Source organism: Centruroides vittatus, unplaced genomic scaffold, assembly GCF_030686945.1.
Source record: "Centruroides vittatus isolate TY-2023 unplaced genomic scaffold, ASM3068694v2 contig_990, whole genome shotgun sequence".
Lineage (NCBI taxonomy): Eukaryota > Metazoa > Arthropoda > Arachnida > Scorpiones > Buthidae > Centruroides > Centruroides vittatus.
In genome coordinates this window covers 34,918-95,865 of record NW_027122659.1, presented here as the reverse complement: position 1 = coordinate 95,865, position 60,948 = coordinate 34,918, and the positions used below count along the sequence as shown (strand labels likewise).

Here is a 60,948-nt window from a genome sequence, read left to right as displayed (position 1 = left end):
AGGACGGTAGAAGACTTAAGGGGGAAGCTGGAAGAGCTAGTAGGGGTGTTGGAAGACAAAGGGGACAAAATTTCATTTCATACAAACAAAACAAATATAAGAAATATATACACTAAAAAGGGAAAAGTTTGGAAAACATACTAGTGTTTTTGGTTTTTTATACAACTGCATTTCGCAGTTGTATAAAAACATAAGGGAGGATGTTCGAAGAAATTCAGGAGCACTTGATAAACCGTCCATCAAAGGAACTCACTTTTGACCAAAAAAAAAAAAAAAAAAATTCATAAATATAGAACTGACAACATAAATCATTTCTTTGTGCTTTGTCTCTTATCTGTTATGACAGGTTTACATTTCCTACTCTCAAGTATTAAATTCGGTGTATAGTAGAGTGGCGTTTAAGAGAGTTGCACTTTGGTAGGTTCTATAGGTACTTTGCTACTGACAAATTAGTGAAGCGGAAAGCAATCGGAAACTTGTAACAGTTTCGGTGGCAGAAGAAGATCGGGTTACTGTCGAAATTCAATTAAAGAAAGCGGTTCCTGTGATATGGTGAACGAAAACAAGTCGACTGTTGTCGACGGTAGTTCAACGCTTTCATTAATCATCGAATAATTAGGCGAAAACGTTTTAACTAGAGAGTAATTAAAGACAATTTAATTGATTCGGTTAAACATTTTTATTAGAATAAAACAATTTTACAACATTTAACTTAAACAACATACAGCTATAAATGAAAAAATCGGCTTAACACATATACACAAAAGCATCCTCGTGTTATGTATATTCTCCTATTACGTAATCTTGAGCAAAAAAACAATATACTTAATTACTTCAATAAGACTATAAATTATCTTTATTTTCACAATACAGAATCATTATTTACAAACATATGGCGTCGGGGTCGGGCCGAGAGTTTTTTGGCATCCTAGGAAGATTTTTGGTGCCACACCAGCATCAGTTTAACTGATGATGATGTGGCGCCCCTAAATTTTCGCCTCCCCTAGTGTGCCTGTAGCTCGTGCCGGCCCTGTGTGGCGTTACAATGTCGAATATTCATTCTAATATTAAACAACTTACGTCATAATTTCTTTTACATATTTTCTGTGCGTTTACAGCGTGACTTTATTTCTCGTAATAACAATTTACTATATTTAACTCGATTAAAATAAATAAATATACATATATATGTATATATAAGACTGCTACTATCGGAGGATATTTTGGGACTCTTCGTTAACTAGAGGCTATTCTGTATTTAATTTCAGCAAAAAAATGAATATTCTTTTAGTTCTTTATCCAAAAATATTCTTTCAAAATTCTAATTTCTGTAAGCTAAATTTTTATAAAATTATTTATGATTTTTGCTCTTTTGTGTATTACAATCATTTATTATTTAAAATATTTGATTATCATTTTTTTTAAATCTCTGTAAGCATAATTGTCCTCTTTAAAAGATATGTTTTTAATTTATATTTTATATAATTTTAATTATTTTTCGTACAAACTTTTAATTTAATAAATGCTTACATTTTATATAGGCACGTTTATGTTTGGACTTGCAGAATTTACATAGGAACACAAACATTTTCGAGTTTCCCGTGACTGGAAACTTACCCAAACTAAATTAGACCTTATATTTATATAACGGAAGTTATAAATATTAGCAATTAGGCCTTAAATTGTATTATTGCCTACAAAATTGTGGACATTATTTATTTTTTAATTAATAAATATGGAATGATAGCCGAAAGTAGATAGAACGAGTCAAACATCCGATTTTCCGGGCCAATTTCCGGGAGCTTCGATTTGGTTTACGGGATTACCATTAATAGGCGACGATCTATGGTTATTATTATTCCATTGGCTACCATTATCAACGTAACATAATCCGCAGCATTTAACATGGAGGTAAGTAACCAAGATCCTACGGAATGCATCGCGAAATTCTGTATTAAATATACTATAGATAATTGGATTCAGAGCCGAATTGAAATATCCGAGCCAAGTAAGCCCTTTAAACGTCCATTCGGACACACAGTCGTTACAGGTGGCGTGTACAATATTAACACAGAAGAACGGTACCCAACACACTAGAAACACACCCATAATGATGCCTAGTGTAATGGCTGCTTTGTGGTCCATACTGTGATAAGAGGTATGACTGAACGGCCTTGCTAATTTTGCAGGTTTGGCTGCCGGATTAGCGGGTGGCGTGAAACCGGGTTTTGTAACCGCTCTGATATTTCGTACGTGTTTTCTGGCGTAGAGATAAAGTCGAGTATAAAGAGCCACCATGACGACACAGGGAACGTAAAAGCTGATAGTAGAAGATACAACTGCGTAAGTAGTGGTTAATTCCAGAGCACACACGGGTTGTCCGTCAATAACGGGTGGAGGTTGAATTTTATTAGGTTTATGCCAACCCAAACTTATTGGCAGAAAGGAGACGAGCGCTGATAATATCCATATGCCACCGATAGCAGATAAAACTATTTTCTTGGTCATCCAGCGCCCGTATCTCAAGGGATCTTTAATGTGAATAAACCTATCTAAACTTATGGCACAGAGATTGAGGATCGATGCAGTCGAACACATGACGTCGAAAGCAGTCCAAGTATCGCAGAACTGAGATCCAAACATCCAATAACCCATTAAATCGTTGGCTACTGCAAACGTCATTACTAAAGATGCCACAAATAAATCGGCTAAAGCTAAAGACACTAAAAAGAGATTCCCGAGTTTTCTTAGTCTTCGATCGGTGTAGATCGCTATACAAACAAGAATATTCCCGGATATGGACAGGAATATAATAAGTACGAGTAGTATTCCAACAAGGCATTTTGTCGTTAGATTCCAAAAATTTTGATTTTCAGTTTCGGGTGTCGTGGATGATGAGTTGTTATCAGGAAAAATGGACACCATGTTTGATACTTGGTCTCTCCATTCGGGGTTCGCCACTTGTTTCTACATAAAATATAATAAAAAAAAAATATATATATATATATTAAAACTTATAACTTATTTAAAAAATGTAAAATCAAAACCTTTAAATATCGAGAAATACAAAAGAAGTTGGGGTTTTATTTCTATATGTATGTGTGTGTGGAGGGGCACGAATTCCTTCACCCTCTTTGAAGCTTAATAGCTCCTGTGCCTTTTGTCAAAAATTTCTCAAAATTTGCAACGAGGTTTGTGTGTTAGGAGATCGACGATATTAAATTACGGTTGTTAAAGGGTCCAGGGGTTGGGAAGATAGAAGGGGTCGTGTTTCGTATCTCGAGCGGGGTTGAACTTAACGAAGAGTTTACTTATTATTAACATTTACAATTTTTTAAACTATAAAACTCGTCCCTATCCTGAAAATTAAGCTTTTTGTCATTGTATAACAATTAATAATAAAGTTTTAAAATAAAATCTCATAACAGATGGCGCCATACACAATTTTAACTATTTTTGCCGGGAAAGTATGCCAACTCGCTGCTGAATTTTTATCTTCATTTCACAGAAATATTTATATATATTTAAATGCACCCGAACGTATTTATATTTCTATTTTTATCTTTATTTCGCAGAAATAAAATTTTTTCTTAATGTTAAAAACATATCATTTTACTGTAAAACTACACTTCAGAGATGATTTTATGTTATTAAAAATATATTAATAATAAATTATAAAAAAAAATCTTTTATTAATATAATTAGAAGCAATCATTAGATAAAAATTTAATTAAGGTACTCATTATAAAATATATTAATATTATTTTTAGATATATATATTTTTTTATTGTTTGTCAATTGTTCTGAAGGTGAATTCTTAAACACGGTGCTATTTTTGTAACGACTCGAGTTATTGTTTTACATATTAATGAAGGTTACATTTTAGAATTTCGTTCGATGATGTCAACACGGAGCTCAGTTCATAAATAATTAGTAAAAAATTAATTACAATTAAATATTATGTATATTGTATTTTTTCGGTTTTAAATTATAGTTTTTTTTATGAAAAAAAAAACATTTTTCTAACGAAGTGAACTGATTTGAAAGGACGTCATCCTCAATTTCTCCAATATAATCACCTCGAGGACACGTCTTAATCTTATATCAAAAATCTGAAGGATTTATTAGGAATTGAAGTGGAATACCAGCCAAGAAATCGAATTAATTTCCTACAAGGATATATTCCTACCTGAATTACACAACCAGTAAAAAATTTTTTACTTCGAAAAACTAAATTTATATTTATTTCGATGGTAGATATTAATTAAAAATAATTATTTTTAGTTATTATTTATTCGATGTTATACAGTAAAATAATAAAAATTAAATTAAATTAATAAAGTAGTTCTCTGTTGAAGGAAGAGCTACGTTAAATTCAAGTTTACATTAAATTCACATTATATTAATTACTCCTGTTTTTTAAAATATAAACTTTACAAGAAAAATTACTTATAAGTCAATAATTTTTTATGATATTTTCTATATTTAAGGTAGGGGAATTCATTAAATCCAATCAAGTTTGGACTATGGTCAACGAGTCCAAACTTAGTTGGTCATAATGGCTCCACATATATTTATTAATAACATAAAATGATGATAAGAGTTAAGGTATTTAAGTCCGTTGCATGATTATTAATAAAATTTTATTAAATTCAAGATTTCTCGAGTACTTTCGAGCGTGAATCAACGAGATAATCACTTATATGTTTTGTGATAATTCGATCAGAGATGTGAAATTAGTCGTGCTGCCAAATAATTATTAATCTTAATAATTTCAAATTCTTGCCCCTTATAAAGTCAACTGAAAAATTTCTAAAAATAATTTCTACTTTTCTTTCATTATTGTTTTTTTTTTACATGAAATACCATTTGTTTATTTGCTTAACGAATCAAAGCAAAGCGCTAAAAATAGGCGCTACATTTGCTTAAATAATTGTTAAAAAATTAACTAAAATAAAAATTTATTTTATTTTAATTAATTTAATTATAAATTTTGTTTATTTTCTTAAGTAAAGGAGATTCTATCCATTCCAAAATAGTAGAATTATCGCATTGACTGACGTGTGTAGTAATATAACTGTAGGACATTGTCAGCTTCATTTATAATTCACAGCAGATGTGTTTCATACTTTAACCGATTTATATAGAGAAATAGTAAGATTTATTGATGTTTTTGTGTAATTTAATAGTTTAACAGACGTAGGAGAGGAATTAAAGAATAAAAGTAATTAATTTGAACTGCAAACGTTCGTTTCCTATCTTTAAAAGTAGAAGATAAACCTTTGCTATCGCCGCTTATTTAGTAACTTCTCGATAAGATTTATTAAAGTGAGGATTATAGAAAGGTTTAGAAGATTTGTAGCTCGGTAGATTAATCGTCTTTCTTTAGATTAAAGCGAAGTAAATACTTAGTGCATGTCAAATTAACAAGTGCTTCGATAAGAGCAGATCGATTAAAGTTACAGCCAAAAGTATGGGATACGAAAAGATTAAAAACAATCGATTTACTAAATTTAGAAATTATATGAATGAGGAAGAAAAATGACAGAATTCTTGTTTAACTAAATGATTTTTTAAGGGTTTTTTAATGTAAATTTAATTCAATTTTCAAATTGAAGATCTACAGATTCTCACTGTCGATCGTCTTTCCGTCTGTCTGTTCGTTCTTCTTTAATACCGAGAATGGAGTTAGATGAAAATCGAGACCAGATATGGAAAGCTCTTAGTGTTCGGAGAACCCTAATCTTTCCATATCTGGTCTCGATTTTTCATTACATTTATACGAAATTCCGTCCGGGACCAGAATTCGCGTGTTCTTTTTAAAATTAAAATACGATTAAATATTGCATCCTGGCATTGTGACGATGTCAAAATAAGTAATTGCTGGTCGATAATTTAGTTTCTACGAAGAAGGGAAGTAGCCTATCGATTAAGGATAATAAAATTATTTAAATATCTTTAATAATATTTTAAATTATTTACAAAACTAAAAAACAATTTAAATATATATACATATATACATATTTATCTTTCAGGAAGCATTAAAACAGAATTTATGTGTAATTTATGAGGAAAAGAGAGAAATTTTATTACCTGTTCACTATTAAGATTTAGAATAAATTCTTCAACTTGCATTTATCAATAACGTATAAACTGTATAAACTTATATTTTATTTCCCAGTTTTGATGATAAATTATTTAGAAAAGATAAGAGACAGCTGTTAACCGGCGAAGAAATTCACTAGAGAATTTAACTCGAATTTCATTTGAATTATTTCTTTTAAAACTTTCTTCGATTTAAAAAAAAATAAAAATAGAAAAAAACCATTTAATTAGAAGAGAAAGCACTAGAATATACAGAAAAAATAAGCGAAAAGTTTACTTTTATTGTGAAATCTTATGAAAATTGTAAATTCAGCATTCTGTTGGAAAGAACATGGAAAGATAAAATTGGATATCTGATTATAGAAAGCCTTAGCTTTGCTAAAATGAAGTCTGCCGAAAAGACGAACAGAGATTTTATTTAATCCCCTCTCAGTGTTTATATTTTAAAGGATTTTCTTACTTAAATTATTATTCAAGTTTAAGGATGTTGTAACTTATCAATTTGCTATGCACGGACGAATTATACCATCGGTTATGGAATTTATATCGAATGTGACGTCATTTAGAGATTTGTGAAGTAAATTGACAAATGTGGAAGCGCAAATAGGGAACGATACACGTAGAAATTTACGAATAATAAAGAAAATATATATATATATATATAATAACGGAATAAATAAACCAGCTTTATTATTGATTTTTTAAAGAAAAATAAATTATAATTTTGAAAATAAAATAGAAGATATTAAAGAAAACGAGCAATTATTGTGATGTCACAATTCCAGACTGTAATTTTTTAAATTACCTTTTAAAAGTTCGTATATATTTAATCGGGCTTCCAGCCTGTAAGCATTCCGTATACGGTCTCGATCTTCACGTACAGCACTTAGCTTTCTATATCCGGTCGCGATTTTCAAATGTAACCTTCCATATCCGGTCGCGATTTTCATATTTAATCTTCCATATCCGGTCTCGATTTTCGTTAATTTAGCCTTCCATATCCGGTCTCGATTTTCATTAATTTAGCCTTCCATATCCGGTCTCGATTTTCATTAATTCAGCCTTCCATATCCGGTCTCGATTTTCGTTAATTTAGCCTTCCATATCTGGTCACGATTTTCATCTACGTAACTCAGTTCTAGGACGAACGGACAGATGAATGACAATGGGGAATCTATAGGTCTGCAATCTGGAAATTGCAGCCGAATTATTTAATATTTTTGAAGACATAAAATAATGATTTTTATACTCAAAGAAATAAATTTTAAGAGGTAAATATCAAGAAATTATCCATAAAATATTTAATAATTTTTATATCGGGTTAAACCATATTTGGTCAGCATCCTAAAATACTTGGATGATGTCCATTAAAAAATATATTTTTGGTAAAGTCGCAGCTACAACTAAAATTTTTTTTATTGCTTCCATTTTTTAAACATATTTTAATGATAATAAACGTAGGGTGATAAAAACTTGGATTTATTATTATTATTATTATTAAATGTAAGCAAGATACAACATCTGCTCTATGGATGTAATAAAACACATCCCGAATTTCCTGTTCCATTTTCTTCTATCAAATTATAAATGATAAATTATGGAGCCCACAGAATCGAATTTTTAATTTTATAAGAAACATTTTCTAGAATTATTATTATTATTATTATTATTATCAGAAAATTCTCACGTAACGGAATCTAAATCAGAAAACGGGATGATTGATGATAACCAAAGCATTTATAGATATGCCTGTTATATCCACACAGCAATCATTTGCTCATAAATAATTATAGATTTGCTGGAAGATTAACGATGAACAACTCGATTATTAACAGATACTTGTAGTAACACAATCCATTCCCTTTAATTCTCTACTGAAAATTCAATTAATTCTTAAATATTTTATTTAAATACGAGAATTTGTAATTATCTTAAGTTTTTTAATTTAATTTTTTATTTTATTTAATAAACTGTAAGACACTTTTTAGATGATTGCTTACTAAGATTTCTATTAATGTAATTAATTATTATATAATTCAGTAAATTAAAGTTAACTTTTATTTAATTAAATATTACTATTATTATTATTATAAATGGTAATTATTACATAATTGAGAACGTTTTAATTGAGTTTTTAATATATTATATGCGAGAAAAGTAATTTAATTCTCTTACATGACAGTTTTGAGACCAATTTTAATTTACTCTTACGTAAGTAAATAAATAAATGTGTTATTTTTATTTACAAAATTTTACAGGTATGCAATTAAATTCATTAAATTTTAGAAGTGTTATCTAAAGAATTATTTTTTCCCCCTCTAATATCAAATGAACGAAATCAGATATTCTTTAACATTCTAATAATTATCTTTCGAGCATTATTTTCTCCCCAAAGAATTTTTTTCCTGTATAATAAGAAATTTAAGATCTCTCTCCTGTGATAATTAAAAAAGAAAAACCCTACACCTTGACATTCTTTGCAAAAGTTTCTTTATTAAACCAAGGAAACAATCAAAAGAAGACGATATCATCTTAGTAATTAGTCGTCTATTGATGGTCATTTTGCATTATTACGCACTCTACAAATGCAGTAAATGTAGGAGAACAAATCGTATTCAAATTAATGTTCATATTAAGATGCAGCGTGAATGAAAAATTAATTAAAATTTAGAAAATATATAATCAAGTCGGTAATAAAACATAAAATTAAAGGAGAAATATGGATTTGTTGACGTCATTTCTGAGTAAATTAAAGCGTGTTTTTTAAAAAATAATAATAATAAAAAGGTAAAAGACTCTACCTACATTTTCATAACGAATATTTGAATCAATTGTACGGAATAACTAATATTTGTAGGTAATTAGGAAATTTTTGTGTAGCTTTCTATTCTGATAGTAGGAAAGCGACCGAATACTCAAGCTTCAATTGGCCATTTATAATCAAATTTAGTATTATTCACCGTGATTCGTTAACTGCGGTTACTGACTTGTAAATGTTATATTAAGCAGCTTTCTGGTAATTAAGATAACTTCGTTGATTATCGTTTTCAGTTTAAAATAATAGAACAACACTTCGCAGATTGAAGGCTGTAGGCTATATGTTTGTTATTTCACATAAATTTATCTTTGATTTCATTTACATATTTATTATTACAAATTTTCCATGCAGCAACAGCGTAAATCTTGGTATAATACACTTTAAACATTTCGAAATTGTTTTATTATATTTTAATGCGAAATAAATCATAAACGACTTTGAAAATTCAGGTTTATGACGATTTCATTCGATACAATTAAGTATCAAAGATCAGAATATTTAATTAAATTTTATCAATGATGCAAATTAACGTATTTCTGCATCATTATTTCATTAAAATAACATTGATAGATCGATAGTAGAGAGTTTAAAAGTTTGGTTTCTCTGAAATTAAGGAGTTAATTAGGATTTACTTATGTATATTAATACAGGAAAGCATTTTCATGCTGGATATAATTATTATATTTTTTATTCTAAGAAAAAATTTATAAATTCATATTCAATTGAAAGACATGAATATTCATGTAGTCATTACTCTACCATAATAGAGATTTTACAGATATGTCTTTGCGTGTTCAACTGTGAAAAATAAATTATACATCAACAGTTATCATTGTTAAAAGATAACATTTGTCTACACTTCCAAAGTTTCCCATATGTAATCAATCAGTCGGATCAAGGACCTGTTTCTCACATCAGTTTATAAGGAGTCAACACATCTGTTGATTAGTTATGCTATGAGAGGTTGAGTCAACACGTTTAACTCGAACTTCAATCACGTGCTTAATAGTTAGAATGATGTCAATAATTATCATTATTGAATGTCCAATATATCTTTCATCGTCTCGATAAATTACTCATTATACAATTTAATTTATATTTAATTATACTTCGTAAGTTTATCATTTTAAGTATTTCAAAAGAAGTTAGAAAATAAGCCCAAACTTTTCTCCCCAAGGCAAAAAAGGTTTGGTATTTTTTCAAATAAATTTGAGAACGTGCTAGCAAAGTTTGTTCTTTAGACACCATAGATTTAAATTAATGTTGTCATGGTAACAATGTTCCAAACATAAACAAAATGGAACAGCTTAATGAAGAGCAAAGAATTCCAGTTTGTAAATCTTACAAACAAAACGAGGATAGGGGAGAATCTTGACAGTTAAGTATTTTCTGGATATGAGGATGGCAAGGACAGTTTACAGCATCATAGAAAGACTGGAAAGTGATAAGACTATTGCTAAACGTCTAGGGAAAAAAGAAAGAGAATTAAAATGACACGTAGCAAAAGACTCATTAGACAGAGACGTGACCAGAAAAGTTGGAAGAAAGCTTGGAAGAAAGTATCTTATCAATATGATAAAAAGTACTAATATTAGTCGAGCAGAATTTTGTCCTTCGGAAGTGAAAGTCAATCCAAAAATATTCAAAAAACAAAAAAAAAAAAAAAACTCAAATTTTCAGAGGATTCTGCTGCCAAAAAAGCGCGAGAGTTATTTCAAAATTTCAAATAGAATGGACGTTGTTAAGGACGATGAGTCATATTTTTCCCTTGATGAAAGTGACTGCGATGCGAAACAACATATACTATTGTAAGTATGAAGTAGAGATTGATTCACAAGCAAAATTTAAACGCCATGCAGAATTTTCTCATAAACTATTGAGTAGAAATGAATCCAAAAGAAAGATGTCGACCACCCTCTCGCTTCTGCATCAGCAAAGAAGTGTACTTAAAGGAATGTATTAAGAAGAGGCTGATCCCATTCCTCAAGAAACACCATTAAGATAGCATGTATGACTTCATAGCTGCGAATTAGGCAACAGATAAAGTCCGTGCTAAAAGAACACGAAGTACTGTACGTTATGTCATCAAAGAGAAGAAAGTTGCAAATGTTCCTCAGCTGAGTCCAATTGAACGATTTTGGCACCAGTCGAAAATGGATGGTGTCCTGGAAATAAAACAGCATGTTGCGTCCAAACTCCACCAATTTAATTCAGAGCACTTTCGAACCCACTATATGCTACGTGCTTATTTGCAGCCTATCAAGCAGTGTTTGAAATTGAAGAATTGATGGACTCTATAATCGAGTATTACTGTTTACTAAGATCAGGATACGTGTTAAAACACTACCGAGATCGTCGCACAACAATTAAATTTACTATTGTTAATTAATACCGCACTCGATATTTTCTATTAGGGACAATATGAGCATACGAGACATTACAAACACGGCAAATGAAATTTAAATAAATCTTATTTAAAAACTCAAATTGAATAATGTAAAGGAAAAATACAAATCTGTTTTATATTTGGATCGTTCGAACTGTAAAAAAAATCGGCTTCTGCTGAAACTTGATTGTTTGGAAAATTAAGTTTCAATAGAAGAAACTAAGAAGGTAAATAAGTTTTGTGTTTCGGTATTTTAGAGTATCAGAGATAAGCTAACAATGGTGATGTCTGTTGATATATTACACCTAAACAATGTATTGTATGGTATGTCTTGATATAATTCTACTAATGGACGATACAAACCCCTTAGCAACTTGCCAAGTAAATACTTGGATTATTCTTGGTGGTGTGAGCTAGATAATGGCTTGGTAACGTGCATTCTTTTGTGTCAGTTTACCTATGACTTTTCTTTAGTTGATTCTTCTTTACCCCTGTTTGATTTAGTTGTTACAGTTTAACCAACGTTTTTCTCAACTTACCGTAGAATTAACCGTATTTTCTCCTTATCTATTGCTTTTTACATAGTTGAAAAATCTTAAATATTGAAAACATAATATTATTTCGTGTAGTACTTCATAAAATACAAGTTTATATTTTTCTAGAAGCATTTACGTTTTCAAAAATCTCTTTGAATCTACCAGAAAATTAATTATTGAATATTGAATAATAAACATATATATTGATATGGGCTAATTTTATTTATGTACTTATTTAAATTAATAAGTTAATTTGCAAATTTAGTATTTGCTTGTACTGTACACGTGGGCGATTTGTAGAGGGGAATACCTCCCTGGAGGACTTCCTATGGGAAACTGGTCTCTATTTACGTGTTACAAAGGTGAAGTAAATTTGGAAAACTCCATGTGGCCAACCCGTTGGCCAGGTGCGAACCCACGACTAACTAGTGTTCGATAGTTTTATCCACTCTGCAATTGTTACTTGTATATGCAGAATTGAGTAAAGAAGTGTAATAATGGGGTTTAATTAATTTTTAAAGATGCAAATAGTTTATTCTATTTGAATAAGAATATTTTCTAATATTAGATACATACGAGAAGTATAATTCATTTATTACGTAGTGTTAAGTAATGTTAACTACGAAAACATTTATTTCTTTTCCTGAACTGATACAGAAATCTCAAGTTTTATATGCATAATTAACAATTTTCTCTTTATAAAGAATTTAAAATGTAAATAATTTATTTTGCTAAATATAATTAGGCTCTTCCACAGTTCTTTATACACTTTATATTTATTTTCACAAACTCATTCTTATCTTACATTAAAATTTAAAATGCAAATTAAATGTATAAAATATTAATTAGGTAATATTAGATATATTATTAATAAATTTTTCAGTCTAAATTAATTTATCTTTTATTATTTAAATGGTAAATTATCTTAATTTAATAAAGTTATCAAGAATTTTAATGATATACATTTACATATTATATAACATTAATTTATCACTTATATTTAAGACTTGAAAAGCGGCAAAATTTTAATTTAATAGGAAAAGTAAATGAGTATAATTTACAATATTAATTGAAAATTATATAAATTTATTTTAAATGCTATTATATTTAAATTTCTATTATTAAATGCTCATTATAATTAAATTGATGCTCCCTCTACACCAGTTCTCAACTAGTGTGCCACAAATTTCTCATGTGTACACCATAAAATTCAAGTGCTAATTGTTTTTCTACTTTTTTATATATTATTTTATATTTTTCTTATAAAAAGTATAAATTATAAATGCCACTGTTACGTGTGAGAACATCTCTGCAGCTACACTAGCTCAAAAATCCTTACACTATTGCCCTTTACTTTAACCTTATATAAACCAAGATTATTGAGTAAATTAAATATATAATGCATGAAAAATGTTTATATTTTTTACTAAATTATACTTAATTTGAATTGGATATTAAAAACAATTTATATTTATCAAAAATTTATTGTATGATTTAATTGGTCACATGTATGTAAGCTACATACAGGCTATTGATTTCACTTGTGCAGATTAATTAATAAAATAATACTTAGTTATTGTTAAATTAATTATGAAGAAAGATCATTATTATTAAGGGATTAGAGTCTCTACTCGAGTATCTAGGCTAAGAAAAGGAAGAGAGTAAAGGGATAAGAAAGAGGAGAGAAGGCTCCAGTAAGGCACGTCTTTATAATAATACTATAAACTAAATATTATTTGATATTACATCTTTGAATTACAAATAAAGTATTTACTAGAAAATGTTACTTATTATATTATATCTTTCTCATTATTTAAAGCTTGGAGGACAATGCAACGGAATCTCTAAACAGCTCACTGTGCACGGTCATTAATGTATAATGACGATAGATATTTAATTAAAAATTTAAAATGAATTTGAATATAGTGAATTTTTAATGATATTAATAGTTACTTATCACTTCGTTAAATTCTTAATAATTATATTACACAAATATAATCAGTGAGATGACGTCGGAAATAAATTTTACGTAATTTATTTTAATAGCTTAGAACATAATTTCAATTTTATTTTGATGATTATTATCTCTATTATCTATCAATGCCCGAAATATAATTTTGTTTATCCATCATTCCACATTTTGTTTATGGCTATTTGACAGCTTTGATTGAATGTCCGAAGTATGTTAAAATTTCCTATAAAATTTTCTCATAAACAACTTCCAATGAAATCTGTGGAGACGACGAATTCATTAAAAATTCGTTATTTCGTTATTAAAAGGATAAATTAAAGCAATATAAATATAAATATAGCATATATTATTAAAGCACAATTAATAGTGCTTCTTAAAGCATTTTTTAATATCGCTGGAAGTGCAGGTTATGTCAAATCTCTCGTGATGATGCTTGATGTAGATGATATGAGAAATTTCGAGCAGGAATATTAAGGTTAGATATGTATACGGCTGAAATATGACTATCAAATCAGTCTACGATAGAGAAAAAACAAACAGTTCTATTGAACTTGAGTCACCAGAAAGATCAATCATCCAAACTGGATCGAATTCGTCAAAGCCAGTTCCTGCTTGGATGATGCAATCTTTGCAGTGATGTTTCCTTGAAAGCAACTCTTGACAACTCATAAAAGCAGAAAAAGATGAAACCATTTTACCGGAGTGCATTATATAATACAATCTCGAACGTCAAATATCTAATAAATTACATTTTTTTCTTTTCTTTTTCATTATTACTCTATTAGAATCTATGAAGGTTAAAGTAGGGAGTGTTGACGAAATTAATTTTTATTTTTAAGTATGTGAGAAGATATGCTAGGGAGGAGTATATTACTGTTATAAAAATTTAATTTATACACTTTGTTTTATTATTACATTCTCTATTTTAAATAAACAAAATAGAAGAGAAAATAACTAAATGCGAAAAATGTACTTAAACTATCTGGTAGAACGTAAAAATGGCAGCTGTTTAGAGGTAATTTTGTACGCAGTTTTATTTAAAAAAGTAAAAATGGCCGTTGTTGTAAGTTGGACATTATTGGAGGTCAGAGTTTACTACTTAAATTATAAATGTAGGATTAAAAGGACACTTCTTTTAATATACAGTATAACCTTTGAATAGAGGAAACCCGAGACAGTGAAGTTTGTCCTCTATTTACAGGTAAATATAATAGATGTTCTGTTTGAAGGGTTAAAATGTCCGTTAAATAGAGACGTCCGCTATTTGGAAGTGTTCGTTAAAGGAGGTTTCAGTGTAAATTATATATTATAATTTTTTTAAAATTAATCTAACAAGATAATTTTAAGATATAGGTAATTTTAAATTTCAATTTATCCCTTTATACTGCAAGATACCTTATTTAATTGTTTTATCCATCTTATCTTTACATTATTTACAGTTTTTAATATTTATATAAGATGTGTATTCTTTAAATAAACTTCTATTCTATCAATATTAAGCATTTTATTTAATTAAATATTATAATTAAGTAGGATTTGAAATAATCTACAAATTATAAAATAAATAAATAAAATGGGTAGAAAGTAGAATTTAAAATTATTTAAATAAGAATTGCGTATTTTAAAAATGTATCTAATAGACGGAATATTTATTAAATTAACTAAATACATTAAATATATTATAAGTAATGAGTAAATATGGATAGATGTATTAATAAATACCTTTAAAAATGCCTTTTTTAAAATTAATACAGTCAAACCTCACCTCTAAACAGCGGACATTTTCCAGGAACGTAGATATTTTTTAAACAAACACGCGTACAAAATAACCTCTAAATAACGGACATTTTTAATGTTCTAGCTAGTAGCTGTTGCTTACAGGTTTATAACTGTATACAATTATTAAAATACTATACTTTTAATTATTTACTATATTTACTACACTTATATTAAAAGATACAGTGATTTAAAAGTATAAATTGTATAATTATATATATTTTCTATTTTGATATTAACGGGTACGATTTTAAAAATTCCTAGAAATTAACCAAAGAAATGAATTCGATAAATTCCTGCAGGCGAAAAATGAAAAATATTAAAACTCGGCAAGAAGATTCCATTTAAGATTTTCAGGTAGATTAAGGATTTTCTTTCGTTAATTTTTATAATTTAAACATTGTAAATAAGTTCTCGTCGACAAGAATTACGTTTCTAACCATTCGGTGCCATTCTCTTGCTAATTTAAAATTAAACGAATCGACTGTAGAAAATCAATAAGTAGCATTGTTAATTGTCTGATCAAGAGTCACGCTTTGTAACTAGAAATTTCCGAAAGGTATTTTAGGTTCTGGGATTTTCAACCGGTAACGTTATCAACATTGCTGAATAATGGTGCCATGCTTAAGAAGCATTATCTCGAAAGATTAATGCCATCTAATTAAGGAGTCAACCCACATATACCCTGTATTATATTATATTGTATTAATAATTCATAGGCAGTTAAGTCATTAACGAGTTATTGATTTCTATCAAATTATTATAATAGAGTACTTTAAATCGTAATTAATAAACAGTAGTTAAGAACTAGTAAGAGAAAAGTATCCTTAAAAACGTATTTAAAACCAGTAATAATGGCATGTGTTGCAAATTTTAAATCGTATTTTAATTTTAAAAATAATCTTTTCGTATCTGGTCTCGATTTTTATTTAACTGTACTTCAGATTAACGAAGGACGGGGACGGACAGACAAACGGCTGGAATCTATATGCTCGCAATTTGGAAACTGCAGCGCAATAAATTTGTCGAATCACGAAAGGAAAAGATTAATATTTTAAGTTTTTCTTCTCAAGAAAATTATTATTATTATTTTTTAAAACATTTTTTAAAGGACGAAAATGATATTATATGGAAGAAATTGTATTTTTACAAGAAATAAATTTAAAATTAAGCTGGAAGGGGGGAGGAATATCCTGCAGCGTATACGAAACTTCAATAAACTTAGTGCAAATTCTGTGAAATTGTTTCCTTGCGTGATATTGTACGTCAATAAGCAGGACAAATTTATTTATTGATTCTATTTCTGCTTCTTCCATTCGACTCGAAGGATATTGGGAAGTGGTTTTTGACAATTAATTAGGCAGAAGAAGACCATCTGTTGCCTTCTTGTGTTTAACAACTTTCTCTCCTGGCAACTTTCACCAATAAAAGGTATTTTGGTTTAGACAACGTGCAAGGAAAAAAAATTTAACGAGGAAATTACTTTCTTTAAAGATTATTTAATCCAAAGAAACATATAAATATTACATTTTTGATTAAAGTTCTTAGTAAAAACAATGACGTAAATCTCACGTCATACGTGATAGGATGATAATTTCAATTTAAAAAAATTTACTTACGTTTATAATTCAAAAAATGACGTAAAATAATGCCTACGTGACATGTAAAACGTAGAATATTCGTAGATTAGATCTCCACTTGAGAGATTCATCAATTTAAAGAAGGGGGTTGTTCTACTTGAATTGAACTAACTGATAAAGTTAATAGTGTAGTAAACACCTGATTACTTTAAAATAATTACACACGTATAGTTCTGTATAATATTTTTGAATTAAAATAAATTCGATACGACGAAAATTTGTTTGTCTAATTAAAAATAACTGTTTCAAGATCTATATTAGATACGAAAACGGACTTCAAATAGCAGTAGGTGGGTAGAAAGTAGCGTAAGAGGATTTTAGAAGTGGAAACTGCATATATATTAGAAAAAATCGAAGTTAAAAATATGTTTTCGAAGAAGAATTTACTCTTTTTATGGGATTATAATTATTAAATACAAAGTTAAGAGTAGAAACAATTATTATTAATTAATGTTTTAAATAAGATTTATAAAGAAAGAAAATTAATTTCGAGTAGTAAACACCGGAAATTACTACTTTAATGACGATCGGTGGCGAGATTTTTGTATTTTATTTTATTTTTTTAATGCTACAATTTAATCCTTTATTGTTAATTAGAAAAAATAAATATATTTGAAGATTTTATTCATTTTTTTTGTTTAATTTCTTAACGAGATAAAAATTAAAAGATTATTTTTTAAAACATTTTCGATAAATGATGCTTCAGATTTCTTTTAAAAGTGATGTTTTCACACACTTTCGATCGAAACTTCCAAATTTAAAGAAGTTTCTTTTGCATTTTTAAAATGCGATTTTATTTTTTATTTTTTTAATATATTTTTTTACTTTTTTTCTAATCGTTTTTTCATGCAATGCATTATAATTCCTTAACGATTACCATTACAAATTTTATACAAAGGGTTGTCTGGTATACATAAATTCGATACTTCTAATTGAATATAAATATACAGATTAACTTCTCCCGAAAATTAAAATTAAAATATAAATAACTTAAGTAAATTTTTGGCTAAATTATGAGAAAATTTTGGCAAAAATTACCGTTTTAAACATAAGTTAACCTTCGACAAGTCTGGATAGATCAATCACTCTTAAACTATATTTGGCTTACGCTTACGGAGGGGATTATAAATAGTCATCGAGTCTAAAATTAAAAGGAATAACAAAATAACATATTGCCAGCAGGAATAAGAAATCACCACCTTGGAAGATGAAGAAGAAGAAGAAAAAAAATAAATAAATAAAATAAATAAATTCTAAGTAAACTACAGAAAATGATACGTCGTAACTCATTCTGAAAGGGTGTAAGGAATAAAGTTTTTAGGAAATCTACAAAGGAAAAGAAAAGTAAAAAGATACACATTTATGTTTCCAAAATGGAATTACTACTTCCCTACAGCACGTTCTTCTTATCTGGCAGATGGTTTATTTCTAAATCTAACTGTTTTCAACAGACAAATAATTCAAAGTGAAGAGTGTTGCAGTTTGTAAACTAAAAGAAATACTGATGTTTTCGGACTACACCGAAATCACATTACTCGCGAACTTGTAAGAATACTCCAGGTTCAACGCCTTATGTATTATCTATTATACTCACTTATCACTTAGGATATTTATCTTTTCAAACAGCACTTAAATACTTGATACAGAATAAAAATCTTCTTAATACCCCCCACTATTTTTTTTTTTTACCTTTCCTAAACTTGGTCTGTGTGAATCACAGGTTCCAAGAAGAGGAAAACGACATTTTGATACTTTATCAAATTTCAGGAAACTTCAGGTCTTGCCTATATAAGAGTTGTAAATCTGTCTGTGACAGGTGATACGTCTATCACCGCGTGATATCAGGCAACAAAATTGCAAATGTTCATCCCTGTCAAAATTTCGACTGGTGATGAATCTGTAATTACTTTCGGTAACGAATTAATTAATTTTACTTTGTTTTTCGAATCTATTTTACTGTTCTTTTATTAGAGGAATCAATTGAAGTGGTAATAAAGAATTGCATATATGATAGAAAATTGATTAAATTATGTAATATAGATAACTTAATCATACCCACAATCTTGTTAACTTTATGCACCATTTTCTTCTTTTTCTTTTCGGAAATGCAATTAAAGCTTAATTATTTTTCCATTATCTTAAAGGACAAGAAGGATTTTATGAGAATTATTTTCCTTTTTTTGTGTTATAATTTAATAGATGAAAGGAAATAATGCAGTTTATTAATTTATAAATGAAATTTTCTAACTTGTAAACAGTTATTTACCTCCTTTTTGTATTAATTTTAACGTGAAAACTTTTAATTCGTTTCTAATGAGGTTAAATAATGATTAAAGGAGAACAATTCACTATTTTTGAACTTATTAAACTATTTATACGAATTTAAAGTGTAATTACAATGAGATAATAAATATAAAAATCGAATTTACTCCAATTTTTATTCGTATTTTTATTTAAATTATCGTAAGGATCAATTCTATACAAAATTTATCGCCCTACTTTGAATAAAAACCACGTGACTTCCGATCTAGACCGGAAGTTCCTGTATAATTAATCGGGACGTCCTGCCCTTAGCTGGTCTCGATTTTAATCTGTATAATTCGATTCCTATTTTCTGATATTTCAGTTTTGGTTCGTAAGTATTCGTTAAAAGAGCTGTCTTTTCTGGAAGCAATATGTCACTAGTGACATTCAGCTGGCAAAACTACGTTTTGTTATTGCTATTAACCACTTCATCTCTTAACTGTTTGCAACTCGCTCAACGTTTTGCTGCTAAACTCTTATTTTTAAGTTCATTATTATTATTGGACTGCGATTTTAAAAATTTGTAGACTTATAAATCCTTACTGTCGTTCGTCTGTTGCCTATGTCGTTCTTTAATCTTGAGAACGACGTGAGATAGATGAAAGTCTAGACCAAATATAAAAAGCTTAGGGTCAAGAGGTCCCGATTAACTATACACGAACTTCTGGTTTGCACCGGAAGTCATGTTATTTCAATACAAAATTTTTCCAATAGTTTTGTCAGTTTTCATGATTAGTTACTAATTTTCAATGGATGAAATCTGTATCGAATATCCTTATTCTATTTTCCTATTGGGAATCTGTTTACTCAGATAATTTTTAGGAAAATAACCCTCTGCATTTAGCTAAATCTTACTTTATTTATCTTAATACATCATTGTTTCCTGCCAGTTTTCTTATAAATTCGGCAAAGATTACCTAAATTAATTATAGCGCAGTTTATTTAAGTTTATCCCTAGACTATACTCTGAAAAAAATTGAATTTAGTAACAATATCGTATGTATCCTCAAGACATTTTGTTTCGAGGAAGTATGCAAATGTGTTGGTTCCCTCGAGCTTATATTGCTATTTAAATTTTTGGCTTCGTAATGAAACAAGCTGAAAGTGGAAATACGTATTGAGATTGGATATGATTCAATTTTTATCTTTGTTATTTTTATGGAGTAAAATCAAATGTAATCAAGAATATTTTCCACAATTGCTGTAAGGGATAGCGGGCAGAACGGAATTCCCTATATTTTTCGATGGTACAAACTAGCAAGACCTTACAACACGTGTGTACATCACCGAGTTCACTGCGAGTTATCAAACACGTGCTAAAACAGAGCCCCTTTCCTGCAAGATATCGTAATTTTACCGATTCTTATTCACACGATATATCAAACAAGTTAATGTGAAGTGTTACACACTGTGCTATTACTTTAATATTACAATTTGAACTGTAGATTCATGTGTCTATATTGCAATTCTTCGGTTTTTAACCTAGACTAACGACATTCAAACATAACCTCTGCGTGGCACACAATCCGTTGAAGATCCTGCGCCACGCAGAATCTTCAACAAATTATGGATCGTTTGGCAGAACTTCCTCAAATGGGCCCATAATTGGTGGAAGTGGAAGTTTTAACTCTTAAACAATCTGGCTAATTAGAGGATCTGGAACACTACTCTAGCCTAGATCATTGAGTTCTTCGATAGTGTATAACGTTAATTAATACGTGAAGAGAAGAAAATCAATCTGGAACAAGAGGAGAAACTATAGAAGAATATAAAAATGCCTTTATTAAATATAATTATTAATTTTTTATAGATTTATACACAATATTATCAATAATTAATTATGTTCTACGGTATACAATTAAGTTTCCCTTATTATAATGTAATACGATATACTGTGTGTACTGGTATAGTAATTTAATATAGATGTTATAATTATTAATAATAATAACTTATTAGGTTATTAAAGTGAATCTTTGACAGATAAAATAGAATGAATTAGGAACGGGTATACGTGACGCAATGTACAGTATATATAAACAGAACAAGGTTTAAGTGATGACAAATATTTGAATAGCAAAATGAAAGAAATTTTTCTAAAATCTTATATAAATAATATGTAAATTTATATTGATTTAAAAGGTTGATATATATAATATTTGACTCCTATGGGATTTATGAATATATCAACTGTAGTGTTTTTTCCGCCGGTAGTTAATTCTGGGTCGCGCCTGACCTCTAGCCACTTGGTATTCCGGGTTTTCATCACGTGTCTAACACGTAAATAGGGGCCAGTTTCTCATTAAAAGTCCTCCCAGATGGCATTCCCCCTTGGCAGATTGCCCACGTGTTGATTAGCCTTATCCCATTCATCCAACCCATTCATATTTATTAAATATGTCGATAATAAATACATTTGCCTGAAATTTATTACAGTAATTAAGATTAATAAATTTTGTTCAAAAGTATATATATGATAAATATAAATAAGACAAATAAAAGAACGTAGGGCCTATACTATTTGTTGTCTATATGCTATAATAAATATAAGAAACAAGTTATTTTACAATTTTTGAAATCAAATAAATATTTAACAGCCATTTCTTTAATTTTTTAAAAATTATTAACAATTAAAATCATAAACTTAATTATCTTTATTAATATTTAAAGTATAGAGTTTGGCCAACGATTAGACTATGACTTGATGCAGATGAGTTATAATAATGATTATTAGAGGAATAGAAGAAATAATTTTTGCAAATTGGACAATAACAATCAGGCCACTTGGCTTCTTTTTAAATAAAACATTTCTATAAATATAAATTTTCCTCAGTTTCAATGCAAGAAAAACGTCAAACGGAAGGAAATTGATGGCTAACTTAATTAACAATCTAAATTAAATTCATTTAATTGAAGCAACTCGGTGGAGGATTTTTAGAATTTTTTAAATCTATTGTAAAGAAACCTTTTTGTTTAACTTTAAAGTTTTAACAGGAAGAATTTTTTTTTTTTTATTACACTCTTCATTTTTCTGAAAATATTTAACACTTGTAGGTTCGAAATTGTGTTAAGAAATTAACTGAGAATTTCTATAATAAGTAGTAAATATACAATTATATAACTTGATAAAATTTTTTATATTGTTCTTATTCTTTTCTATCATTTTCTGGAGGAATATTCGAGTGTTATTCTCTCTTAATAACGGGTTTAAAAAATAGTTAGATTCATAACTACACGAGAGGAGATACTAGAAATGATAACTGCATGCGTGTAGCAAGAAATAAATAAGTTGTATAAATTATCCAACCGTAAAAATAAAATAAAAACGTGCTTACGAAACAAAAATACATTCGAAAATGGTGTTAAAATATTTATAAATTTTTACAGCAGAAATTTTTAGTACGAGAGATTTTCTTCTTAAAATTTTAATTTCACTTTAATAAATAATGTAGAAGGAACTTATTGATAAAAAGTAAAATATATTAACAGTGTTACATATTAATTCACGAGAAAAATATGTGTAATAATAACAAATATGTTTCACACTGTCAATTAAATAGATTTATGTATCAAGTAATATAAACACATATAACTTACATAGCTTATTCTTAATTTGGTGTAGTTCAAGTGAAATTTTATTTTCTAAATTTCAAAAAATCTATTTTTAAATAAATAAAACATACAACGATTGTAATTTATTATTATTGCTATGGAATACATGTAACAATATTAGAATTAAGTAAGTTATATAGTTTACTTACATGTGGAGGGGTACAGAAGTAGGTATGCAGTTGTTATTATGGAAAAACACAGGAAGGTAAAAAATAGAAGAAGAAAAGATGTATTCTTATGCATAAAATAAATCACAAATAAGGAATACGAAATAATAATAAACGCCAAATATCTGTATTTCTCAGATTCACAACTGTACCCCCTGTATTTAGTGTATCATTTGTTTAAGATTACACACATTTGGCTCCATATTTTACAGGTTAAATATACTTTCCGGATGAAATAAAGTTAATTTTGTACTATAATATATGCAAATAAAAGAGACAGTTATAAAATTTATATTCGTAAAACTTACATTTTTAACGTAAAACTTGATATTCAATGCTGTTATCTAAATGTCACTGCTGAAAATAGGTTAAATCCTAGACAGAATATGTACATATACTGTGCATGCAAGCATAATTAAAGCTTTTGCTAACTGATAAAAATATATCCGGAAATAATGCACCTAGTCAGAAATATTTCCAGGAAATATCCCTAAACAGAGGAAGGCGTAGTTTAAATGTGTTTAAATTTCGAATAAAATATATTAAAAAAGTTAACTTTGTATTAAAATATTTTAAAAATTAAACTTATCAATTTATATAATTAAATGTTTATTTTTTAAGAATTTTTTACAAAAGATTTTATGTAGCAAGTACGGAAAATTGATGAAAGAAATTGAATTTAACACAGCAAATGCCCAACCCCTATGTGATTCTATAGAGTTGTGTTTGTATAGAATTTGTTTGCTCTTAGATTGAGTTTACTAAAAGAATGTTTGAGATAGAATTAACGGTTTATTCCGGTCGGACATTTAATTCAAATTTTAATCCGGTTTTTATTCTACTTGACGAGTTGATTTAACTCTTTGATAGGATTATACGATATTTTTATAACCTAAATGTCCACACAATTGCTAGATTAAATACTTCTAAAGAAGGATTAGCCTCTAATTTTGCATACAAAATTCGCTTAAAAAATAAAATTCTGTTTTATTCATTTGTTATTTCAAAAAGAGTAAAAGGAAAATAAAAATCCAATCTAAAAAAAGGAAAGATAAAATAAAAAATAATTAAATTAAACTTCTTATTTATTTTCAAAATTAAATTCCTTTGTATATTTTTTAAAACCATAATGAAAATTTTGTTACTTTATTATTAATTTTAAAATAGTTTATTTTAATTAATTGGAAAACAATAACAAATATTTTATTAATAAATTGTTATTAAAATAAACTAATTTCTAATAAGAAGTAAAGGAAATTCGAATTGAATTATCGGAAAAATTCCAACTATTTCTATCAATCCAATTATCCTTGCAACAGTATAATAAAGAATTGCTAGTATTTTCCGTCCTGTTTAAATGCATTTACATCGTTTTTTTACTTCGTAGAATATTAACGAATTTCGATATTATGGAAAAATATCCAATTAAGATATATTTATGTAGAAATTCTTGCTCATAATGCATAAGTATTGCATGGTAAGCCTCCTGTAAAGTTCTGTAACCGCTATATTTATATATAACCGCTAAAAGCTAAGTGCCAATTGCCAATCTTTCAATTCCCATCATATTTCGGCAGAAATTCCCTTTTTTATGTAAGTTCTTAGGCCACGATAATGGCTACATCAAATAGAAAAAAGCCTTGCCTATTCAGAAGACTTCTTTTTTCTGGTTACTCCTTCAATCATAGAAATTAATGCATTAAACTTATGGAAAAGTTACACGCCATATAGAAATTTTTATCGATTATTAGCAAATATTTTTCTTGCCTGTAAGGAGTTATGTACAAAAATAATTCTTAGAATAATTGATAAAAATTCCCCCTCTTCCCCCAAAATATATAATAAGTTATTAACAAATCAAAGTACATCTATTGACTTGAAACAAAAAAATGTTTATCAAAAATATACTTTAGATGAGATAATGTATCTTGAACTTTGATTAAATTTCTTAATTTATTTCCTTGTTCTGGGTTAAAGGTCGTGGAAAGATTCTACTTTCATAATTTTTTCCCTGAAGATTTATAGATTAATTTAAATTGTTTAAATATATGTATTTAATATGAATTTATAACCTGAAATATAGTAAATATGGAACATCTATTCTACATTAATAGGGGGTTCGTATCGATTTACAGGAAAATTTCTGTGTGTATTTAGGAAATGTGTCATCATATTCGTGGAAGGCATAGACAAATGAATTAAAATGGTGATTTCAAGGTTAAAATTTAAGTTGTTTACTTCACATTTATCACTGTTTAAACATATAAAGGAGAATTTTGTATCTTAATATTTAACTTATCACCTTGGAAATAATTGATATTAGTTTATTTAACGTGTTTACTTTTTTAATTAATTATTAATCATTAATTAATTATTATTAGTGAAATAAATTAATAATGATTAATAAATCAACAAAAAAAAACAAATCAAGAATTTTAGATAATTGCAAGCTCGAATAAATAAACGATATCATTATTAAAATATTTGAAATTTATATTTATCTAATCAGATAATTGGATTTTATCAAGTGATAAAAATTAAAATGAAATTAATTTATTAATATTAATTATATTAGTAATAAAAGTAATTAATGATGGTAAACGAACGAATTTTAAAAACTGATATATTTTACAGTTAGAAAATAAGGAAAGTAAACATAAAAGTCTTTAAATAATCGAATGATATAATCCAATTTGAAGGTTATTTACAAAGAATTACATTTGTAATTTGTAATAAATTAAGCTCTGGTTGTGAATTTTTTTTTCAGAGAAATGATTGTAAGAGGCAGCAAAGATAAAGAATTTCGCAATGATCATCGAAAGTTCATTGATATTAAAAATTGACAGCATATAGATCCGATTGCCAGAGATTAAACTTGGCTATCTTTTAACAGTAATTGGAAGTGACGAATAATTTATAGAGAAAAACAACCATACGAAGATTAATAAGTTAAAACAGGTGGCGAATGACACAGATTTGCCAGATCACTTACCGTCTTGTTTATTCTCAGCAATCCCTATTTTTTCGACTGATCTTTAAATATATATTGCATGATTCAAATTAAAAATAATTCTAAATATAAAATTACATAATAAAGTAGTTTTTTTTAAAACAAATTCTAACGAAAAAGGAGAGATAAAACAGCTGACTACTCGGAATTGTTTTCCAGTTTTCATCCTTGTTTACAGGTTAAAACGAGAAATATTAAACTAATAAGTAAGTTAAAATGTCTACTGTATACAGTTTTCAACACAGAAAAATTCTATAAATAATTTTATTGGCAAATTAGGGAAATTTTCTACGAATATAGAGACATACAGAGTAGTTGATAATGTAATTAAAAAATAATTACTTAAATGCAATTATAAACGTAAAATTAACCTTATATATAATGCATTTATTAAAATATATGCAAAACTTTACGGTTAAATAAACCATTAATGCAGATATTTATGTAAAATTAGAGATGTAAAGCATAATTTCCAATCTAGATATTAAATTCGGTAACAAATATTCATGATGAATGTGTTCACAATAGATTATAACAGTTCAATATTTAGAATTTCAAACTTTTCAACTAAATTCTTTAAAATATTTATATTCAAGAATATGCGACATTAAATCGTAGAATACATATATTTAATTTAAATCTAATTTTAATTAAGAAAATATTAATTATTCGTTTATTTTTATAGGGAAGGGACACAAATTTTTATTTATTTTCTCTTTTCACAAGCAAAAAACGGGGTGTTTGACTCTCACACTCCCTTTTTCTAATCTGTTCATAGTGCAAACATTAAAAAAAACTTAGCTGATTCTCAAATTACAAGGATTTATCAATATTTTTACTTAAATAATTTAATATTTAAAGATTTAAAAAAAATTTATATATTATTTATTACGAGAATAATTAAACACATGAATAAAAATCTATTTATTATCTTAAAAGCTGTACTTTTAAACTTTGATACCTAATTACAATTTTACGACTTTAAAACGTAATTTTTTTTATAGATATTAAATATTTTTTTATCAATAAAATATGCCTATCAAACGATAAATCCAATAATAAAATATGCCTACATTTTTCTAAAGAATTTTTAATATTTTATTACACAAATAAACTTTATAAAAATTATATAAAACTTATAATTTTTTTTAAAAAGAAGTATTAAAAATTTAAATATAAAATATGATCTTAGAAGCTGTTAATCAATCATTTTTAACTACACGTAAAATTGGGTAATGACCAGAGTAATCTTTATTCGGGGTAAACATCAAGTTTCTTTATGATTAACGATTAAATATTTTAATATTTTATTTTATTTTCTTAGATATAAAAATAATAATAATAAAAAGTAGGTAATGTTATGTATATTGACCTTTCGTGGGGTTTTGTTTCGATCGATAGAAATTATATTTATCATTTAATTCCAACGGTTGTTTGGCTCGTGATATTCAATTGAAACGACCAAATTTTACTATACGAAGACACGAACTTTACTGTCACAATGTGAAGAAAATAAGAGGAAAATATATCAAAATGTCATTGAAATTCCTGCTATAAGTGCAAAAATATATGAAAAAAAGTTATAAATATATTTTCTGAAATATAAAAGAAAATCGTATGAAAAATTCTCACGTGAAAACGTTAAACTTTCCCCCTCAAGTGTATAAAAATGTTAAAACTTCTAAAGGAATTTTTGAATTTAATAATTATTAAACAATTCTTGCATTCAAGTAAAAATGAACTCTACTATTTTGCTATAAGTAAAGCAAAATGTGCTTAATTTTCAAAAAGAATTAACATTTTTTTTAAAAAAATACTCTAACAATATTTAATTTATAAAATATAAAAGTACAGTATAACATACTCAATGTTCATCTATAAATATCATGACTTTATTAAACAAATGATGACTGTGCAACTATTCTCTTCAAACTGACATACGAAACTTTACACAAAGAAACTTTGCATAAATAAAAATAGGAAATTAGAATTTATTACGTTGGAATTTTGCTAAGCGATTTTTATAACTCTTAAGCAATGATACAAAGACTCCATCATATCGCAATCACTTTGCATGCGATAATGCACTTATATACGCGATTGTTACTAGGCGATTACTCATTTAAATAAATATATATATGTATATATGTATATAATTTAGTATAAATTATATGTTATATTTTAATTGACATAAATATTATTTTATCTGCAATTTAATATTATTTATATCCAGCTCTCGATCCGCATCCTAACCCACTTAATATTTGTCACGTCTACTTACGTAATTATAATGAATTTCTCTAGTGATTTTTCTTTATAATTTACTTACGTATGACAAAGTTGATTAAGTGTCGATCGAAGTAGGATCTAACGTATCGAATTAATACAATATTTGCTTAATAAATAGACAAACAACAATTTTATTCACTTATCACCTTTCACTTTATCAATTTTTACTATCAATCAAAGTTGATAAGTTTTAAAAAATAATATATATATATAGGTTAATTTTTTCTGTATAATTTATTTATACATTATTATTTTTATATATATTTTACTATTATAAATCGATAATGTATCGACACAATTACTTTATATATGTACAAGACGTAATTTTTGATAATTTATGTATATATATAGACAAGTTAAAGTAGAATTTAATAAGTTTTATGACAGTTAAAAAGTTATAAAGGTGTACTTACCACATTTAACCAAGTTCCTTGTTGTGAAGTCAGTTTTAGCGAGTCCATAAGAGCACCAGATAACACAGATATATCCCACCAAAGGTGAGATAATATATTTACTTTTTATTCTTTATTCAGCAAAGTGGGCAGATGAGTCTTCTCTCCATATTCCCCCCTAACTGTCTGATCGTCACACTACGTTCTCCTAGCAATATAGTTGTGCTGAAGGTGGCAGTGTGCGTGTTTGCGCCGTCCATTCTGCGCACTGACAAATATAGCCGAACAGCTGATGATGTCGAAGGTGCACACCAGCAGATTTCCTTAAGGAAAGTGTGTAGATTCGATCAGATATAGAATGCTTGTACGATATAGGAAAAAACGTCCTTCAATTTTTCTCAATTATTTATTTCTACATACCTATAAAATTAAATCGGGACTTTAAAACTATTTATAAAGTATATATCTGTTACGTAGCAGTCAACGTATCAATTAACAATCGGTTCAAGGGTCAAATTAAAGATAACACTCGCATAGTTTTAGAGCCTTATACAATTTTCTAATTCTAAATTTATCGATTTAAAATTTATCGAATCGATCTATAAAGGAAGTTTTATATATATGACTATGTCACAATAAATAATTGCTCGATCTTGTATGGACTATATCCAAGTCAAAGAACAAAAAATAATTAAGCTTTCCTTAAAATTATTAGGATAAAAAATAATTATTAATAATTATTCTCGTATATTCTAGATTAATTCTTGAATTTTTTTCCCACAGAAGAATTTTTAAAAATATGTATATGATTTAAAATATACAATTTGTGGATGTAGACGCTATTATTTATTGAGCTACAATTTGAAAAAATTGTACACTTATAAATTCCCACTGACCGTCCCGTCTGTCTTTCCTTAATCTCGAAAATGGAGTTATGTAGATAAAAGGAAAAACCATATGTCGAGAGAGTAGGGGTTGGAAAGCCCAATTAACTATATACGAACATCCGGGGCAAACCGGAAGTCACGTTATTTCAATTCAAGATGTTAGATAGATGACAGGCACGACTCTAATGTTAACTGAAAAGTGCGAAGTACAAGGGCAAGCCACTATCTAATTTGAGGTTGAGAGCATATATTTTAAATTAAATAAATTACAAATATGATTAAAAATTGCAGCCGGCATTATGACTATGTCACAATAAATAATTGCTCGATCTTGTATGGACTATATCCAAGTCAAAGAACAAAAAATAATTAAGCTTTCCTTAAAATTATTAGGATAAAAAATAATTATTAATAATTATTCTCGTATATTCTAGATTAATTCTTGAATTTTTTCCTCGTGTTTTAGATAATTAAAATGATAGGAAAAGAAATTCGTAGACGAATTTAATTTCCACGATTTTATATTTTAAAGTATTATAAGATTACATTTTTTAAAGCAGTTATATAAAAAAACAAAATTAATATTGAAAAATATATAAACACTCGTAGGAAAAATTTACTTAACGCATATTTTAGAAGAATTTTTAAAAATATTTACATCTATTTAAATATTCGAATAGATAAGAACAGAGTGCAAGAATTAAAAGAAACAAATTCTATTACCCGAATAATTAAATTAAACTACATAAGTTAAATATAATTAAATTTTAAAGTTTTTTCTTATTTTATTTTCTTTTGAGATTTATAATATTTGAAAGATGATTATGAATCAATTTATCGAAATTTTTCAAACAGATTATTCTTAACGTAGTACAGTAGATGATTCAATAAATCTTCATCACCTTCAAGCTGCTATGGACAACATAAGCTATTGTAAGGTTATACTTTGTTTCTTACACCTGTCAAGAGCCTCTTGGAATATAAGGCTGAAGAAAATATTCCACGAGCTTCTTAGACTGATTTCTATTCCAGTTCTCTCTCCTTTGTATTAGTTAATTCAACAGCATAAAATTAAAATTAAATATCTGCAAAAATGTAGCTTGTTAATTATGTTCTCCTTTATACTTGAAAGAAGGTTGTTTTTTTTAAATTTTAATTAAAAGTGAAGCAGCGATGTTAAATCTAGTATCAAGAATGAGTAATTAAAAAAAAATATATATATATATGTATGTTTATATTTAGTCTATTGTATGATAAAGTTATATTATTTAAAGTTAAATATAATACTTTATTATGTAATTAATATGATTATTATTAATTAAAATTAAAAGATAAATTTGTGGGAAATGCAAATAAACAAAATATTTGCTTAATGTTAAGAAATTATTTTTGTACAGTTAAAGTAGAATAATAACTAAATAACCACATATAATTGTGTGTATTATTTTCTACATGATAAACGTCATAGATGTTAAGGGTATTATCAAATTTCAACAATTTACATAAATAATACATATGCATTGTTTATGTAAATTGTGTAAAGATATTCATAAGTTATACTTGTGTTATAATTTAAGGGTTAGAAATATTCGAGGATGAGAATCAAATGTATCTGTATTTTCATACAATACAATACACCAGATAATTCCCTAGAGTGCCCTTAAAATCGCTACCTGAGTATCCATAAAAAGGCTCTCAGAGGGTCACTGTGTCTGTGTACGTGTTGTTTCTAGGTCTTTGAAATTTAGATATGTATGTATGACGAAGTTATACACATTAAACACAGATAATTTTATTAATACATAAAGTCAAGCCTCGTTGTCCTAATTAGTGTCGCCTCGTAAAATGCCAATGATTATTGGTAAACGAGATCCTTATAAATGTTAGATGAAAAATTTACGATTTTTTGTTCCAAATCTCATTTGGACACCAAAACACGTGATTTTCAAATCCCTCAACTCAAACTTATTACGTGTAATTCTTATCTTCAGCTACTTCGATTTAGCGCCAATTCAGTGTCAAACACGGCGGTAAATCGAAATTTGATTGTATATTTACGCATGGAAACGTATTTTAGAGCACATTCTAAAATTATTTACTTGTGTTATTTACAGCGTTACATTTAAAATTTATATTTATAAATTATTGCTTAAAGGTTTTAAAAATAAAATAAATCACAACATTGAAAGCTTATAATTAAGTAAAGCTTAAGGCAATTTTAAAATTGAATTTAATTAGTATAAAATTTTACACTAATTACAAAAATATCTTTTATGTTCTCTTTCATTATGGAATGTGTTTATAATATAAATACGAAAAAGGTAAATAATACAGATATATAAATATTAATTAATATATCATCGTTTCATTAAGATAAGATTAATATTCTGGTTAATTAGGTCAAATATTATCAAAAACATTTAGCCCTTTGTAATGAAATCGCACTTGAAAACTCATTGAAAAGTGTTGAAGTATCGATCGATTATTATTAAATGTTTAGATTTTTTCCAATTTTTAATAAATATTATAATCTTATATGACGTTTCTTTCAAGACGAAAACAGAATTTATTTTTGTCTTTATATATATATTATTTTTAAATATTTATATCCAGTGTTATTTAGAACGATAAAATACAAGAAAATAAATCGATATTCTTATCAAAATATTTTTAAAATTTAAATATTTAATGTAAAAATTATTATTAATTAACCCATATAGTCGGGTTTATATGTAAATTAAGTTAGTTACATAAATTCTATTATAAATAATTCAATAATTTAATGCCGTTAGTTTTCTATGAATAAATAAGAATTTTTATGTTATTTTATTATCTTCCAATAACATATTTTTGATTTATTCTGAATTATTTATCGTTTGAACTTGTACTCAAAGATCAACAAAACGTGAAGATTTTGTTTTTCTATATAAATTTATAATTAAAATAAATAAATAAAATAAGGTTATTTTAAGCATTACTATTTATCTAAAATTTAATTTTAGACTTCATTTAAATGTTTATTCTTATTCTCTTTTAGTATATTTTAAAAGCAATAGAAGAAGAGCAAGATCAAAAACGAAATGGAGAGAGATCAATTGAAAAAATGATGTGAAAAAGGAATATTCTGAAGAAATAAAATCGCCGTAAAAAGATAAAAAGAAATGTCATCAAAATCTGCTGACCAGCAGTTTTTTGAAAAATTGAAGAAGTTATTAAGAATTTCTACTACCGAACAATAAAATAATACACTCGAGTCTATAATAATACAGTTGACAATTTAAGTTTATAAGAGATTTTTGTGGCAATGTTTTATAAATAATTGCACTTTAATATGAAAAAAATGTACACCTATAAATTCCCATTGTCGTCCGTCTGTCCGTCCATCTATCCTTCCTTAATATCGAGAATGGAGTTAGATAGATAAAAGTCAAGACCAGATATGGGAAGTTTAGGAGTTGGAAGGTCCAATTAACTGTATACGAACGTCCGGTGCAAATTGGATGTCAGGTTATTTCAATTCAAAATTTTCTCTACAACAAAGTTAAATAGATGACCGACATGACTCTACTGTTAAAGGAAAAGTATGATGTACAGGGGAAAACCATTACTAATTTGAAATGGAGAGCATATATTTTAAATTAAATAAATTTCAGTCCCGGCATTGTGGGGATGTCACTATAAATAATTGCTCGTTAATAATAGTTTTAATTTTTTAATGATAAATCATGTAAATTGTTTATAAAATTTCTTTATAAATAAATTCTTTTGTAGTAGATAGAATTTTATAAAAGCATGAATGTGTTGATTAATATTTAGTTGTTTTGGAGAAGAAAATAAACTAAAACAAACTGGAAATTTTATAAAATTTAAAAATATCGAGTTAAATTTTTAAGAGTTAAAAAAAATTACATTTGGGCACGTTTGGATGTTTATGCAGAAAAAATAAATATTTAAAATGACTTTTTATTAAGCGAAAGTGGTTTTTCCATCTCAGACAGATTTCGATTTGGTTGAAAGAAAAATCTGTCGAAATGACTGTTTGAGTTACCAACAAAGTTATCATAAGGATATAAAATATTCTTTATTTTTTAACGCAATTGAAGAAGAAGAAGGCGCCTTAAAGACGTAATTCTAACTTCCATTTCCTTGTCTGAAGTCACGAAGAATGTCATGCTAACAACCATTCTCTTATAGATTCGTTGGAGAAATGCAATGGGACAGTTGGCAAGTAGAGCGTAAAAACGTCTTTCTTGTCATAATGGCTTTCTTGGTTTGAAATTACAACTGCAAGTCAACTATTTTTTATTGTTTCTAACAATATATATATATATATATTGTTAGAAATATATATATATATATATATATTATCACTGTAGTAATTTCCATTTGTTAAAATCGTTAATATGCCTTACAAGGTAAAAGAACCCTTTAATTTGTAACTATTAACAAGATTTCGCTTGTAAATTTTTAATCAGTAATCGAATTAGGAAATTATATATCAGAGTCTTTCCAAAACAAATTTTTTGTGTTGACTTTAGGAACAGAATCTTTACAATTAATTCAATTTGAAGTTATAAATTTAAGTGCTCTTGCCAAACCAAGCATCTCAGAATTTATAATATCCCCAGGCTAAATATCTATATATATATATTTCCACAGAAAGTTATGTATATATTTTTAAAACAGTTTACATTTTATCCTTATTACTCGTGTTAGATTATCGATGTATTTATCCAATGGTGATCTTCTCTGACTAATCTTTCTTATAAAAATTTTAGAAAAATAATGTCACAAAATATCTTAAAATAATCAAAAGAAATTGCTTTACAAGTCAATTTACTCGTATAAGAAATTGTATGAAGGTAGTAAAAGGTAACGTATCGAATTTAATGTTGCGTTATTTGCTAAACTGCTTCATAATAGTTTCTCCCGCCTCATATAGAATTCAAACAAGAATTTTTCAGATTTAATCTGATCCATCTGTTGCCCAATGGATCAAATAATACATCAGTGTCACGAATTGGAATATATCCAAACTAAAGTTAGAATTTCAAGACTAAAAAGAAAGCGTAAAAAATAATTACAGTTTAAATGGCAAGAGAGTTTTTTTTAACGAGGCACTAACATTTAATTCTCTCTTTCTACATGTGTTTAAAACTATCTTTAATTGTACGTGACAGAAGAGTAACACATTTTATATTCGGTTTTTACTGTTATCTTTCCGTTTTATGACAAAACTCTTTAATTTTATAACCGCTTCACCCTTCAGAGGAATTTGATTAATCTTCTGTGTAATTGGCCAAGTGGGCAGAAGGAAAGATGAGAAATTAAATTAGACAATTAAATGTAATAATTGAGGAAAAATTATTATGTATTTTTGTGTTAATTATCCACATCTTTTATAAATAAAACAATTGATAGGGATAGATTAAGCACCTTGTTACATATAACATGAGAAATATTACAGTACATGATTATCATTACTCCACGAAGTAAAAGTGATTTATATTATTATTATATTGTGTTTTATATAAAGAAACAAATGAAAGTCGAGGTATTTAATACGTATATTCACGTGTTTATAAAAATAAAATAAATTAGAAAAAACACTTTTATAAATAGAAAGAAATAAAACCAGAATCTAAACTGAACGTTATAATCTGAATTATTTTTAATGACCCAATTAGAGGTAAGATGTTTAAGGAAGTTTAACAGACAAAGATTAGTGTACAAATGGTCGGAAGGACATAAAAGACCCCGGTTTGATATTGAAATTGCTGTATTTTTATTTCTATTAAAGCCAAAACATCATTAGTTTGTCTTGAAAATCGATTATTTCCATCCTGTAAATTTTACATCTATAAAACAATGCAATGAAAATGAAATAACAAAGTAATTGCATATTATTCGCTTAATCGTAATTAAGCAAATTGTGTTTTTAATAAAGAAATTAACATAAAACGAAACATATTTTTGTAAGAATTTGTATAAGAATGGTTGGCTTATATTTTGCATATAAATTAAAAGATTGTAGGGAGTCATTCCACTTAGGAGTATTGATGATTGAGAAGTTTTAATGCTTTCGAGGGAATTTCAATTAGTTCTTTAACCCGAAAAGACTAATTTATTTCTTAATCACGTCTTACTTCTTTCCACAACGTGATCGAAAATCCAAAGAAACACGCCTTCTGTCGTGTGAAGGGTAGATCTTGTCAGAAGGGAGGATGAGGTGCACTCTGCTTTTGACACCTGTCCTGCCTAATGTGAAAAAAGACAGGTTTGTAGCAATGCTCAAAAGATATAAACAATCGATAACGTTCCTATTTTTTGTATTTCTGTTTTGTAATATACACAAACATAAAAGCAGAAATTTATCAACTACAGATCGACAGTAACATCTTTTTTAGTTCTGCCTAAATTATGTTATAAAAATTTGAAAAAAAATTTAAAATAATCATAATATAAACGGTCAATTACACTAAATAATATAAAAGATTTAATTTGAAAAGGTAAACAAAACGAGCAAAAAAATATTGTGACATCGTCATAATGCAATTTTTAATCATATTTTTTAACTTATTTCATTTAAAATATATACTCTCGATCTCAAATTAGTAGCCCCTGTGCATCACACTTTTCCTGATAACAATAGAGTTGTGCCGGTCATCTATTTAAACCCCATTTTAGGGGAAATGTTTAAATTATAATCATATGATTTCCGATCTAGACCGGACGTTAGTATATAGTTAATCTCGGCCTCCTACCCTTAAACTTCCCATATCTGGTCTCGACTTTCATTTATCTAACATCGTTCTCGAGATTAAGGAAGGAGACAGACAAACAGCCGACAGTAGAAATTTATAGGTCTACAATTTTTTCAAGTTGCAGCCTAGAAATGAACTAATAAAAAATTTCAATGATTTTAATTCGCATTTATTTATTTTTTATAATTATATGAATTTTATGAAAAAGTTGCTTAAATATTATTAAAAATTTCGTGTAGTAAAGTCTTATTTTAGTAAACTTTCAAGACAGTTTATCATGTTAGAATTGAGAGTTATAATTTTTATTTTCTCTTAAATTTAGTGAGGTATTTTATCAATGCCAACACACTTCTGTAACCAAGTGATATATCACTGAAACTCTTGTTGAGAAATATATAATGTAGACAAGAAAACGATGCAGAAGATAATCTTATTCTAAGGCTTCTTTAGATTATCAACTATTAAAAAACCTGTCAAAAAATAAAAATTACATAAGAATTTTCTAAAATATAAAAGACAAGTTGTTTATTTTTTAACGTATTTTAAAACCTTAAGAGTTAATTTAGATTTTTTTCGTGTTCTCATTTCCATTTCTTACAGGAAAGAGAAAATAAATTGATTTTTTTTAAATCAGCATTTCTCTTTGAAATTAATTTAGGATAATGAACTCTTCTCTGTAAGAAATGAAGTCATTTAAGCATTAAAATGTCTGGAAGAAAAATTAACTTGAATTAGTATGGTTATATAAAAAGAATATTAATTATCATTAAATAAATTTATAGCTTACTTTAGCCGAACGGTTTCAAAATTTTAATGAAATTAATAAGTACCGTTAGACGAATTTATTAATTATTTTAAATTATATTATAAAATAAAACGAACAAAAATCGTTATGGCATTTTTACAAAGTCGGGCTGCAATTTTTAATCATATTTTTAATTTAAAATATATGCTCTTGATCTCAAATTAGCCTTGCCCCTGTAAATCTTACTTTTCCTGATAACAACAGCGTTATGTCTATCATTTTTTAAAATTTGTAGACGTTCTGAACTCGGAATTGGTTGTATAAAATCAAATACTTTTGTACAGGCTATGTATCATTTATGTCTGAAAGAAATTCGGGATAAAATAATAATACGTTGCATCTACAATAAAAAATTGAAATGAGTATTTTTATAGCCGAACTAAATATACCCAATGGAATTTTACTTAATAGTTTATTTTCGATAAGTAGAGATTACGGAGATTGTAAATCTAGCAAGAAATCTTAAACAATTACTTGCAACATTCCTTCCATTGTGAACAAGATTAGAGAAAGAAGAATGAAAGATTGTCGGTATGCTGAAAGCAATTGACTGAAATGCTTAGACACTATTGCAAATCAACATCCAAAAAGGCAGGATTTTTGCAAAATAAGACAATAAAAAAAAAAAAAAACAGGAAGTGAAATGTTTAAATCCGTAAATCGATAGCAACATTCATTATTTGTATTACTTTACTAGACAGATATTAAAAGAAGTAGAATAAAAAAATTTCAATAAAAATCTTATCTGTGCAGTTTTTCATTTCGCTTTGTTATATAAAAGAGAAATAGCTTTTATTCTTTTCTTATAACTGTCCCCATAACTTCTATTGTTATTGCTAGAACTCTCTTCTAATCGTATCAAAGATAACATCTACTAAAATGGCAACTTAAACAAGAAAACACAACTTACCACTCAGCAGGTATTACTTATGCGCATGTAATATTAATATCCGGATTAATATAATTTATTCCACAAATAATATTAATTTTAATTGTTATATTATTTGCTAAAGAAAGAAATTTTAAAACTTCGAATAGAGTGAAGAAATACAGTTTAAAGATTTAAATTCATTTGACGTATAAACTCGAGAGCCTTATTGTTACCTAACAAAACTATCTATTTTCTGATCTATTTAACTTACTTTTAATTAAGTATAATAATCTTCTTGTTAAAGATATTAAAATAATAATATTTAATGTGTATTAAGTATAGAATTTAACAAAAATTATATCTTTTTTAGTTTCAAATTGTTTATGATAAGGGTAAATTTTGAATTATCTGGAATAAAGTTGACAGTTTAGAATGCAAGAGAGAATAGTTTACTATTCAAATTCAAATAGTTGACAAAGCTAAAGATTCTATTTAAATATTTATCATTGTTTAACGGCTGTGAATCTTTTATTTTAAATAATATACTCAACGGAAAATCATTCAACTGAAAATTCTGTCACAGAAGGAGATATTACGATTGTTGACGATATAAGAATATTAAGTATAGAATATTTGAAATTTACTAGAATAATATTTTACTAATTTTAATATTTTGCTTGAGTAACCAAGTACGTCGTAATAAAGTATTAAATATTTCATTTTTATTCATAAAATCTTGTGGTTAGCTACACGATTTGATTTCGTATCGCCCATGGTTGATGGAACTATAATGATAAAAATAAAAATTACCCTCGTTATAAACAAATAATATAAAAAATTGAATTCAATTAATTAAGTTTGACTAATTTAGTGAAAGACCATTATATTCTCAGGAAACATTACCATTAAGGCTGGATTTATACTTTGGCCTTAAGCCATTACATAATAGGCCCTTTTCATCCTTAAGTTATAGTATTTCAGACCCACTTCCTTCTCCTCTTCCTCTTCAGTCTTAACCTACAACAAAATAAGCCCTCTTCACCTCCTTCAGCCTTAGGCTACAATGTAGCAGGCCTCCTTCTTCTTTTCTCCATCTGTAGCTACAGTATAGTAGATTCATCAACTTTTCCTCTTCTCCAGCCTAAAGCTATAACATTATAAGTTTACACGTGAGACTCAGTCTATAGCTTAGGGCCTTGCATGTTTAGATGTGAGGCCCTAAGCTGTAGAATCATAACGCGAGACTCTGTTGAGCTTGTGTGTAAATCCAGCCCTGACTACTAAATAAACCTGCATTTCCATCCTCAGTATTTTTAATTTTTATTTGAATTTTTAAGAGTTATTTTTTTATTTTAAAGTATAACTTGGACGAATTATATGGAAAAGAAATTTGATTAGATATTGGAATAAAATCATTGATAAGACACCAATCCAACTTTTTTTATTGCCAAAATATAACAGATTCACTTAAGACATCGGGTCGTGACAGAAAATATTCGATTGTTGACATTCTTATAACTGAACTGTTCTGTTACTGAAAACACATTATATTTTGTCTCCAGAAGGAAATATTCTTAGATATTGATTTCTATAATGGATTTTTATGTCCAAAAGAAAAATAGAACATGTTTCTTTACTGGAAATAGAAAAATTAATAGTTCTAGATTAATTCATTTAATCGATATATCAGTTATATTATATATATATATATATAAATTATATCATCATTATTATATCATTATATCATTAAAATAACTATAAAAAATCACATAAAAATAAAATATATATATTAATCGGATTTTTAAATAATAATTTAATTTACGGTAATATAAAGAGATTTAATCAATTTAACATTGAAAAAATTTAAAAACATTTCCCATCAGAAAAATATAGCAATATTCTATTTAACTTCATGTGGAGGAGTGTGTCTCGACAGGCGAAGGTGTGGGCGCGATTTACCTCGAGAGAATATTCTATACTACATTGAGTGATATTGGTGTACTGTACTTCCAGAGAAAAATTGGTGTGCAACCTCAAGTGAAATGAATTTATAAAAACATACTATCTCTGCTAGTGATATTACACCTATTGCTTATTTCTGGTATAGAATCTAACCCAGGACCGCTGTCTAGATCACCTCAATATGGTGGCCATTCAGATATGCAAAAGAAAGGCGGGGGAGGCCTCGCAATGTTAATTCTGATTTGTGTCTAGTCAGGAAATTCTGCCAGAAGAACAAGATTACGATAGAGGTGAACTAATAGACATCAGATCTTCAAAAATACAAGACTACTTTCACACCGTACGAGGAATAGACACTTCAACCGCAGAAGAACAAAAATATTCGCTGAAATCCATATACGACTTAATCCAAGAAAAACACACTCAATTAAATAATGAAATACAAAATATCAGGACAGAAGTAAACGTTCTGAAAGAGGAAAATAGAGCTTATCAACTGGAATCTAAAAAAGTCGCACAAAAACTGGAAGAAATTGAATTATTAATTAATGATAATTCCTTCACTAAAGGCATGCTAAAAATTGAAATAGAACAATTATTAAATAAAAAAACGAACAAAAATATAGTAATTATAAATTTCCCTTTTAAAACCTCCGAATACTTAAATGAATTAGAAGAATTTATAACAATAGAACTAGGCATAACAAGTAGTCCAATAGAGAGTTTAATTAAATTAACTAATAACGAACCTATGGTGAGGATTTTATTAACCTCAACGTATGATAGAAATTTAATACTTAAAGAATTTTGGTCTAAGAAACCTAAAATTAATTTAGAAGAACGGAAAAAAAAATTATATTCAAAACAGGTCTGTGTAGAAGATCGAGAGTGAGGAGAAAAAAATTGATTCCAATAATACAAGAAAAAGCGAAAGGCATCAAAATAATAACGAGAGATGATTATTATATGAATAAAGAGAATATTTACACATATGATCTCAACTTAGGAAAAGTTATACAACGAAGAGTTTTTTAGGATTGAGTTGAATGGTTTATCGAATATACATGCAATAAAATCTTATGTTCCCATGTGTTTTTGGAATACAGATGATACCACAAATCAAGAAACAATAGGAAATAAAAATCAACAAAAGAACAGATTAGATCAGTCGACTATCGTTAAAGATTTTCCACTAGAAATAAACTCCAATACTAAAAGAAATAATTTAAAAATTCTCTTTGGATTTTAAAATATACAAGGGTTCCAAAGAAAACTGAACACAGAAATATTTCATGATTACTTGGAATCTAATACAGTTATTGGTTTATCTGAAACTTGGTCGGTTCAGATAAATATAGAAGATAAAACATATTTGGAACGAACCTTTTTGGTATTAGAAAGTAAAGCTCAAAGAAATAGTCGATCGTCCCTCTGGAGGTCTATTATTATTAATCAAAAAAAAATCTAGGAAAATTGAAGTCTTGGAATATAGATTATAACTACATCCTAGCTGAAATAGAGCTTTGTCAACGTTTAAGTATACTTTAATGAGAAATACGTCCAGGACTAATAATCATATACCTACCATCAAACGCCGATAAAAAGAGTATCTTACTAGGAATCCAAAATATGATAATACAAAGAACTAATATTACAGACATGTGGATAAAAGGTGGTGATGCTAATAGCCGAATAGGCGAAATAATGGATACCAAAAATAAAAATAATAATCGAATCATCAATAATACTAGAACGTCTAAAGATAAAGATAGTAACTTAGGAGGGTTATTACTAGAATTTTTACAAGATAATAGTTTATACATATTGAATGGAAGACTACCAAGCGATTGTCTTGCAGAATACACCTATTTGTCAAGTATAGGTAAATCTGTAATTGACTATATAATTTGTTCTGAATTTGTTCTAAATAAGATTAAGGAATTTAGGGTTTTATATAACGATATGTTTGACCACTTCCCTGTGCAATTAAAAGTAATTGGATTCGTTACGAAAACAGAAAAGATCAAATTAAAAAAGAAATAGTCGAACCAACAGAAGAGAGATGGGAAGAAGTTTTAATCTGATAAAATTTAAAAATGAATCTACCAACAAAATTGTTATATCTGCTATATAAAAAGTTTCGTCAAAATTCCCACAAAAGTACTTGGATTAGTCAAATGAGAAATATCGTCAATGAATACGGAATTTCTATAACTCCATTATTAAAAACTTCAGAAATTAGTGATTTTATAAGGAAGCAACTAATGTGAAATTCATCGGAAATCACTTTAGCTCAAGACATTGAAGAAATGCATAGAAGAGAACCTAAATGATATAAAATTATGCTGGATTATCCCTTCAATAATAACTGTATGCTATCTAACTTATCGTTTACAGTCAAAAATTTTTTTTATTCAACTAAGATTAAATAGCAAAACAATTATAGTTAACAATAGAATCTACGGTCTTTCAAAAACCAACTGTCCTAGATGTCAAGAAGTATTTACTAAATATTACATGTTTTGTGAATGTAAGAAAGGTTATAAACTAAGAAACAAAACGGATTTAAATCAACTAAATTTTCTTAAAAAGGAAAATCAAATGTATCGTTTATTTTATGAAGCAAATACTGTAATGATTTACAAATTATTCAATTATGCAAAAATCTTTTGTAATCAACCTCCTTAAAATCTAAAAATATTTGTACTAATTCAATTAATGAATGTAATAAGATGTACAGTTGATACCAAAAGATATTTTAACGTTATATTAAGGTGAATACAATGTAACAACACCCTGTAATAGCAGGCTATGGCCTAATATGACTAATAAATTTATCATTATTATTATTAATATTCATGTTTTAAGAATTAATTATATTTTTATAGTTAGTTAATTTTTATTAAATCGCTTTATGTTATTTATATTAAATGATAAAAGTGTAAATAATTTAAGAGAAAATTAAATTGTTCAAAAATTATAAATTAATGTGTGAATACTTGAAAATTAAAAAGCTAGAAAAGATAAGTTTATTGTTTGTTAAATTAATTTTATTGTAAATAACAGTAAAAATTCGTTAAATTGAAAGGTTTTTACTGTATAAAACTTATGTAACTTTATAAATAATTTATCTAGTTTTACAGATTTTAGTAGACTTTCTCCTGAAGGTTGGTTAAAGGCATAATTTACATTACATTATATTGTCACAAACATGCAATATTAAGTATTTTCGAAAAGAAAATATGATTTAATTATAGAGTAGAATTAAATTTTCTAAAATGTCCTCAAGGGATAAGTCAATGAGAATTTCATTGAACATAAGTAAATGCCAACAGCAGTTGCTACCTTTTCACAAACGGTAATTACAGAAAACTTTGCTTTCCTTAGCATGTAAATGTGTTATATTATAATATATATAATTTTTATAAGTTCATTTTATATCATTTAAAATTTTTATAGTGAATAACGTAGTGAGTTGCCTTGATTTAAAAAAATTAATATGTTCTAATTAAAGATTAAGAAATGACTTACATCATTGTGTTTATTCAGTATATTTCATTTCATAATTAAAAATTAATTTATTAAATAACTTGAAAAAATATGGCTTTATTTTAAAACACATCTCTTTATTGATTTTATTAAATTTTTAAAAATTTGAATTTTAATCTGATTAAATGAGACGATCACGTTGCTTCAATAAAATTAAGTTGCTCTAAAAATAGTTTAGCTAAAAAAGACTATTTTCAGTCAAAGCCACGTTAATTAGTCTATTGGATTCACGTCTTTTTCTATAGAATTATTTCTATACGATATTTCTATAGAATTATTTTCGAAAATAATTTTTTGATATAATTTTCATTTCACCTCATAAAATATTAAAAATCTTAAACAATATTTTTTTTGGTGAATGAATATAAAAATATAATACTGTATTCCTTAATTATATCTCAATTATAATTATAAAAATCAATGAAATAAAATTTAATACTTTATATAAAAATACAATTAATATATACGAAAAAAATCACATTTAAAGTTTTAAATAAAGCAGAATAAAGTTGTTCTATATTTATATATAATATGGTGAAATTCATTAATTAACAAAATAAGTTATTTAATTAATATTTGTTGTAGATATATGAAAAATTATGCAACAACAAATTTATTTATTGTTAGAAAATAAAAACTTGTATTTACGTCCTCATTCTGTTTATTGGGCTGCGGTTTTGAAATTGCAGACCTATAAATCCCCATTGTCTGTCTGTGTGTCTCTCCTTTCTTAATTTCGAGAACGGTGTTAGATAGATGAATGTCGAGACCAGATATAGAAGTCACGTGAATTTATTTCAAAAATTTTCCCCTGAAAGGTGTTAGATAGATGACCGGCTACACTTTATTGTTAAAGGAAAAGTATGATATACAGGGGCAAGCCACTAGTAATTCGAAATGGAGAGCATATATTTTAAATTAAATAAATTAAAAATTGCAGCCGATTGTTATAATTTATAATAAAAAGAAATCGATTGTTATTACAAAATAATTTAGGATAATCCAATAAAATTAATTAAATTAAATTAATTAAAAATTGCAGCCGATTGTGACCATATCACAAATAATTGCTCGTTCGTTTTAATTTACCCCCATGATACACAGAATTCATATAAAAATACTGTTTTATTATCAATGTAATACAATAAAATTACAAGTCAAATCAAAGTTTTCATTGTAAAAGATTGTGGAATCGTAGATTCACATTCATCGTAGACTAACATTGCTTTGCTTTCTTGTGTTCATACAATTAAATTCCATCTAAATTTTAATAGAAAGAAATGGAATGAAGTTTTTATTAAAGAATATTTAAGATAAACTTGATATTAGTGAATTAAGTCTGTTCTTGACCATTATTAGATTTTGAAATAGAATGAGTTTCGGAATACATCCAAGTAGCTAATTTGAATATTTTTTGGACTAAGAATGCTAAAATACAATTATTGAGTAAATATAATAAATAAAATGACTCGAAATATAATTTATAATGAAAAGAAATCGGTTGTTATTACAAAATAATTTAGGATAATTCAATAAAAATGTTGAAGATGAGCGAAACCAAGCCTTAACACACGATTTTCCCTTTATATATGGCGCTTTTATAAGATCTCATCAAAATATTTTATTTGGATTTTTTCATTTCACTTAATTTTATGATGTTCTTTTGACCAAAAGCAGAATTTTTATCTATTTCTTGTCATTTTGACTCATCCTTTTCAATAATGTAATACTTCAATATGTTTAAATTGTTGTACAGTATTTTCTTTTTTTGTAAACTATAAATTTATGATTTATGCAATAAGAAATCTGCATGCCCTGTATAAAATACTTAGCTTAAAATCGTCATGATACTAAAAAAAAAAATAAATAAAAATATCTGCACCTAAAATCGATTAATTATTCTTTATATAACTTATATAACAATACTGAAATTTTAATTAAAACAATATTATTTAATATCACGAGCATTAAAATTAATATAACTTATAGTATATTAATTAATTTTTCAATAATAAATATGGAATGTAGAGATAAAGATTAAAGCCAATTTATGAAATTTTAGACGTACTTGTCCGTATAATATATTAGGAAAAATTACTTTTATATTATGGTAAAAATTTAAGAAAAAGAAGCATATTTTGACTTTCGTTTTGGTTAGTATCTTATTGCTCTAGACGCTGTAATTCTGCCATAAAAAATAAAAACTACAGTTTCGTATTTAATAATTGTCTGCTTATTACTTTTACAATTTATGATGCAATTTTTTAAAGAAAAATTGTCCTCTTCATCTTACTTCAACTGAACTCGTACAGGTAAAAAAAGTAAATAAAGTAAGCTGTTTATAAAATTGCAGTCTATCTCATATTGTAGACGTACAACATTAATTGAGATATAAACTGAGTCTTATCTTTAATTTAGTTAATTTGCTGTTTTCGCTTCTGTTGCGGTTGGCCATTATTAACTTTTATATCGCCTCTTGGAGGCATTTTTTTATAATAAGTTTCACTGTTTTTTCCCTCATAAATATTCATATAATTTAAGACTTTTTCAAGTGAATCGCTTTATATTTATCTTAATATTTTAGAAATATAACGAATAACAAGATTAAAATTACAAAAAAAAATGAATTAAAATCAAAATGTAATCTCAAATTTTTTTAATATGTAATTTTAAATAAGTAAATTTAAACATAATCAATACAAACCATTTAAGTTATATAATTCAATAATGTTATTGTGTAACGAAAGAAATATTTATTTAATGTTTCACAAATGGCCGACATTTAGAGTTAAATAAAAAATTTAATTGAGATTAAATGTTTTTTTATTTATTACTAATAAGTTGTTTGATTATTTAATGTATTTAAAATTAAAAAATACAGCAACGAATTGCGTAACTTTCCTGGCAAGAAACTTAAAATTTAAAATAACGTTTTATATTTTTAATTATTATAAAATGAGAAGAAGCTTAATTTTGAAGGTAGGGATGGCCTTTATAAAACTTGTAAATGCTAAAAACGAGTAAAATCCTCATTAAGGCCGACCCTACTCCAAATACGACAAACGACCCCCTTTATCTCCTCATCCCGTTGACCTTTAACCTCCAAAATTTAACAGCGTCAATCCCCCTAATACTCAAATCTCCTTGCAAAATTTCAGAAATTTTTGACAAAAAGCATAGGCGTTATTAAGCTTTAAAGAGGGTAAAAAATTCGTACCCCCACACACTAACATCCATATATACAGAAAAAACCCTCGAATTTCTTTTCATTTCTCGACGTTTCAGGTGTCTTAAGTCCAAAAATGTAAAAATCTTGGGGAGGGTTATTTTTGACCATTCGCTATATTTTTCCTCTGTTATATATAACAGAGCCTAAAAATTTAAAAAACGCCGGATATTTTCTTTAATGGTAGGAATAAAAATTAAATTTCGAAAGGACTAAACGCTTATTTTATCACTTATAAATGCGGAAAGCATTGCCATACTTTTATAGTTTAATCCTTTCTCATATTAGCCAAGGGAATATAAAGTTTATTTGATAAATAGTTATTACCTTATAATACAATATAGTGGGTCGATAACTTTACCTAGTCTCAAGCAATAGCTGATGTGGCTGCAAATAAAAATACTGTCCATCGTCTTTATTGCTTGACATGCGGATAACATTTATATGTTATTTTGTAATGGGAAAAACTGTCAATATCGAAGAATTCAACCGTTTTACTTTAATGCAACCTTCTAAAAATAATGTCGAAATTGCTTCCTGAAAATTGTTAATATAGTAATGAGTTTACTTTCTTTTGTCTCAAAGTAAATTTGCCAAATAAAACGTTGTGATCGATGAGGTTTTGAGAAGATTGGCAATTTTGCTTTATTTATAATAATAATAACTTTCAGAAAAGTAAATGCAACTATATTTATGGAGAGAATATTTACAAGTGATTAAAATTTCAATATATTATGTTAAATCACAATTTAAACAACTTTTAATTTAATAAATTGATATTTTAATCACTGCTATAATAGATTTTAATCGTTTTAATTTGTAAAATCACACTTCAGATTCTTTACAGGGTGTAGAATTTTTTAATAACACAGGAATAACAAGGAACAGGTTAAGCTTTTAGCTAAACAATGAATCACGACTTTATAAACCAGCAATTACTTATTGTTATATCGTCACAATACTAGGCTGCAATTTTTAATCACATTTTAATTCTAGAAAATGACATTACTTTTTGTTGAGACTGGAAACTCGTATATAGTTAATTGGGCATTTTTCTCCTAAGCTCTCCACATCTGATCTCGATCTTCATCTATTTAGATTTTCATATATGGTCTTGTTTTCTTATATTTACGTAGCTTTTCATGTATGATATCGTATTTCATGTATCTATTTCCGTTTTCGAGATTAAGAATAAACGGACAGGCAGACACATAACAGTGAGAATCTATAGGTTTGAAATTTGAAAATTGCATCCTAATAATGATTACGTTTTGAACAATCGTTTTGAACGTTTTGAACGTTTTCTACATCAAACATAATTCTCTGAAATAAAAAAAATATATAATCTCAAGTTCCATTAATGACGTTATTTTTCGTTATTGTAAGTAAATACCCACCGTTTTAAAAACTAAACAGGATGTTCAATAAATTTATTTCTATCACGCACGTGAGAGTTTAGGAATTTTTCTATAGACGAATGAAAGGTAGCCTATTTGAACGATTTCTGATTTCCTGTAGAAATAGGTAATTCAAAGGGAAACATGATGGAGAGTATGTTATAAGAGAAACTTAGCAGAAGAGGGAAAAATAGGATAAGAGAGAACGGATAACAACAGCCAACCATCCAAATAGAAACTAGATAACCGGCTCGAGAACATAGCTGAAGGAGAATAATGATCAAAGCGATGTACTTTAAGAAAGTCCGAACGAAATTTTTAAGTGTGTTCCCCCCCTTCTATAATTGTGGATGTAATAGTTGTGTCTCTACAAAGCATTTTTACTTCGAAAAATTTCAAAAATTGTCAATTATCTTTTATTGAAAAATTATTCAAAAAATTTTATATACTAACAAGTTCTTTTATTCCGAATGCTGTACTATGACCAAGTTATCAAAAGCTGTAAACTTAAATATAATAATGACAATCAGTTACATAAGAATTATTTTTATATTTATAACGTTAAAAATTAAAAACTATTACTTATTTTATTCATGTGAATTCGAGAAGAGTAGGAATTATTTAAAGGAACAATTTTAAAATGTCAATTATAAAAGTGCATTTCTAATTGTTATGAGTACGTTATAATCTACATTAAATAATGGTATAATAATAACGAACAATTATTTATTGTGACAGCGTCACAATTTTTAATTTATTTAATTTAAAATATATGCTCTCCACCTCAAATTAGTTGTGGTTTGTCCCTGTACGTACATCATACTTTTCCTGATAGCAATAGAGTCGCGCCTGTTATCTATTAACTGCTTTCAGGGGAAGTTATGAATTGAAATAACGTTCATTCCGATTTGAATCAGAAGTTCATATATAGATGTGGCAACCATATCCGATTTCCTCTTTTATTTATCTAATAGTTTAACTCCATTCTCGAAATTAAGAAAATATAGACAGATAGATAGACAACTGGATGGATGACAGTGGAAATTCATAGGTTTACAATTTTTTTCAAATTTGCAGCCCAATGAAACGAGCAATTACTTTCATTGACATCATCATAATATTTTGATTTATTTAATTTAAAATATATGCTCTCCATTTTAGTAGTGTCTTGCCCCTGTACATCACACTTTTCCTGATAACAGCAGAGTCGTGCCGGTTTCTATCTAACTTCGTTCTCGACATTAATGAAAGACAGACTCCAGCGAGAATCTATACGTCTGCAGTTTGAAAATTGCAGTCAATAAGATAATAAATAATTTGATGTGAAATATGTACATGATTTATTATAATTAAATTAAATTTAAAGAAGTTTGAAATTTATAATTTTCAAGTTCTTTCATCTCAGCTTTCAATAATATAAATCACGAAAATACACATCAGTGATGCGATTTATTTTAACTTTAAACTAATCAATAAATCTTTATTTTTCCGCAGTTACATTCTTTAACATGTTATTCTCTGGGTTATTTTAGGTTATAAAATTATAAATAAAAATTTTGTATTAAAAATATTTTAAGTATTATTCTATGTAGAAATTATGCAAGGTGTTTAGTCTCAATTTAATTAATCAGTTTCATTAGTTTGATTAATCTTTAAAGGCTGAGATAAAAACGATTTGATTAAGAATTAATGTTTATTTTATTTAAATATTAAAATAAATGTTATGCTAGTTATAGTGTAGCATAATATGCTAACGTTAACACAGCATGTTCTGTTACATATGATAATTCCAGTTCTATATATGAAACATTTATATTTGAGCTTTTATTCTTGATTAATTTTATAAATTATTAATTATTTATATATAAAATATCTGGAACTTTCTTCATAAAAATTTAAACTTTTAAATTAATTTAGAAAAAATATTTTAAAACTTCATAAAACGATGTAAATTTAATATTTTAAATATTATAAAATATTTTCGAAATAAAAAAAAACATTCCTAAGTAAACCTTGAATTAATTATGATATAACAAATAAAAATAATCTAAAATTCATCTTTTTATGAAAATAATTATTGTGCGCTCTCGATCTCAAATTATTATAGTCTTTCCCCTGTATATTATACTTTTCCTGATAAAAATAGAGTCATGCCGGTCGTCTATTTAACTTAGTTTTCGAAATTATGGAAGGGCGAAGGGACAGACATTGCCACTAACAGAAGCCACTAACGAGAACATAAAAAACGGCTGTTGTTCGGAGGGTATTTTGTATGCATTTTAAAAAGAAACGTTCCTAAAAATGGCCGCTGTATAGAGGTAGCCGCTATTTAGAGGTTTAACTTGTATAATATTCGAATAATTTATAAAACATATTAACGTACCATTTTGATTTATGCTTATTAGAATAACATAGGTTTATTTAGCAATTTCATCAATAGCGTTATTATCACATGCTGTCAATTTTAGTTTATGTATTCGTAAGTTATTAATCAAACTTATTCCCTGTTAAATACCGGAATTAATATGAAAATGTTTAAGGAAATTCTAAGCAAAAAGCAGATTACTGATATTTTATTACTAAATCTGAATAAACGTTTATTTTTAACTAAATTACTTATTCATCTGATATAATAATATACGAATTTTAATCACTATTAACACGAAACAATACATTATATACAACTTTCCAATACAATTTTACTAACTCAGAATTAAAACTAATCTTAAATATAATGAAATATTTTCTATTTCTAATTTTATACTTAATTACTGATTGAAAAGAGATGAAAGTCCTTATGGAAAGCGACGATATTAATTTTTACTAAAAGTAAAATGTATAATTTTAATAATAAAGTTTTCACAAAGATAAACTTGTTAAATTAAAATTTATTGTACGATAAATGTAATTTTAAATGAGCCTTCGAAAGAAAATAAACGAAGAGACAAATATATAGAGAAATAAAAAGTGTGTACACAATTGAGAGTCAATGGAAATAAAATAAAAGCCACAAAAAAGAAGAGAATAATAAGAAAAAGGATGTGAAGAAGGACTTGAAGAAGAGAAGAAGAAGGATGTGTAGAACTTGAAGAAAATAACGAAGAAAAAGAAAAAGTAAAAGGTAATGAAGAAGAAGAAAAAGGATTTGAAAAAGACATGAAGAAGAGAAGAAGAAAAAGTAGAAGGACTTGAAGGTTTTAACTTGAGCAGAATTAAAGATTTTTGAAACAATTACTAGACTTGAACAACGTCTAATAATCGTCTCAAAAATCTTTAATTCTGTTCACTCCAACTTTAAAAAAATCACTGCTTGATTTATATACGTTAAAAATTTACATTACACAAAGAGATATATTAATATTTTACTTTAGATTTCAAAGGAAATATTTTTATAAAAATATATATTTTATAAGAAGATTGAATTTTAAAAAGATATTTCATTCTATAATTCAATTTCTTCATATCAAATTTCTTATCACGAACTCACCAGCATTGAAGAATAACATCAAAATTTAAAATTAAGCTTTAAAGATTTTAAAGTAAATAAAAGTAATAATTTTAAGAAAAATTAATACCAATATATAAACAATTATTAGATTGAATAATATTATTTATTTATGTATATATATATTATATTTGTCTAGAGAGATAAAAGCACGTATAATAAAATAATATTTATGACTATTTTATATAATATCTATAATTCTGTTAACTTATATATATAATTTAATTATAAATATAATATGTACATCTATAAATATATATATAAATGTATATATATTTGCGGAAAAGTTTTATATATTAAGGAAATTAATTGCCTAATGCAGTAGTTCTTAGTATATGTTGTAAACAACAAAAAACTGAAAAATATTTTAGATATTTTAAAATAATTTTGGTATTCTTAATTTTAGTATTTAAATTTTAATTATTTTTTTAAAGTAAGCTATTAAAATAATGCATTATCTACTTTAACGTGGAATTAATATTAAAATTCCTTCAAAATTTAAATAATAGGATTGGCCATTGATAACAATGCTAGAAATAAATAATAATTTAATTATATAATATATAATATAATATATAATTTTATCTTTAAATCTTTAAATCTCAATAATATAATTTTATCTTTTAATCATTTACAGTTTTTAAAACATAAAACTGCCATCCCCTTTTAGTGTATACACTTATTGTATTTTTTACTTTTGCTTGTTTCAAAATTAATTTTTGTCCCTCTTGAGTCTTCCATTTCTCTTGAAGGAAGGTAGTACTCATTTTGGTAATTACTGATTCACTGTATCAATATGTAATTGTTTGTTTGATAAGCTACACGGGAATTATCTTGTCAGTTCTCATTTAATTGTTTCCATGACAACGTTTTAAAGAATTAATGAAAAAAGTTTTAAAATATTCATTGGAGCTATTTTAAGAAACAGCGTTGAATTTTTTACAGTTTTTAAGAATTAATTAATTACTCATCGAGTATATTTTCTATGGAAAAGTGTTAAAAATTAAATAGCAAAACACTGATTAACCAAGCAGAAAACACCTTTTAACTTTTTATTTACAAACCGAAAATTTGAAATTATTGACAGATTTTATTATTTTTTAGTGGATTAGATTGCTCGTAACGGGTTTTGATGGCTGAAAATATAAACATTGTCCGAAATTTCCATAAAATTTCCTATTATATATAATGTATTATGAACATAATTTCATCATTAACTTTGCTCTGTTTACTGTATTTTTTTAATACAGTATACAGAATTTAAGAAAAGAATCATTATCAATAGAAGTTTATTCACTAAATATTTTAGGAATTAATTCGAGCGATACTTTACTAAATGATACATAATAGAGAAGTTGTTACAATTACTTATAGAAGATTTTGCTTCCTCATCTCTCGAGGTACTCTCTTATTATTCTATAACACGGAATCTAGGATTAACTGATGCAAACAGTTATATAATGAGTGACACCATTAATAGTGAATTCTTCTGTCAGGTCAGAATGATGATAATACAAATTCTGTTAGAAAAACGTTTGTAATGACACATCTGATTCAATGAGATCGAATGAATTTAATTATGGATATGAAAAATAATCTTTTTGTCGATAACGAGAGAACAAGAAGTCATCTGGTTTGAGCTACTCTCATAACTCTTAATGATCATTCAGTGAAATTTTGCGTGGGAATTGTACGAGATTGAAAAAAAGCTGGCAACATTGTTACTGGACTTCCAGGCATTCTTTAATTTCATCCCTAATAATAGTTACCATTACCTTTAAGTTTTCAGATTTGTTCGGGAAATATTACGGAGGTGGGACCATATCTCCCGAAAGAATGGTTCGATTTTCTTAAAAATTCCTAGAAACATATCTCCTTAATACTCAAATCTTTCTGCGAAATTTCAGAAATTTACGACAAAACTTACACGAGTTATTAAACTTTAAATTAGGTGAAAAAATCGTGCCTTCCACACACACCTACGGTAAGATCTATATATATAGAAATATTAGATCAGGGTCATTTTTAATCGATCGACATACTTTCCCTCTGTTGTATGTAACAACTGGGAAAGTAATATGAAGGATTATGCTTGTTTTTTTTTTAGATAATGTAGTTTAAATTCTGAAATATCTGACAAATTTATTATGAACACATTATTTTTGAAACTGGTATTATAAATTATCAGAGTATATTAATTTCCAAGTTTACATAAATATATTACTTAATTTACATATTTTATTTTTTAAAAATTTTATTACTTTAACAAATTCTGAACTGAATATTAAGTTTAATTGAAGAAAATGTCTATTTTTTAACCATCAAAAATATTTTCGAATAAAAATTTCTTGGAAACTTTTATTGGATAATTCTAAATATATTTTGTTATATTAAATAGAAGTTTAAATCAATTTGGAAACATTGAAAATACTTACAAGATAAATTCAAAACGTGAAAAAAATTTAGAAAAATAAAAGATTTCATATAAAATTATCCCTAAGAAAGCTTCGAAAAAGAATTGGAAAATATTTTCGAATTAATCGAGAAAAACTAAATATATTATCTCATTTACATGTTTATTTTTTCCATTTTATATTTATTCATTTAATTCTATCTAGATAAAAAAAAACTTCATGAAATTTTTTTACAGTTTTATTGATAAGAATTATTGTAATTAAAAAAAATTATTATAATATTTAAAACTGTCTTTTAATAAAAATAAACTTATTTTCGAGAAAAAAACACTTTAATTTTAATAAAGTTCATACTTTCAAAAATTCTCCATTTTTTAAAAATATCCAAAAATTTATATTTAAAGTTTTATTCTCGGTAGTTTATTAATTTTTTTTATATATAAATTCGCTTTTTAAAATAATTATTTTCATATTGTGTCACTAATTTTATTTTATAGTCAAAGCTTATACGTGATAAGATACCTTCATTGGGCTGCAATTTTAAAATTGCAGACTTATAAATCCCCGCTGTCTGTCTGTTGTCTGTCCTTACTTAATCTGAAAAAACGGTGTTAGACAGATTAAAGTCGAGACTAGATATGGAAGTCACGTGAATTTAATTCAAAACTTCCCCTTGAATGGAGTTACATAGATTACCGGCATGACTATTGTTATTAGGAAAAGTATGATGTATAGGAGCAAGACACTATTAATTTGACATAAAAAGCATATATTTTAAATTAAATAAATTAAGAATATAATTAAAATTGCAAACTGGCATTGTGACCATGTCACAATAATTTCTTCTTGTTCAAGATTAATTCCATGTTGAAATTTAGTTTCATCCTCATCTTTGCTCCAAATTTCATTCTTTATTTTATTTCTATTGAGAGAAAACAGTATTGATGTGAAGCAATTGTTAGCAACATTAAAGAGACCAATTTTTGTTTATTACAATAAATAGAGACAAATTTCTCTATTTATTATAATGAATACGAAAGTAGTTTCATTAATTAGTCTTGAATATCATTAACGAAATTAATTTTGCTAAAAATTAGATTTGAAAATTAAGAATATTCATGGAAGAATATGGAGATTTCAGAATATAATTAGCTAAAAATATCGATTGTAAATTAGTACATTTGAGGAGCTAAAAGAATAAACTAAATAAAAATTTGTATTTATGAAAAATTTGCGTAAGTAGGATATGTTATAATTTAACTTGGTGAAATTATAGATGAAAATAATAAATTTTAATTGGAAGATTAGAAAATTACCCTGTACCAGGAGGGATACATTGCTGGTTGATAAAATACAATACCAATGGAAGGTATAAACGATTAGGTTTGTGATACAGTAACCTAAGAAAGACATCGTTGAGGTGGGTAAGGGCCACATTCATAGGTATAGGCCAGGAACCGAAAGCGGAAAGAAGAAAGAAAGTTTTAAACGAAGGAGTTATGGTGAAGAGGAAAAAGTAAGATAGGAGAGGAGAAAGGTTACCATAGGTCTCGTGAACGCCGCATTGCGTTTATTAAAAGAAGACAAAATACAACCGGTAGTACAAATATGTAAATAGAAAAGGAATACGTAAAATATGTGGCGCGACAATAGAGATGCTAATGGACAGTTTGAGAACTTACATTGGACCCCCAGGCACCAAAATGGAGAAGAGGTGTGCAATACAGAAGGTGTACAATACAATACTAACAATGCTGAGTACAGACAGTAAAAATTTTTACAAAATGAAAACAACTGTAACAGGGAATCAAAGTATCACGAACCCGGCAACTAAGATGACCAACAATGGCACAAACATAGAAGCACACGCGACCAAGAGAAAACCGTAATGATTAAGGAGTGTAGTAGAACCTGCGAAGCTTTTCAGATACTGTACGCTGGTACACCGCGCAGTGCCTGTCCATGATATTGTAATCCGTCTTAGAAAGTTTTTCCCTCGTACAGTTTGAGCAAACCGTTGATTCCCTCTTCTTGGGGCAGTCTTTATGGAGGTGATCCCCCCGCAATGACTACAAGTCCGCCCAGACGACTCATAGTTACTAGCAAAGTGATCAAAAGAGAGAAATTTAAAACACTTTGTAACCGGAATAAAATTGTAAATAGGGCACTTATTCCACAGGATGTTTAGCCGTTTATGATCTAACAAGCTCCTCCTTAGTTCTGGCTCAACCGCCACAACCCAAGACTCAAAATCTGCATTTTTATGTTTCATATGAAACCTTACGTCCACAATTTTTTCAAATTGAACTTCCGAATAGGCTGCCTTAAGCCTAGTATTTTGACTCAACAAATCGCTTAAAACATCTTCAATATATAAATCCTTTGGGACCGACGCTATTTTTATAAGAGGCCTCCTCTTATCTGCTAACCTGGCATCTAGCTCAGGCACAACGGAAATGGCTTCCTAAAGCTTTTCTGCATTTCCCTTTTCAGGGAGGTCAACTGCCACCCCATTATCCTTAATTTTACTTAAACGCGTCATCCCTATTCCCAATTATTGTGGCTTTACACTACTAGTTAATAATTTTCTGGTTTCTTCCGAGGTATGATCGGAATCCACGCTATAAACTAAGAACGTGTAGCACGGTGAAGGAAGACTGGGAATGGGTTGCTTACACTGTAAACCCTGCTTCAACACTTTGCTGTAGCTAGGAGTAGAAGGCCCTTGCTGACTCGGTGGAGTAGTTGAAACATACTTGCCCAGACCTGACAGCTTCCTTAACGCCTGAGATGACTAGCATTGTTTTCTCAATTTGTGCTGAGATGGTTTCTGACAGTTCTTCTTTTGTAACTTGCGATTTAAATTCAGTATTCCGCAGGTTGGAAAGTTCTTTTTTAATTTCACTGATTGTGGCCTGCATGCTGTTGATCCTCTCTGACACAATCTTTGTTAGTTCTTCTTTAGAAGCTAGGGTACTAAATTTCTCTTCAAGACCGTTGGGAGAACTATTGCTCTCGATGGCATCGACAGCTAAATTTATAACCTTATTGAACCTCTCGGTAACGTAACGCAGATGATCCTTTATATGTAATCGGCCATTTGGATCTACTCCAAAATAACCTTTTACTTCGTCTATCGCTCGATGAGCCTCCTCAAGAAATCTCTCTTTTACTGTTACCCCCATTATATCAAATGAAGCAGACAAACAACACACTAAAAACAATTTACCAGATGACGCACTACTCTATAAAAATGGAAAATGCACAAGTTCAAGAAAAGACTGCGCACTAGTCTTGTCACGTTACTCAAAGTTGAACCAAATTGAAGTACCCCTTGCACTAGGCAGAAGGAAGAGAGGGGTGGAACAAGATGTTGATCTCAGAACACCAAGATGGCAGTCAAAGACGACCACGACCACCACAGCCGGGGAAGCCAAGATGGCGGGCGCCCAAAACTCTAAACCCAACCAAATAAAATTCATTAAAAGGTCAGGCTTAGCAAAGCTAACCCTGACGAGACAGCTAGGACTAATTTAGCCCTAACTGCCAATATTAAAGTGTGGAAACCACCCGCCTAACCCTAAAACTAGGCTTAGCTTAAAAAATTCTCAAACAAATACACTTACACAAGCAGAAACTCACCAGAACACGTCCTTCCTCTTCCTACCGAACGCTGGTAGTCGGTAGGTGGGTTTGCGCCTCGCCAACCAGCCAGTCAGTTGGAGTCTTCCGGGTTTCTTCACGTTAGTAACACCTAAATAGGAGCCAAATTTCCTTTAGAAAGTCCTTCCGTGGACATTTCAACTCGACAGTCATCTACGTGTTGCGTTGTATGCAGATAAATCAAAACAAAGCAACGAAAAGATCGTGAATATTAATTTCGTACCTGTTTACAAAAAGGATAGGTACCATAAATAGGATGTTCTTGAGGATAGCTGAGGTTAGTAAAAATGTAGTGTTGAAAAGTATTTGCTTTGCTTATAGATTACAATGAAATTTTCCAAGTTTAAACGATACATTTAGGTCACAAAATCGCGGAGATACATTTATATTTAAGTGAGAGTACAACTTTCAACATAAAATAATAATGTATATGAATTGAGATCATTATAAAGATACGATTTTAAATTTTGTTCGAGACAAAGAAATTTTAATTGGTATTAAAGAAAAATATAAATCGTGTAGAGATATAAAATTACATTACAATGCCTAAAATTGTAACTATAATTATTCAAATTATACCAAAAATCTATACGGAAACACATGTTGTCAATAAAATTTAATAAAATTCTTCGCAGTTTTCGTTTTATTTCTTGAACAATTGATTTGAATTAATATTTACATTACTCTTCTGGAGAAATAATTTATATTTACATAGTTATACTAAAATATTGATTATTATTATTATTTTAGCAACAGAACGGCCAAATTCCTTAATCGGGCAAATAAGGCTAAATAATCACTAAATAATTTGGCAGGAAGTAGGTCGTCAGAGAGCCATCTTTTTTTAAATATAATTATTATAATTAAATTAATTAATTGAATTTAATTTTATAATACTCTGGAAGAAAGGATCGATTCCGAGCGGAACTCGAACCCGAACTCCTGTTTACCGTAAGATGCGTTGTCAGTTACACAACCAGAACCTCCATCCGATCTTCTTTTTTATAAATACAACAATAAATATTATATAAAACAACCTATCATACAGTCAGATTTATTTAACAGTTATATAATAACTTAAATGTAAGGTTACTCCATTTTTATTATTTAAAAATTTTTGTTTTTACAATATAGTACACTCTTGACGTAAATTCTTTAAAAATAACAACAAACATATTAAACTACATAATTATTCTAGCAAATAAAGAATATTTTCTCTTTAAATTAAATTACAGATAAATACATAAATATTTTGAATTTTTGTTTTAAATTTGTTATCTGAAAAATGGCTGCATTGTTGATTTCACACAGGAAAACTGATTACAAACGAGGAAGTAAAGAAGATATAAACATTATTATAATACAGAATGTAAATGAAATAAAATTAAAATATTTTCATTCTACTAAAATAAAGAAACTTCAGTTTTACAATGTAAAATTTGAAAGAATGATGTGAAATTTAAGTAAGAATATGCTCTATTCCAGTCAATCTTACAGACTTTCGGACGTATATCTTTAGTTATAATATGGCATAAATAACAGGACAATGGTACAGAAATATATATATAATTTTTAATTAAGATAGATTTGATTCAATTAGCATTTAATTGGTCACGTGTCTTTTCCGCCTATCGATCCTTCATTTAATCCTGTAAGTTCAAAATATTAATTAAATATATTATATAATTAATTAAATAATCTATTTAAATTATTATTAATTTTAAAGAAGTAAATTTTATTTTATAAATAATATATATAAGTTTAAAATTGTTTTGTATGTTTTAATATATCCTACGCTACCACTTTATATATATGTAGCACATATTTCCAATATAAAATGGTAGAGTATAAGTAGATAAAAATGAAATTCGGGCCTTTACAAATACAATAATAATAATTTTATTGGCACTTGATACTTTATTGCACTTAGGGATTTTTATCCCCCTTCAGCCAACCATGGATAGTATATACTGTTGCTGAGAGGGAAATTACATCCCCAATGTTACACAGCAAGGTCAATAAAGTGTCACGTAGGGTCTACACGTGTCTGTTTTAAACACAACCAAGTATATATATAAAAAAATAATTTAAATTATTTAGTATATTTAGGACAGAAATAATTTTCCATCCGTTACGAAAATTTTCAATTACGTGCGTATTTCTACAATAAAATACAGTGTTTTATACTGTTTATCACTTGATCGACGTACGAAGTGATAGTAAATTATTATATTCTAAACACATCCAAATCTTTACCAATTTTGAATATAAATTCTTAAAAAATGTATTGATATATTTTCGAATATCTTACAGATGTTTATGAATTCAACTCCATAATATTAAATTTAATTTTTTATTCTATCCGTGATCGAATATAAGTCAGAGTAATATCAAAACTGACAGGATGTTCGGCTGTATGGTGACTATAGAATATCGATCCAGATAACTTTACTTTCAATGCTCAATATTTGGATATGTTACGGATGATTGAATTGAGAAAAGTTACTATTATTCGACTAGAATTTCTTTTTATTCTTTATGACGTTTCTCTGAAAATTTCACATATTTTAAAGTAGTTTCCTGCGGAAATGTGCCTTTAAAACAGCTCAATTGTGTATTTTGGTTTCTTACGACTCACCTTGATATGTCAACGTGTGTTTGAAATCGTCGCAACCTACGCAGGAATTGTATTGGACGAACAATATATAAAACTGACATATCTGTATCAGCAGTTACTCCAGTTATTTTACCTTAAATAAATATACAAAACTTATAAAAAAAATAGGGGTATGTGCCTGATGAAACAAGTTTTCTCATCCAAATAAATAAATAAATATAAATTGTAAGTAATTTTCTTGCTTTATTTATTCTATCCACGTAGAATCACTAATTTTTTTGACG

General features: G+C 27.3%; 1 protein-coding gene and 1 long non-coding RNA gene across 4 annotated transcripts; one reads left to right on the top strand and one right to left on the bottom strand.

Moving 5' to 3' along the window:
• Positions 1 to 664: 664 nt before the first annotated feature.
• Positions 665 to 29,227, bottom strand: LOC136986103 (dopamine receptor 1-like). 2 transcript variants are annotated; one of them, XM_067283569.1, is made up of 2 exons: positions 29,026 to 29,227; positions 665 to 2,967 (listed from the first exon to the last, which is right to left on the bottom strand). In XM_067283569.1, exons 1-2 carry the CDS (start codon positions 29,071 to 29,073, stop codon positions 1,768 to 1,770), a joined length of 1,248 nt encoding a protein of 415 aa, XP_067139670.1. In that variant the 5' UTR covers positions 29,074 to 29,227; the 3' UTR covers positions 665 to 1,767. The 2 variants fall into 2 exon arrangements, with proteins under 2 accessions (XP_067139670.1, XP_067139671.1); XM_067283570.1 differs by lacking the exon at positions 29,026 to 29,227 and adding an exon at positions 6,911 to 6,983.
• Positions 14,880 to 26,209, top strand: LOC136986104 (uncharacterized). Of its 2 annotated transcripts, none has more exons than XR_010882428.1 (3): positions 14,880 to 15,018; positions 15,858 to 15,950; positions 26,081 to 26,209. It is a non-coding gene; the product is annotated as an uncharacterized lncRNA (long non-coding RNA). The 2 variants fall into 2 exon arrangements; XR_010882429.1 differs by lacking the exon at positions 26,081 to 26,209 and adding an exon at positions 16,538 to 16,834.
• Positions 29,228 to 60,948: the final 31,721 nt, after the last annotated feature.

Coding starts and splice junctions, on each gene's coding strand:
- LOC136986103 (XM_067283569.1), bottom strand. CDS start 29,073: ATGGACTCGCTAAAACTGACTTCACAACAAGGAACTTGGTTAAATGTG. Junction 2,968..29,025: donor AAGGAACTTGGTTAAATGTG/GTAAGTACACCT, acceptor TATTTTATGTAG/AAACAAGTGGCGAACCCCGA.